The 72089-nt window shown below is 42.5% G+C and overlaps 1 protein-coding gene across 1 annotated transcript; it reads left to right on the plus strand.

Annotated features, from left to right (window-relative positions):
• The first annotated feature begins 7392 nt into the window (after positions 1-7392).
• LOC137640228 (uncharacterized) lies at positions 7393-54024 on the plus strand. Its single transcript, XM_068372797.1, has 3 exons — positions 7393-7884; positions 24092-24257; positions 47806-54024. Exons 2-3 carry the CDS (start codon positions 24134-24136, stop codon positions 49104-49106), a joined length of 1425 nt encoding a protein of 474 aa, XP_068228898.1. The 5' UTR covers positions 7393-7884; positions 24092-24133; the 3' UTR covers positions 49107-54024.
• The last annotated feature ends 18065 nt before the right edge of the window (positions 54025-72089 follow it).

Here is a 72089-nt window from a genome sequence, read left to right on the forward strand (position 1 = left end):
TTCTGTTGTTATTGCGTGAACGGTTGGTTCCTTTCAGAAAAGTTTTTGAGCTTTAAAATATCGCTTTTAGTTGTGAAGAACTGCTCCATATGACGCGCATTTCAGCGTCAATGGTTTTCGTTTTTCATGTTTTATTCAGCGAAAATCCTACCAAAAATCCTGAAACGTAATCAAAACCTTAAAATTCTCGACAATAGAAAGTCTGATGGTAAAATGTTTATACAATAGTCAGAAGGAAAGGGGAATATACAGCCATGGTTGAACGTTTCGGCTCCTCTGTGAACGAGTTAACGACTTGTTTGTAGTTATATACAGTATGGTGGAGGTAGGCTAAATAAGATGGTCAACGCTCAATTGACTGAACATGCATAACACATGTCGTAAATCCTACATAACAGCCATCATCATCATCAACACATAAGATGTAGAACAGCATTTGAACCAGCTGAGCAAGAACTAGCTAAACCATTAAACCATTAGTAAGGTGTATTTGAAACCGTTAAATTAATTTCAATCATTAATAGTCTCTGGAAGAACACCACCAATTTGTCACACAAAAATACAGTAGTAGTTATATGGTGCCATATGTGGCTGAGATTATGATGAGGGGTGGATGGAGATGGTTTGGGCATGCTCTTCGCACTCCCCAAATCCAAGAGAGGTTAGTTTACCAAACATTCAGCTGGGCTCCACAAGGGACTAGAAGAGTTGGAAGACCCAGACCTACATAGCTTAGGACTATGAAGTGCTAAGTAGGAGATAACGAATGGAGAAGTATTGAAATAAAAGCTCAAGATACAGGTGACTGCCGAAATCAAACCGAGGCCCTTTGCGTCAATTTGCGGAGGAGATGATGATGATGATGGTTGTAATTAGTGGTGTCTATAGTTGGCATGGTAGTATCAGATATATCCCTGCAACGATATTAGTTTTCCAATGAATGACTCTCATAGCTAAATAACGAAAGGCAATATTTGTTTACGTGTCGGTCTGTTGTGACATCTGACAGCAGTGAGGAATTGTTATAGCATTTTTAAAATCAGTCATTAAAACATTTATTTAAAGATGAAAATAATACCTGATTAATTGTAATCCAAAATAAAAACGCTGCTTAGCTTTAACTAAACCAATTAACGATTGTCATACAATAATTTAATTTTGATGATATCGCAGGGAGCTAGCTGAATTTTCCGTGTAGCGCATGAATCATCTGCACACACGACGTCTGTCTTCCTGTCAGTGTCACAGCTAGAACTCCCTTTCTGTCTCCCAAACACAAGACAGAAAGGTTTCCGTTTGCCCATACGTGCTGACGAATCTGACTTTTCATGTGTCAATTGAAGGCCTACACTAGGCAACGATATAGTGACAACAATATACAATTTGTTCAGTTGATAGGCCAGGCAATATCAGTCAGCAAAGGTATGCATGGGTGGTTGTGGTACGGTAGAATTGGGGAACTAGTTACAATGGAAGAGACTATGAATTCATATCACTATAATAATGTTCTCGAGACTTCCTTTCTTCTTACTGTGTGGACTTAACCAATTGTGAGCCCCGTCCCATTTACCTCGTCTAAGATAGATCACCTCTTCATAATAGTGCAAAAGTCAGGAATTGGTGTCTAAGCCATCCGGATATACCCCTGCTTGACTGGGGTCCCTTAGGACTGTGATATCAATCCGCTAGAAAATAAATGGGGCATTATTTAGCATGAGTGGGAGGTAGCAAGAGGAGACCAAAGCATTCCTATGAAGTCTGGAAGAGTATTATTATTATTATTATTATTATTATTATTATTATTATTATTATTATTATTATTATTATGACTTGCTAAGCAACAATCCTAGTTGGAAAAGCAGGATGCTATAAGCCCGGGGGCCCCGACAGGGAAAATAGCCCAGTGAGGAAAGGAAACAGGAAAAATAAAATATATTAAGGAAAGCAACAACATTGAAATAAAAATTTTCTATATAAACTATAAAATCTTTAACAAAACAAGTGGAAGAGAAATAAGACAGAATAACGTGCCCGAGTGTACCCTCAAGCAAGAGAACTCTAACCCAAGACAGCGGAAGACCATGGTACAGAGGCTATGACACTACCCAAGACTAGAGAACAATGGTTTGATTTTGGAGTGTCCTTCTCCTAGAAGAGCTGCTTACCATAACTAAAGAGTCTCTTCTACCCTTACCAAGAAGAAAGTGGCCACTGAACAATTACCCTACAGTACCCTCTTCCCTCACATCCCCAACAGGTGATTGACACTGAGGGAGGGGGTGGATTAAATATTAGGAAACGACATAACGCATCACAGGGGTAAAATGAAGTAGTTTCCTTAGTATTGCTGTTGGCTGTGATTGAGGTTGTAAGTCTTATAACTGTCTATCTAGATTTGTGCTATATCCCCATGAGGTTGGGTTTGCTACCCTCTTCCCCTATCCTGCACTTTATCAATAATCTGTTAAATTTTACATAGGAACCTATACTATGCAATGTTTTATGACCCTAATAAAGATGACTATACTGAATATGTGACATGGACTCATTTCGCCTTAGTTATTGGCATCCAAATGGTTGTACATATGGAATGGCAAAGTTTATTGGTAAACATTACATACTTTTCATGAAACCTAGATAGCATCAATATAAAATCAAAGATCATGGGAGTGTTTTAACACAAACACTTTACCATTTATTTATACTGGAGCCGTCACATGCCAAATTGGTTATCATTAATCTTACTCGATCCTTATATGTCATGGTTATTCCATACTTTCAGATAGCTCTTGTAATTATACCATCAAATACGAGCCAGGGCATTTGGGGATGCGTTACTTGCGATTCGTATACCTACATGCAAAACTAGCACAACCAGCCACCCATTGAGATACTACCGCTAGAGTTGTTGGGGTCTTTGACTATCCAGGTACTACATTGGATTCCTCCCTGGTTACGGCTCATATTTTCTTTTACCTACACATATATCAAATAGTCTGACCTAGTCTTTACACATTCTCCTTTTTCCTCATGTAGGCCTACCTGACAAGACTAAGATAACCGAAAAAATTCTTCTTCCCTCAAGGGGGTTAACTACTGCACTGTAATTGTTTAATGGCTACTTTCCTTTTGATAAGGGTAGAAGAGACTATCTGGTAAGCATCTCTTCAAATCTTGAGTAGTGCCATACCCTTTGTACCTTGGTCTTCCACTGTCTTGTGTTAGAGTTTCTTGCTTGAGTGTACACTCAGCACAATATTCTATCGGTTTTCTTATTTGATTTCTTCACTAGCCTATTTTCCTTGTTGGAGTGCTTAGGCTTATATCATCCTGTTTTTCCAACTAGGGTTGCAGCTTAGCTAATGATAATAATAATAATAATAATAATAATAATAATAATAATAATAATAGTAATAATAATAATAATAATAATAACTCGTTCAGAGATGTGTGGAATGTCAACTTGATCAAACGTTCTACCTAGTATTGGCTGTCGCTTTCCCCACCACCTGCTGATGGGTTATCAACCATAGCTATACATATTGCAGTAGAGATTTTAGAAATAAGGGGCCGCTATATCCAGGGAGCGAGAGTATGCAAGCAGGTTAGATTTAAATTGCCTACAGTGTCGGATAGTTCTGCAAGCAGTTGAAGAGATTTAATGTAGGTTTGTGAGGTAGAAGTTTTTTCAATGTAGAGTTATCGCTAAATCATCAGGAGCAGTATGGATGTGAAAAGACTTGTGGCATGAGCTTTCCCAGGAGCCAACCCCAGTTAATTTATAAGCACATATTTGTGTTTGTTCACCTTTAATATCTCTTTTTCAAGTCCATTAAAAATATAGCTCTTCATTAGTAAGCCTCTGCGTGTATACACACACAAACACACACACACACACACACATATATAATATATATATATATATATATATATATATATATATATATATATATATATATATATATATATATATGACTGAAAATGAATATGTAAATCTAAGATAATGTTCAATGAATATGCAGAGACAACAAATAATGGTAATGAACGAACCTCTAAAGACAGACGGAAAGTGTTTTCCCAGGACATGGGACCGAAATTAAAAGATAGATAAGCATAGCATGAAGAGCTTATGAGATTATGAGAAGTAAAATGCCATTTTCTCTGAAAAGAAAAATATTTAATCAGATGGTCCTACCAGTATTAACTTATGCATCAGACACTTGGGCCATTATTACAGTCTCAGAACATGTGCTAGTTACTACTCAAAGAGCTATAGAAATAATAATGATGGTATTAACACTAAAAGACAATAAAAGAACAACATAGATACGAGAACAAACTAAATTAGAGGATGTTCTAACATGTAAGAAGAAGAAATGGACATGGACATGACATATAATGAGAATGACAGATAATTGTTGTCTATCTATTCATTTACCAAGGCACTTCCCCCAGTTTGCGTGGGGTAGCCGACATAAAAAAAAAAAAAAAGGAGACTTTTCTTCTCTTCGCTCCTCCCAACCTGACGAGGGATTCAGCAGAGTTTGGTGGGTACTGCTAGGGTGCCACAGCCTTGAGTACCTATATAGGTACTCTATCACAGCCCACCCTCCCCATCGCAATAATAGTTGTACATTAAGAATAACAGAATAGGTCCCGAGATTGCAAAAGAAGTATGGAAAGGAAGAGAAGACAACAGATTTACGAGCTGGGAAAATTTGCGGGAATAGATACTGGAATACAAAGACCATAAACAGACGCAAGTGGGAAGATACGTCTCAGATCTTTCTTGTGCAGTTGATGACAATTATATATATATATATATATATATATATATATATATATATATATATATATATATATATATATATATATATATATATATATATATATCCTTTCTGGGTGGGAATACCTTAATGCAGTGAAAGAGTTTGTGTATCACCATGATCAGCAAATCTGTACTAGTCAGGGCCACCCATACTAGAATAGTTGTGAGTAATCAAACGAAAATTTCTCACCATCACCAATCTGCACTTGCCAGCATGGTAGTTAAAATGGGCTAAAACCCAAACATGAATTGACATGTCTGAGGCATTTGTCCTGCAGTAGACTAGAAATGGCTGCATTTGTTGTATATATATATATATATATATATATATATATATATATATATATATATATATATATATATATATATATATATATATGTATATAACATCATACCAGTTTTAGTTAGACCTGTGTTTAGAGATTCAGTTTACTATAAGTTGATCGACCTAAAGAGAGTAGCATCATCTGCATAAGCATCAAACCTATTTTCTAGGACTAACTACCCGACATTATACATTTAACTACTACTGATGTTTAAAGTCTAAACGCAATAAGGTATTCTACATTTTAGCTGAGAAATATTCAGATAGAAAATATATGAACATAAAAAACCCTTTAATTCTAATATTGGTCTACCATAGCCGATAATGAGTTTTAAATTCAATTCACAACTTCCACACGAATAAATTTAAAATTATTTTGACTTCATACATTAGCTACGTGTATACAATGATGTGTCCCAACCTCATACACTGAAAAATCATGAATTTTGAATTAGACCACAGGCAAATACAAACTGTAGATAGGTGACTATAGAATTCACATAGAATATATGGATAGGGAATGGCAACTTATACAGGATTAGTATGGGTGACTTGACGAAATTTTGGCACATACCATACTTATTACATGGTTCGACAACTACTAATGAGCCCTCTGTGTAAAGGTATGTAGTAAATCTATGAAGTAACATATGTTGGGGGGAGTTTGAGTTCACGAAGGTAGGCCTATACCTAGGAGTCAGCTTTTAAAGAATAAATGTGCCATTATCTTATGTTATTCTTCTCTGTATCCATCTCCAGTAAAGATAAGTGCCTTATCAAGAAAATTATATCATCGCAATGTTGGAGAACGACATATGAGACTGAGGAGCAGGATTTCACATTTCAGACTATGTACTCAAATTTTGTTAACCGCCAGTAATATTCCTGCACAAATCGCCATTCCCTGTCCTTTTATGTGAACACTCCATTCACATATATTCTATTGGCTGAAATAGCTAAGTTGGAACTATATAATAAAACTTACCTTATGTATGGCAAAATGTAATTGAACTCTCCAAATATCTTGTTTGTTATCAATTTGTGGTTGTAGAGTATCTTTTTGGAAGCGGTATTTTGCGCGTTAATATTTGCTTCGTTTTTCAGTATCAATATTGCGCAAGAAATTGTTAATGTGCATCCTAGAAAATCAAGTTCTTGGGGCAAAGCCAAGAATCAAGAAAAAGTCATCTAGCAAGCTCTCAAGGTCGGATGACACAGAACCCTGTACCGTTCACATTCCGATTTATTATCCTATAAATGAAGAATAATAGAAAACAGACATTCTGAAATACTAATAAAGCTGTAAAATGTTTATGACATAGCAATACATAACATTTTGTAAAAGTTGTAATGTTCAGTTTAAAATGGTTCCACTATTTTTTTTTTAATTACTTAGAGAACCTAACATCGATACAAGATCGTTAGTAAGATGAGCAAAACAAAACAAAAGATAAAAAAGTCCCGGTGTTTAAAGAAGAAAATGGCTATCCATGCATATAGATATTTTTTAAAAAGAACTAATGAAATTATTGGAGACTAATGCCCAATGACAAAAGGAACTTTATAATGTGGTTTCTGTTCCGTTGTTCTATGCGCTACCATCAAATACAACTGGGCTTTTAATTAAGCTGCCGCCATCGTGACTCAAACTGAAACATTGCATGACAGAAATCATTTAATCTAACCCATAACTGTCAATTAGTATTGTGCTCGTCATCGAATTCATGACAATTATACTAGATATAGCTTCCTATAATTACAAACACTAGACAGTATTCGCGTCACTTGACAATGAGCAGAACGACTCTAATTATTTGATAAAAACTATAATATTTGGCAGGTCTGTACTTTTTGCGCCCTTGCAGTTGACGGGACCATCCTAATTAAAAAATGAGCAAGCCTATGTTTTCCTCAAGTTCATGACATCACTTTAGAAAGAATTTAGGTGGGCCTATAGACTGACAAACTGTAAAAACTCTTTTTTTATTGTTCTTGATGTCGTAGTAATCTTTCTGAGCTGACAAAATACTATAATTTCACTAAGATTGGGACATCCTTATGGTAAAGGTTTCAAAAGGCTGACTAAACCGGAAAAACTATAAAAAGTAGTCTCCCGCATATTGTTGAAGCTTAGTGACATTCCCACAGTTTTGTTTTATAACAAAGGCAAAGACTAGAAGAAAGGTATAGTGATGTTTAATCAGTTTTACATAGATATTCGTATCAGGACCTAACCATTATCATCAACCCCTCAAAAGCAGAACTCCCTACGGGCCTACAGTTGAACCTACACATTCTCCTTTGCGAAGCAGGAAATGCAGCAAATTACTAAGGAAATAGCTTTCACCCCATTATATTTAGGATTAATAATAATTAATTCTAAAGTGCACTTTCTGAAATATTATTTCTAAAATACTGGACAATCTTTTAAAATTAAATTTACCCTTACTATAAATAAAAGTTAGTGTTTTGTTTACATATTAAGGTTTAGTTCCGTAACCCATTGGCTGTGGGGTGCGTCCGCACAAGTTTTTTTTAATTGTTCCTTTTACCTACCTTCTTGGTGTCTATTTTGAAATCCAAATGGTTTTATATTTTACAAAAATGGTGTTTATAACATATCCAAGCACGAACTTCATAAAATAGAACGCCAACTTCAGATACGGATCCCTAATACCATACCATTGCTGACAAAGTTTGGCAAGATCATCTGTCTAAGCCTTCGGGTGAGGTAGGTTTCTTGCCCAATCTTCATGATTAATTTCTCTTGGGAATTGGCTTTTATATTTGTTCCTATGTGATTGTCATTAGTAACATTTTCTTATAATTTTCAAATGTTAACATAGGTGTTTTGATTTGGCTGCCTAGTTTTAATTAGCCAGCCTTGCCTAGGTCTAACTTATGGATCGTTTTAGGCCTATGCAAGTACCTGCAGTATAGTCTCCCATGGTTTACCCTTATTAATAATTTTATTGGGTAAAGGGCACTACAAATTTTGTGATAGAATGGACAATTAGCTCAGGATAATTCATTGACAGAAATTCATGCTAAAAGTGTACCCTAGGCCTAGGCTACTAGTGCATTCCAACCATAGCCCATATGTAAGACGGAGCATGAGTAGATCGGTGCACACAGATGACTCAAGAATGGGGAATTGGAAGTGCAATTCCATTTCACAAAATGAGTGGAGGTAAGTGGATACAGGTTGAATCGGCCACATAAAATAAAAGGAGGCTCAGTCCTATTGGAGCCTTTGTATATCAGCGGCCAGTTCCTCGCGTATTGATTAAAAGTGAATATCAACTGACTTATACTTTCTCCCCTAACCTAACCTACAAGGCGTTTCTTTACCTACTTACATATCGGTGGGGCTAGGCCCCCCCCCCCCCCCGCGACCCCTCTCCTTTCACTGTCGTATTCTAAGTTAGCCATAATAGCACATACAGGTGGCCGCTATCATACATATATCCCATCCTATTTTACTATATATAAAGGATATGAGTTAACCTTAAATACTCTCATTGGTAAAGTTATAGATATGGCTGGAACAACATTTTGAACAGAAAAAATAGTTTTTCCCGTAGTAAATGATATTCTTTCTCTGAATTTAACCTTTATTTAATCAGCAAACAACCAGTTAGACTCCTTCCTTTCCCACCAGGGAGTTGGGGAAGCACAGGAATGGTTTATTTACGAGTGAAACAAAGTCAAATTCATTGAATACACTATTAACTTCAGAAAAAAACAGTGTTTTACCGTATTGGTTATTATCTGGTTCACTTCACTGAATATATTATCTTAGGAATGGGGATATTTTTGGTAATTCTTACCATCTGCTCCTCCAGCAAGTTATCAAATTTAAGTACTTTTTTATTAAAAGAGAGAAGTCCAAGATTTCGTTTGATATGTAATTCCAAGTAGCGTTAGGTCTAGATGTGGTTTAAAAATCAAAATTAAATTTGACCCTCCAGAAAAAAAACTAAACCCCTCTACTTCATAACTCTCAAATTCCTCTTTAGACTGAGCTCTTGTTTCTTTGTTTGTACGTTAAAAATATGGTAAATTTACAGTTTCATCCATTATGGGGAAACTGGAATAAAAATATATTTGTTGCATCAGAAATAGTGTAGTTCCAACGAATTTAACGTTTATTTTGACCGCAAACCATCCGATTTGGAGATTTACTAAGTTGTTCTAGAATGCAGAAAGACCCTACTTCATCCCAACAATTATGGGGGACACCAGGTGGGAACCGGGGTTTTGGGTGGGGGGGGGCGTCAAATGATATTTGCAATAAATGAATACTTATCCTTCCACCACCCCTCCCCCTATACCCCTATCTAGCCCTACCGGGGGGGGGGGGGGGGGGCTCCGCCCCCCCTGCGACCCCCCCTTATTAAGGCCACAGTGATTTTCAGGGCACTACTGAACCTAATAAACCCACCTAACCTAGCCTAGGGGCTCTGTACCGCTACCTAGGGGCCCTGTACCCCTACCTAGGCCTACCGGGGGGGGGGCTCGGCCCCCCCTGCGACCCCCCTTAAGGCCACAGTGAATTTTGGGACACTACCGAACCTAATACAACCACCTAACCTAGGGCCCTGTACCCCTACCTAGGCCTACCCCTGCGAGGCCACCCCCCCTTACAGCCACTACCTAACACATCCATCAAACCAAATCCAAAGGGATGGTACTGCTGCATACATCGTTATACTATCACCATTATAATATACTCTATAAATTAATGAAGCTTACCTTAAACTGTTGGTTCATCAAGATGTGTTGCTGCTTTGAGGAAAACGTGAAGCCGTTGGGAAGGTTCCTTGACATGCAGGCCAATTTTGATTTTGTAAAATTAAATTGTGTCTGGCACAAATGCACTAGTTTTTCAACAAATTCATTGTAAGTTACGAAACAGTCAGGACAAGAAAATGGAATTTCAACTTCTTGTGCAACATGAGATGACGCCCTTTCTATGGTCTCCATGTCTAAAAACGAAATGAAATGCCTGGGAAGATATTGTATTGTCGCGCCTTTGTATTGTCGCGCTGTGATTGGCCAAACATGTATGACGTCATAGTGGACAGGCGCTCTGATTGGCCAAACGTGTAAGACTTCATAGTGGACTAGTTTGTCAGCGGATTATAGTGGTTACAGGGCTCGTTTAAGCAAATACAAGACACAGTCAACAATAACAACAGACTTAGAAAATATCTGGGAGGAAGACTTGAGTAGCGTGAGTTTGATCGTCGATATATAAAGAACTAGGCATTTGCGACAGATAATATTTTACAGAAATACTACAAAAGACTTGCTTTACTCGGGAAATATATTATTATAATAGATTTCCCATAATGGATGAAACTGTAAATTTTCCAAAAATATAGTTGTTCCGTAACCGAAATACAAACCACGCTTTTTAAATATTAAACTTAGCCGGTGAATATATAATAGCTGACGTCTCGGACGGCTCGACAGAAACACAAAAACTCGCGAGCGATCGCCATGAAGGTTGCGGGTGTGCCCACCAGCGCCAACTATCGGCCAGATACCGCATATACATGTAAACAGCCTCAGTTCTTCTCTGTCGGTCTTGTCGACAAGTTGATTCCGTTACTCGCTGTTGACCTGGAGTTTTCGTCATTCTTGGTGAAGTACTTCTTTTTGGTTTTGAGCTTTCGCAGTGACAGGTGTTTTTTTCTTCAATTAAAACTCTTGAACCCTTTTTGGATAGCGTTTATTGTTGATGACTTTGGATTGTTTTTGGATTTTCTTTTGACTTTTCAAAATGGCTGACCCTTCTCCTATCCCTGGACCTGAATTTCGTAAATGTAATGCTAGGGATTGTAACAAACGTCTTCCCAAGGCCTTTCTCGACCCACATACCGTGTGTTCTAATTGCCGGGGTAAAACCTGCCAATTAGGAGATCGGTGTGATGAGTGCGTGGTACTTTCGGAATTCGACTGGCTAGAGTTTGATAAATATTCTCGTAAGCTTGAGAGAGATAGGGTGAGGAGAAGCTCCTCTAGGTCGTTGGATTTTTCCTCCTCCCATGCCCCTGAACCTAATCCTTCCCCTGTAGTAGTTGTTCCTGAACCCTCTACTAGCACTCATGAACCATCCATGCGGGATATGTTGCTTGCCATTCAAGCTTTGGGCGAGAGAGTTGAGTCTTTAGCATCGGACCGTAATCAACTCATGGCGGATGTGAATGTGTTAAAGTGTCAGAGTGCCACATTAGAAAATCGTGGGGATAAAGTGATTAGTGCGCAAAGTGTTTTTAGTGTTGCGACCGAGGGTTCGTCTGTTCGTGCTTGTCGTTCTCCTAGTCCGAGACCTCTTTCAGGCTCCCATGCACCAGGGAGAAGTAATGTCGTAGGACTTATGGGGACGAGAGGCTTTAACCAACGAACAGACGTTCCCTCTATGGTATCGGGCTTGTCTCGTCAAGACCGCCCCTACCATAAGACGAGTGAGGCGGTTTTCTCCTTGTCATCCGAAGGCTTCTCGCTAAAGAAACCTTGGAGCAAAGTTTCTAGACCCTTAAAGCGGAAGTCAGTCCCTTCAGGACAGGTCCAGCGTCCTGGCTGTAGCCATTGGGACAGCTCTGACCCTTTGCAGTCATCGGAAGACTGCTCGCCGCTTAAACGAAAGCGTAACACGGGCTCCGAGAGTCTCGGTAAAGGCAATGTTTTGCCGTCACAGACGTTACCATCGTCTCGGCCCGTACCGACTCCCGTTGATCCTAAATGGGTTGTCCTGCAGGATATGCAGAATAAGCTTGCCTCCCTTATGGAGGAGTATACCGTTGAGCAGGTTCACGATGATCCTCGCCGTTACGCTGATCGAGATCCTGGCCATCAGCCGCCCAAACGAGCCTTTACTCGTCCTGTTGACGTTACGAAACGTGATGTCGGTAGTTTGTCACGTCAGTCACGTGACTTGGAGCCTCACTCGCTGCAGTCCCGTGTTGACTTTCAGCCGCTGCCGCAGTCTCGTGTTGACGTTCAGCCGCTGCCGCAAGCTCGTGTTGACGTTCAGGACGTTCGCCAACCAGCTCAGTTGCCTTGTTTTGACGTTGAGCGTCAAGCACCGCAGTCAAAGGTTGTTTTAACTGCTCAATCTAGGCAGTCAAGGCAGTCTCGACTTGACGTCGAGCGTCCTCCCGCTCCTGTTGTTGTTGCTGGTCAGTCCTTTCAGCAGTTACGTGACGTACTGATGCTCCTTTGCGTGTGGACTTTGCTTGTCAAGCATTGCCACCGCGGCAGGTCTCTCCCTTGCTTGAGACTCATCATTTGTCGGACGAGATTCCTTCAGATGAGGATGTTGCTGATCCTCCGCCTACTGATAATCCTTTGGATGTTTTGTCAGACGTTGAAGAGCCTAAGGCTGCGCAACCTTCTATGGATTTTAAGAAAATCATGATGATTTTTAAGGATCTTTTCCCAGACCATTTTGTTACTGCTGCTCCTCGTTCGCCTCCGTCAGAGTTTGCGCTAGGCTTAGCTGCTGCCAAGCCTTCTTTTACTAAGCTAGTGCTCTCTCGCTCTTCTAAGAGGGCTTTACGTCTTCTAGGCGACTGGTTGGTTACCAGGAGGAGTTTGGGGAAGACGGCCTTTGCCTTCCCTCCTTTTAAACTAGCTTCTAGAGCGAGCGTCTGGTATGACACGGGAGAAGTTCTTGGCTTGGGAGTCCCTGCCTCTGCCCATGGTGACTTCTCAAGCCTCGTAGACTCTCTCCGTCGCCTGGCCATGAGACGCTCTAAAATTTGTTGGTCTTCCTCGGACCTTGACCATCTCCTTAAAGGGGTTTACAGGGCCTTCGAAGTTTTTAACTTTTTAGATTGGTCTCTAGGAGCATTAAGCAGGAAGATCTCGTCTGCCGACCAGGATGTTTCCGTGCTTATTATGTCTTGTATGGACAAAGCCATCCGCGATGGCTCCAATGAGCTCGCCGCCACCTTTACGTCTGGAGTCCTGAAGAAGAGGGAAACCCTTTGCTCTTTCCTTTCAGCAGGAGTTACTCCCTGTCAAAGATCGGAGCTTCTCTTTGCCCCCTTATCGGCTGCCTTGTTTCCTCAACAGCTGATCAAGGACATTGCTGCTTCGCTTGTACAGAAGGATACACATGACCTGATGGCTACTTCTGCTCGCAAGGTAGCTCCTTCTTCATCTTTTGTTGTGAGGCCCAGAATCGATACTCCTGCGTCTAGGTTTATCCCGCCTTTTCGTGGCAGAGCCCCCAGCAGGGGAGGCGCTCGTGCCGACGGAAAGAGAGGCAAGAGGAGAGGATCCAAGTCCTCCCGTGGCAGAGTCTGACTGCCCACGTCCTCAGACAGCGGTAGGGGCCAGACTGAACAACTTCTGGCAGGCCTGGGAGAAGAGGGGTGCAGACCAAGAGTCTGTGTTGTTGCTCAAGGAGGGGTACAAAATACCTTTTGTACGCAAACCTCCTCTAGTAACAGTTCCTCTAGACCTCTCTCCCAGGTATCGAGAGGAGTCAAGGAGACAAGCTCTACATCAGCAGGTGTCTCTGTTGCTAGAGAAGGGAGCGGTGGTGAAAGTCTCGGACCTTCAATCACCGGGATTTTACAACCGTCTCTTCCTAGTCCCAAAGCATACGGGAGGTTGGAGGCCAGTGCTGGACGTCAGTGCGCTCAACGTTTTTGTTACAAAAACAAAATTTACGATGGAGACCACGAAGTCCGTCCTAGCAGCGGTCAGAGAGGGAGACTGGATGGTCTCTCTCGACCTGCAGGATGCGTACTTCCACATTCCTATTCACCCAGATTCTCAACCGTATCTGAGGTTTGTTTACAGGAATGTGGTGTACCAGTTTCGAGCACTCTGCTTCGGCCTCAGCCCTGCTCCTCTCGTGTTTACGAGGCTCATGAGGAATGTGGCAAAATTCCTTCATTTATCGGGAATTCGAGCCTCCCTGTACTTGGACGACTGGCTTCTCAGAGCATCGTCCCGTTATCGCTGTCTGCAGGACCTTCACTGGACGTTGGGTCTGGCAAAGGAGTTGGGACTGTTGGTAAACTTAGAAAAGTCTCAACTGATTCCATCCCAGACGATTCTCTATTTGGGGATGGAGATTCGCAGTCTAGTTTTTCGGGCTTTTCCGTCTGCCACCCGAATAGAGCAAGCCCTGCTCAAAGTCCGACTCATGCTGAAAAAAGACCGTTGTTCAGTAAGAGGTTGGATGAGCCTCGTATGGACTCTGTCATCCCTGGAGCAGTTTGTCTTGCTAGGGAGACTTCACCTTCACCCTCTCCAGTTCCATCTAGACTCACACTGGAACAAGAGCAAGACTTTAGAAGCGGTGTCAATCCCGGTCTCTGAGCCAGTAAAAGCATGCCTGAACTGGTGGGACAGCAACATAAGTCTGAGAGAGGGTCTGTCCCTGGCAGTCAAGAACCCAAACCACTTGTTGTTCTCAGACGCGTCGGATTTGGGTTGGGGAGCGACTCTGGACGGTCGGGAATGTTCGGGTCTTTGAACGTCTGATCAGAAGAGCATGCACATCAACAGCAAGGAGCTGTTAGCGGTTCACTTGGCCTTGATGAGTTTCGAGAGCATTCTTCGAAACAAAGTGGTAGAGGTCAATTCAGACAACACCACAGCATTGGCGTACATCTCCAAGCAAGGAGGCACTCACTCCCACACACTGTTCGTCATCGCAAGGGACCTCCTCATCTGGTCAAAAAATCGAGGCATCTCCCTGTTGACAAGATTCATCCAAGGGGACTTGAACGTCTTGGCAGACTGTCTCAGTCGGAGAGGTCAGGTGATCCCCACGGAATGGACCCTCCACAAGGACGTGTGCAAGAGTCTTTGGGTGACTTGGGGTCAACCCTCCATAGACCTCTTTGCCACCTCGTTGACCAAAAGGCTCCCGACCTATTGCTCGCCAGTCCCAGATTCAGAGGCGACCCACATAGATGCGTTTCTACTGGACTGGTCTCACCTGGACGCGTACGCATTCCCACCGTTCAAGATCGTCAACAAGGTACTGCAGAAGTTCGCCTCTCACGAAGGGACAAGGTTGACGTTGGTTGCTCCCCTCTGGCCCGCGAGAGAGTGGTTCACAGAGGTACTTCAATGGCTGGTAGACGTTCCAAGGAGTCTTCCTCTAAGGATGGATCTCTTACGGCAGCCCCACGTAAGGGATCTTCATCAAAGCCTCCCCGCGCTTCGTCTGACTGCCTTCAGACTATCGAAAGACTCTCAAGAGCTCGAGGCTTTTCGAAGGAGGCAGCCAGAGCGATTGCGAGAGCTAGGAGAGCTTCTACCATCAAAGTATACCAGTCGAAGTGGGAAGTCTTTAGAGACTGGTGCAAGTCATCATCCATTTCCTCTTCCAGTACCTCTGTAGCCCAAATAGCAGACTTTCTCCTACATCTGAGAAATGTTCGCTCCCTCTCAGCGCCCACTATTAAGGGCTACAGGAGCATGTTGGCGTCTGTATTCAGACATAGAGGCTTAGATCTTTCCAATAATAAAGATCTCCAAGATCTCCTTAAGTCTTTCGAGACCTCTAAGGAGCGTCGTATGGCAACTCCTGGATGGAACTTAGATGTGGTCCTAAGGTTCCTAATGTCCGACAGGTTTGAGCCATTACATTCAGCCTCCCTGAAGGATCTCACCCTCAAGACGCTTTTCTTAGTGTGCTTGGCTTCGGCTAAAAGGGTCAGTGAGATCCATGCCTTCAGTAGGAACATCGGCTTTTCCACAGATAAAGCCACATGTTCACTTCAGCTTGGTTTTTTGGCCAAAAATGAACTGCCTTCTCGTCCTTGGCCTAAGTCATTTGATATTCCTTGCCTATCAGAGATCGTAGGCAACGAGCTTGAAAGAGTACTGTGTCCAGTTAGAGCTCTTAAGTTTTATTTAGCTCGTACCAAATCCTTACGAGGTGGATCTGAGGCCTTGTGGTGCTCAGTTAAGAAGCCATCATTGCCTATGTCTAAAAATGCTTTGTCGTATTTTATTAGATTTTTAATCCGAGAGGCTCATTCTCACTTGAGTGAAAAAGACCGTTGCTTGCTTAAGGTTAAGACGCACGAAGTAAGAGCTATAGCAACTTCCGTGGCCTTTAAGCAAAACAGATCTCTGCGAAGTATTATGGACGCGGCCTTTTGGAGAAGCAAGTCGGTATTCGCGTCATTTTACTTAAAAGATGTCCAGACTCTTTATGAGGACTGCTACACACTGGGTCCATTCGTTGCAGCGAGTGCAGTAGTGGGTGAGGGTTCTACCACTACATTCCCTTAATTCCAATATCCTTTTAATCTTTCTCTTGAAATGTTTTTAATCTTGTTTTGGGTTGTACGGAAGGCTAAGAAGCCTTTCGCATCCTGTTTGATTTGGCGGGTGGTCAAATGTCATTTCTTGAGAGTGCCCAGATTAAGGGTTTTGATGAGGTCCTGTTGTATGGGTTGTCGCCCTGGATACTTCAGCTCCTGGGAGTCTTTCAGCATCCTGAGAGGATGGCTGGGCTTCGTGAGGAAAGCGGACTAACAAGGCAGAGTAATCGTCAGAGTCAGCTTCCTTACCAGGTACCTATATTTATTTGGGTTTTGTTATGATATAACTGTCAAAAACTCTAAGCATATACGCCTATATTGTATTAATACTGGTCTCTACCCACCACCATGGGTGTGAATCAGCTATTATATATTCACCGGCTAAGTTTAATATTTAAAAATGATATTTTGATTATAAAATAAATTTTTGAATATACTTACCCGGTGAATATATAAATTATAGGCCCTCCCTTCCTCCCCGATAGAGACCCAGCGGAATGAGAAGAACTGAGGCTGTTTACATGTGTATGCGGTATCTGGCCGATAGTTGGCGCTGGTGGGCACACCCGCAACCTTCATGGCGATCGCTCGCGAGTTTTTGTGTTTCTGTCGAGCCGTCCGAGACGTCAGCTATTATATATTCACCGGGTAAGTATATTCAAAAATTTATTTTATAATCAAAATATCATATTTACATTGGGTTTACTTTCGGCGTAGCTGAAATTGACGAGCCATTAGATTTTAACGAGGGTTTACTACCCCGCGCTAGTTAGCAGGGGTAGGGGGAGGGGTAGCTTGCTACCCCTCCCCCCTCACACACCGGTGAAATGTCTCACTTCATTTTTGGCTCGGATGATGGACAGACGTGCCTGTCTTTGTCCTCGCTTGGCAGCCATTATTTGTTTGCTTCTCCCCCGGGGGGGAGTTCACCACAGAGACTCCTCTTCGGAGGACTCCGTCTGCTGTTGTTGCTGAAGGCTCTATCTCCTTCGGGGGTCAACTGAGCCCTACGGTCTCTCCCGCGAGTGCTTCTCCCCTGAGGGGGAGTGCACCACAGACACACCTCTTCGGAGGCCTCCGTCTGCTGTTGTTGGTGAAGCCTCTGTCCCCTTCGGGGGGCAGTTGAGCCCACGGTCTCTCCTGCGAGTGCTTCTCTCCTGGGGGGGAATTCACCACAGAGACTCCTCTTTGGAGGACTCCTCCTGCTGTTGTCGCTGAAGGCTCTGTTTCCCTTTGGGGATAGCTGTTGCCTATGGTCCCTCCTGCAAGTGACTCTTCCCCTCGGGGGAGGTCACGTTCAGAGACTCCTCTTCGGAGGTCGGAGGGTGTTGCACCTGTCCAAGGTCGTCTTCATCTTTGTTCGACGTTTTACGCAGGGGACCCTCCTCGACGAGTACCGACCGTTGCTACTGCTTCTCCTACTAGATCTTCTAGTCTTCACTTCCGTTCCTGGACGCAGATGGGCAGTGGGCGCCAACACACCCCGTTTACAACGGGCACCGGTACCTTCGGGTCTAAGGGGCTTATTCCACAGTGTGGGTAAGTCCCTTAAGTGCCAGGTTTTTTCCTGTGCGCCCACGATCTCCGCAGTAGCGCTAGCGCTCGCCTGCTGTGGACCACGATCTCCGGTAGCTGAGTCTCGCCGTAGATCTTCTTCCTGCTCGCCAGCGCTCATCTGTCCTTCTGGGCGCCAGCTCTCTTCAGTGCTCACCTGTTCTTCTGTGCGCCAGCGCACATCTGCGCGCCCTTTCCTGCTACGCGCCAGTGGGCGCCAACGGTTTTCCTGAACGCCCAGGATCGCCTGCTTGGCAGCTCGCATCAGCGCTCTCCTTCCTGATGCACCTGCGTGCCTTCTGATTAGCGCGATGCGCGCTAACGTTCGCCCTCTCGCCCACGATCTATCAGACCTGGACGCAGGCAAGAAGTCTTCCTGTCGCTTTCTCGCCATCAACCTTCTCTAGTCTCTTACGCGTCAGCGATCTCCTACGCGCCCGCGTGATTCTTCGTCTGCGCGCTAGCGTTTTTAACGCACCACCGCTCGCCATCGCGCCATCGCTTGCCAACGCGCCTTCACTCGCATTCGGGCCATCGCTCGCCAAGACGCGCCATCGCTCGCCAACACGCGCCATCGCTCGTCAACGCGCAATCGGTCGCCTACGCGCCATCGGTCTCCCGGCCGCCTGCGCTCGCCCTCGTGACCGCGCACCCACGTCCCCACGCGCCCCGCGACCACCCGCCCACATGCCCACATGCCCGCGCGCCCACGCGCGAACCAACGGTGTTCCATCGCGCGAGCGCCAGCGCGATTCCTGCCAGTAAGCCATCGCTCGCCAACGCGCCGTTGCTCGCCTACGCGTCATCGCTCGCCTGCGCACTATCGGATTCCAACCGCCAGCTCTCGCCCTCCTTCTGCGCTCCCTCGCGCACTTTCGTCTGCGCGCCCACGCGCTTGCGTGCCCGCGCACGGGCGCTTCCACATTCGCCCACGCGCGAACCATTGATTTACTATCACGCGAGCTCCAGGGCAATTGCGACCGCGATTCCCGTCGGGATTTCGCAACAGGGGCAACCTGGCGAGTCTTCTGGAGCGTGTATTTCCAGAACACGGTCTTCACCACGTAAACGCAGAACATGGCACATGCAAGAGCAGGAAGAATCTAAAGGGAGGTCTGAGCAACTTTCTTCTTTCCAGAACCTGGTTTAGCCCTTCCTCCTCACCATTCCGTGGGTCTTGCCAGGGAGTTTTTCTTTCGAGATTTCTCCGTCGGGCAGGGGGTGACTGGTTTAGCCCTTCCTCTTCACCATTTCGTGGAAGGGGCTTACCAGGCCTTTCCCTCCCTGGTTGCGACCCGAATTTTTTGTACAAGGAAGCTGCAGGAAGATCATGGGTACTTTCCTTCTCTCGGGCTCAAGCATCTTTGCGTTCCGTCGCCAAGTTTCGAACTTGCGGGCAAACTCGATGTTGGAACATCTAGACGCAGTGACCGAGGGCTTCCTCTCAGGAGTCCCACCCGTGGATGTCAACACGCTCAGACACTCTTCCTTCCTTGGGAAGAGCTTGTTTGAGCCCAAGGACAGAGAAATGGACAGCTGTTGTGTGGAGGAAGTCGAATTCCGTTTTCACTCCTCCAAGGCACTTACTTGCAGACCCTGCGAGCCTCCGACGCCTCTTCATTCGGCCTCGTCAGCCTAGGTTATCGGAACCGGCTACGGCAGCTAAGACAAGGTGTACAATGGCAGTCCCCTCCTGTCAGGGACAGGTAGGACGGGAAGTTCTTCCGGGGAGGCATAATCCTAGAGGGAGCGGCATAGTTCACAAACTCTAGGATTGGCAACCCCCCTTGCAGGTCTCACGCTGGGGGGATGCCTAAGGTTACTCGTCCGGATAACAGCTTCCCGATGCCGATTCCTGCTCGATCTCCGCATTCAGCCAAGGATATCGCGCCTCGCTCTTAACATCTCTCCTCCACTGTCAGCGAATCCAGTATCGCTGAGCCTCTATGCCATGGGTCGGCAAGAGGTTTGCCTGTTGGGCAGAAGGAGCCATGCTTTAGGAGAAGTTCCTCAATAGGGTCGTCGACGGCTTCCCCCCCCCGTCTTCTTCAGTCGATCCTTTCTTGTAGGAAAGCATCTGAGACGGGAGTTCCGTCGTCGACCTCTCAGCTCTGATCAAGTTTGTCGAACAAACTTCGTCCAGCGTGGAACAGCAGAGTCGATCAGACTGGTAACGAGACCGCAAGACTCCTTATGCCCTGGATCGGAAGGACGGGTACTTCCAGGTCCCATTCCATCCATCTTCCAGGAAGCACTTGGAATTCAGCCTAGACTACAGATGTTCCTGCTTAAGATACTGTGTGGCGATTCCGCCGCAGCATTGCAGGTTTTCACCAGAGAACTCTCCCTGCTTTCCTCATGACCGCTCAGGAGCAGGCTTCCGCCTCCTTCGCTTTTTGGAGGTCTGGCCAACTCCGGTAGTCTCGGGTTCGACCTTCTTCAACACCGGGACAAGCTTCCGGGACTTTACCAAGAGAGGGATCATGGTAATTTGCTAGGAGCCTTCTCTACTTCTGCCTCAACATCTGGAATATCTAGCCATGATATTGACTCCTCCGAGCCTTCCCTTCAGTTGACTGTGGCGAGGCTGAGGAGAGTCGCAGATCCTTTTCTCAGTCAAGGAGAGCTTTCAGCCCTATCTTGGAACGTTTCCTGGGTCTCCTTTCCTCATTGACCCGTCTTCGTCCTGAACAGGCGCCTCAGGGTAAGTTCCCTGTTAGGCGGCCCAAGTTACGGTGAAATCAAAGCAACGATTAACCGGACTTTCTGGCCCCTATGAGACCAGCGGGACGATTAGACCTGCAATGGGTGTTGACCTGTGGAACCTCTTGCATGGGAGTGGATATTCTCGTCCTTTCCCCGCATTTGATGCTGTTCTCGGACTCGTCAAAGATAAGGGGGGGGGGGGGGGGGGGCATGTTCCGGTTCAGGCCTATGGTCAGGACCTTAGGGGTACCTGCTCATCATACAGGTAGGCTTAGAGGCCGTAGTCTGGCCCTTCTATAGATCCTACAGATCCTGCCGAGTCGCTCCATGTGCGACAACTCCATGGTACTGGCGTATTCCAACCAGCAGGGAGATACATTTTCATACTTTCGCATCTTGCGGTAGGGATACCGAGATGTTCCGAAGTTCACTCGATACCGCTGTTGGCTCGCTCATTCCGGGCAGAGGAATGTTCTCTCCGACAATCTGAGCAGAGCCTCACAGATAGAGAGCACCTGGGGGTCTTTGGCCTCTAGTAACCAGCAAGTCTTGGCCTGGGGGACCTGATTACGACAGCCTGGAACTTCAAGCTTCCACTGTACTTCCCCCCAGTCTCAGACCCCAAGACACTTTGGCAAGATGCTTTCCGGTGACGGTAGGACAGCATCGACGCCTACGTCTTCCCACCATTGTTGTCTGTTGAGGAGGGGTCTCAACGAGACCAGGTTGTCTGTCAACCTTTCGATGGCCCTGAGAACTCCGCTGCAACTATACGCAGTACGGTTTCCGGACCTTCTGCATCCCCTGATGGAACTCCCGGGAGAGCTTCTTCCACGACACAGGCTACTCAAACAACCACACTACAACTTCCTTCACAAGCAGTAGTATCACTTTGGCTTCACGCCTGGAGACACTACGCCGCCTCCTCACGAAGAGACAACCTGCACCAGGCGCGGAGCGGAGGTCGCGTCACCTGCGATAGTCATCCGGAGGGGTCTACCAGGCGAAGTGGAGAGTCTTCTGTGGTTGGTGTCGTGGGAGAAGGACCTCTTCCCTTAAGGCCTCTACTCCAGCAATAACGGAGTTATTGCTTATCGGGAGGAAACTCGTTTCCACTCTCGGCAGTGAAGCCTATCGCTCAGCCTTTCCCCGGCCTTCAGGCTGAAAGGAATAGTTTTTTTCCTTCCCGCTGGATCTTTCTTCGCTCATGCGAAGCTACGAATGTACCTGCCCCCAGTCGGAGTGAGACCTCCTCCATGGAGCATGGTTCGGACTCTTAAGTCCCTTAAGAGATCTTCTTACGAACCATTACATCAGGCCTCTGATCGTCGTCCGTCTTGGAGGACGGTGCTCCTGCTCGCTCTGGCCTCGGCCAGTGTGTAGGCAATCTTCATGGTCTTGTACGAATCCGCCTTTTCAAGAGAATAGGGGGAGGTTACATTCAGGTTCGCTCCTGAGTTGTTTTCTAGACTCAGAATCTTGGAGTCCCGGACCTTCGGTTCGACTCCTTCAAGATTTCGAGTTCTGTATCAGATGACCCAGACCTTCTCCTTCTTGCCAGTAAAGGAACCGAGGGGTTATCTTTGAGAACAGCTGCAGTTTGTCCTCACGTGCAAGCCGGTTTGGGAGCACAGGAAGGACACAGGGGAGAGTCACCAGTATACCTTTTCAGCTCGGACTCAAGGGCATTCATCTCGACCTGAATCCAGACCCTCCCCCGTCACGTCGCCCTACAGCACGATGTCGGATACATCGCAATGTCCCTCGCCTTCAAGAAGAACTACTCTGTGACACAGGTGCTACAAGCTGGAGTCTGGAAGCGTCTAATGACCTTCGCAGCCCACTTCCTGCAGGACGTGACCCACAGGGGTATCGATACGTTTCTATCGCTCTGTGGTGGCTACACAACAGCTGGTCTAACCTCAGGCTCCTTTTTGGACAGGTAGCAGAAGGTTGAGGGCATTGTTACCAGGTTTTAGACTGCATGAACGGAAGAAGTATGTCTGGCCCTTACTTCTTTCTTCAATGTCCCCTCTACGGGGAAGCAGCATCCTGGTCTCTGCATAGCTGACCTCAAACCTCTGCAGGTAAACCATGCTTCCTTGTGTTCCAAGTATTGAGACAATACTGTCGCGTCCCCCATACCCTGACGAGGTGGTATTGGAAACGTCCTAACCCAGAGGTCCTTCTGGAACTCCAGGTCAACTGCCTAGGACGGGTCACACTTTCTTTCTTCACACACAAGCTTATGTAGGCCACACGTTTCCTTGCGGAGCAAGGAACTTGTGAGGTGCAGGGACTCCTTTTCTCGAGTGCTGCTCACTCGGATTCTGAGTCCCCGGGTAAGCCAAAGCCAGTATGGCTGGTGACTTTCCATCCTTCCTAAGGGGTAAGTCACCCAATGTAAATACTGTAGCGTGGTTTGTATTTCGGTTACGGAACAAATGACAAATTCGGAGATAATTTGTATTTTTCCTAACCATACAAACCTTAGCTATTTACACATATTTTCCTGCCAGCCCTGTCCCCCGTGAAGTCCTACCTCTAAGCGAAGTGAATCAGTTCACTGGTGTGTGAGGGGGGAGGGGTAGCTAGCTACCCCTCCCCTACCCCCTCACTAACTAGCGAGAGGGTAGTTAACCCTCGTTAAAAATCTAATGGCTCGTCATTTCAGCTATACCGAAAGTATGTTTGTATGGTTAGGAAAAATACAAATTATCTCCGAATTTGTTATTTTTTCCTAACTAATACAAATCTGTAGTTGTTTACAAAAATTGTCCTGCCATCACCTGTCCCCCTGAAGTCCTGCCTGCAATTGAAAAGTGAGGCAGCTCTGTGAGCTGTGATAAATAGGTGGCTGGGGTACCCCCCCCCCCAGCCAAAACTTACTGACCCACAACAGTCGAAAGGTATTGTTACCACCTCGCATTTTTTTTTTTTCAGTCTATTGGCTGCCTTCCAGCTTCGCTGAAAGAGATAGCTTATGTAAACAACTACAGGTTTGTATTAGTCAGGGACGAATACAAATTTATTTCCAAATTTGCCTTACACCGATTTTAAGATTTTCATTTCAAGTAAATCAATTTGCTACTTTTTTGCTTTGTTGGACTTTATAGCATTAGAATTTTGCTATAAGTGGGGATGTACTCTTCTATTCTCAATATTGTTTTATTGGAATAGGGGAGAAGACATCCTATAAATTATTTAACAGGAAAACTAAAATACTCTTACAAAATTTTCATTGTCTTTTGTTTTGCATTGCCATTTAACATTACTGTAATGCATTTCAATCCCTTGTAAAGGGCAGTCAGTATTTGTAACTGATTATATTGAATATAAGGTAATCTATTAATCTGTTATTGGTTTCAGATTACACTAAGTATTTGTAGAGTAATTATCGGATTGTTCACCATGAAGGCTCCCTCTTCAAGTGCTGAAATTAACAAGAGCTGGGTGGAATTTATGTTGTCTGATTATGAAAGCAAAAAGAAGCCATCTACCACTGTTGTGGTGAAAAATCATAGCATACGCAATGGTGAGTACATATTGTTTTGTTTTTTTGTAAACTAACAAAGAAAATGTAATCTTTAAAGGTTTAAAGGTTAATACCCTGTAAATTTTTATTTTTGCAAATTCTGTCAATTTCTTATAAAGTGGTGAAAGTCCTTATCAACTATTAGATTTTTAATAGTTTTATGCCTTTTACAGTAGTACCTTGATTTACAAGTTCAATCTGCTCTTGGGGGTGAGCTCACAACCCAAAATACTTGTAAACAAAAACAATTTTTGACAAATTAACTCGCACTTTACTTTTGAGGAAAGTTGTGGTTGGCATAAGAGAGACAAGAGAGGAGGAGGGGGGTTAGTGCTTGACGGAGAATCTCTCTCCAAGAAAACATCTGGTAAAATATTGGGAAATGTCTCTTGAACGACCTTCACTTTCACTAACTGAATAACTTAATTTACGCTTTGTTCCATAACTGGAATACAAACCAATTCTATTTATAGGGGTATTCATTTCGGCGAAGCTGAAAGATGAGCCATAAGACTTTTAGCGAGGCTTATCCACCCCCCACTAGTTAGGAGGGTTGGGGGGTTGTAAACCCCTCTCACTCGCACACATGGGCTGTGAACCTCATTTTACTTTTGGCTCGGTAAGAGAGACTTTGTCTCTCACCCCTCTCCAATTGACTGGCCTTTTGACTTTTTAATCTTGTTTGTTCCGTAACTGGAATACAAAGATACGCTATTTATAGGGTAGGTAGTAGGTACTAGGATTGCCAGGGCACCAGCCACCCGTTGAGATACTACCGCTAGAGAGTTATTGGATCCTTTGACTGGCCAGACAATGATACATTGGATCCCTCTCTCTGGTTATGACACATTTTTTCTTTGCCTACACATACACTGAATAGTCTGGCCTATTCTTTACACATTCTCATCTTTCGTCATACACCTGACCACACTGAAATTACCAAAACACTTCTTCTTTGCTCAAGGGGCTAATTACTGTACTGTTATTGTTCAATGACTGTTTTCATCTTGTTAAAGGTAGAAGAGACTCTTTAGCTATGGTAAATAGCTCTTCCAGGAGAAGGACACGCCAAAATAAAACTATAGTTCCTTAATCTTGGGTAGTGCCATAGCTTCTGTACCATGGTCTTCCACTGTCTTGGGTTAGAGTTCTCTTGCTTCAGGGTACACTCGGGCACACTTTTATTATATTTTTTCTTCTTCCTCTTGTATTTTTTAAATGGTGTGTTGGGCAGGTTTAATAGAAGGGCCATGGATGCCTGGCATTTTATCAAGAGGTTGGCTTTTCCTTATCTGGTTCTTTTCCCTTTCAAAACCATCCTTACTTTCCTCTCTTCAATTGAAGTGGCTATCTGGAGGGTATTTAGCCTTCCATGGTGTATCAGCTCCTCCATGTTGACCAGTTTTCCAACTTTTTTTTTTATAGTCTATGGGTTTGATCAATCACTTTATTTATATTTCTGTACATATTGTTTTTGTTATCATTCTTGTTAATTTATTTTTAAGTATGATGTATCTTTTTTTTTTCAATATTAATCTTACCCGATGATCATGTAGCTGTCAACTCTGTTGCCCGACAGAAATCTACGGTCGGGATACGCCAGCGATCGCTATACAGGTGGGGGTGTACACAACAGCGCCATCTGTGAGCAGGTACTCAAGTACTTCTTGTCAACAAGAACTCAATTTTTCCTCTGTCGTGCCACCGGCTAGACCTACTTGGATACGCTGTTGATTCTGGAGTTATTGTTCACGATTTGGTGATGTATTTGCTCTAGAGTTTAGCCTTCGCTATTCAGGAAGCTTATCATTAGCTTAGCAAGCTTTTGGAATTAATTTGATTTAATTATGGTGACGAAGAGAGTATGGACTCTCTTTCACTTTTAAATGGCCGACCCTTCCCTTAGACGGAAGTGTTGGTGTCGAAGAGAGTATAGACTCTCTTTCACTTTTTATGACCCACCCTTCCCTTAGACGGAAGTGTGTTTAGGTTTTTGGTAATTTTGCTTAACAAAGTTATAGATTTATTTTATATCTCTCCGCCATTTATAGGCCTCTTCGATTAACTTTCCATTTATTATAAACTTATAAAAATTAATTTTTATGTTTGTTTATATGCGACCTTTCCTAATAGTAGGCGGTCCTTACTTGGAACCGAAGTTAATTAACATTGAGCCCGTCATATCGTTTTTCCTGTTAAGAATTTATGCTATTTTAATTTTAATGTTTTTGAAAGAATTTCTTTGATAGTCTCGTACTGTTTTCAAAGTTGAACTAACGTTTTGTTTAGTCTCCGCAGTTGTTGACGTTCAGAACGTTCAACTTGCGCTCTATCGTTACGATAGAGAGAGAGTATTTCACGGTTTCACGTTGCAGTAAGAGTAAACCGATTCTAGCGTTTCGTTCATTCTTTCTTAGCTTAAATGGTTTTAATTCTAATAAAGGAACTTTTTATTTGGGAAACCTTTCAGTTTTTTCCTTTAACAAATAATATGTTTTAACGATATATATAATTGGGCTCATCTCTCAGGTTCTAAGTCAAGAGAGAGAGAGAGAGAGATAGAGACGGAGGGAGAGAGAGGAGGATAAAAGTTTCGTTCAAGCGGGTAACGTTGTTCTCGTTTTTTGCTCTTCTCCCTAGTCGCTATAGGGGAAGAAGGTAAAACGTTTCTAGAGTTTTATTCTTGTTCCCAGGCTTTATGCGGTGAGAGATTTTAAACGTAGTTTATTTGATCTAGTGTTTAGTCTCTTTTCCAGCCACTGAATTCTTTATCTTTCATTATGTTTTTCTGTTACATTGTAATACTGTTTTCGCAATTACTACCTTTTAATGAAGGATAGGATTGCGTGTTTCAGGTACAAACCACTTAAAGTTTCGAGTTCAGTGAAATAAGTGCAAACAGAAAATCAAAAGTGATAAAGTGATATGCGTAAAGTGTTACAGTGTTGCGTTCGAGGGTTCGTCTGTTCGTGCCAGTTGTTCACCTAGTCCGATACCTCTTACAAGCTCCCAAGCCCAGGGGAGAAGTAATGTCGAAGGACTTATGGGTTCCACAGGCCTTGATCGACGAACAGACGTTTCCCTCCGTGGTTTCGGGTGTATCTACACACGTTGCCGACGTGATCACCCCACCCACACAAAGACGAGAGAGCCCATTTATTCCTCGTCTGCGGAAGAGGTTTCTCGCAGAAACCATGGACCAAATCTTGCAGCTTTTAAGTGCAAGTCGGTCCCTTCCGCGCAAGTCCAACGGCCTAGGTGTAGCCACTGGGTCAGTTCGGACTCGCTGCAGTACGACAACTGCACACCTCCCAAGAGAGGCAAGGTGGTACCGCAACAGGCAGTAACTCCGTCTGTTGCCGCACCAGCTGTTTTAGACCCTCAGTCACAACGGACAGTAGCTCCGTTTGTTGTTGTCTTTCATAGACCCTAGTGGTCCATGCTGCAGACTATACAGTCTCAGCTTGCTCCTTCATGCAGGAGTATCATGCTGGAAGGTTGACAATGCACCTGTTAACCTACAACCCGCCGAGGTTGTGCGCTCAGCAGATACTGCGGCTGCCTGCTCCCACCCTCCACCTGTGAGAGCTCCACCACCGATGCGCAGTCCACCCTGCCAGACGCATGTTCTTGCTGCACCATCTGCTAACATGCGTGAGCTACCGCATCAGCAGTGGGAAGGTTCTGTAGAGCTGCCGGGTTCCAGCACTATGCGGCATTCTCCGCAGCCCATGCAGCATGCTCTGCATACCTTACAGCATGCTCCGCATACCATGCAGCATGAGCCGCATACCTTACAGCATACCATACCGCATGCTCCTCAACCCACCGCAGCCCCTCCCACGCACCAGCACTCTGCTTTTGTTGTTGCCAGCTCCCACACTCCGACTGCGGAGAAGGTTGACGATGCACCCGTGGGCCTACACCTCCCACGGTTGTGCGCCCGGCATGGCTTCCTGCTCTCACACTCTTGTTGTGAGAGCTCCTCCACCCATGCACAGTCAACCCTGCCAGATGTATGATGACTCCCACACACAGAGCACTCCGTTGCCGTGCGTGGGCTACCACAAGCTGCCGTGTTTTGACACGGTGTGTCAGCCTCCGCAACACACTGTGGTTACCGCCACTCGCCAGCAGCAAACTAGTCAGTCAGGAGTTGAGGCTTCCCCACACAACTTTGGTTGTTGCCAACTCACAAACTGTCATACAGTTACATGACGTTGCCTTCTGGTCTGCTACTTATACACCAGTGCTGTATGTCCTCACGCTCCTGTTGTGGTTGACAGTTCAGTTTTTGACAGTTCACAGACTGTCAAGCAGTTTCATAACGTTGCCTTCTGGTCTGCTGCTTTTGCACCAGTAAAACCCTCACTGAGAGAACCTAGCTTTTCTCGGATATGATTCCTGTAGATGAGAAAGTGCTGTTCTCCCTCCTTCTAATATTCCCTTGAGGACTCTGTCATTTGGAGAGGAGCCTTAAGCTGCTTAGCCTCCTATGAACTTTTATTTAAGCATAACATGCTTCCAGGGAGGGTAAATGGTTCCGCTTCAGTCGCTAACCCCGTCTGTTGCCACACCTGCTCCCATAGACCTTGGGCTTTGTTGCAAGACATGCAGTCCAAGCTTAGTCCTTGATAGAGGATTTTTTACGGAGACGACCCTTCTTGCCAACGACCTTCCTACCGGTTGGTTGTACGCCCTGTTGACGCTGAGGTATCCTACTCACGTCCGCCAGTTGAGATGGTTCCTCCACCGGTGCGACCCAGTGTGGGTTGCCAGTCGCACGTTGATGTTATGCTACTCTTGGAGGTGGTTGTGGACGTTCAGTGTGTCACTGGGAAGACGTTCAACAACCAGCAGAGGTGACTTGTTGTGACACAGTGCGGCAACCTCAGCAACCCGATAAGGGGTTGTCTGTACTACCCAGACAGTCTAGACAGTTTCGGGTTGTCGCTGTACTTCCTCGCTTCCCCATGGTTGACAGTTCACAGACTGTGCAACAGTACCATGATCTTGTGTCCGGCTCCGTCACGCATCCACCAGTGCGACCGGATTCAGCGAGTCAGACGTTGCCGTTTCCTCATCAGTTTCGGATGAGGAACCCTCTGATGAGGACATGGCTGAACAAGAAGATCAATCCCCAGCCCTGCTATCCATCCAGAAGATGCTGAAGAAGGAATACGGCCCTGTCAGGCTGTGGATGAGTCTGGTTAGGACACTGTCATCCGTGGTGCATTTGGTGTCACTTGGAAGACTACACCTCCGTCCTCTTCGGTTTCATCTAGCTCTTCACTGGAAAAGGACAAGACGCTAGAAGCGGTCTCGATCCCGGTTTCCGGAAGATAAGTCTGGTCTAACCTGAGGAAAGGACTTTATCAACCTTTTATAGGGTCTTCCCCTGACTGTTCAGACTCCCAACCACGTTCTCTTCTCAGACGCATCGGACGTAGGCTGGGGTGCGACCTTAGGCGGTAGGGAATGCTCGGGATTATGGAACTCGCGTCAAAGGACAATGCATTTTAACTGCAAGAAGCTTCTGGCAGTAAGTCTGACCTGGAAAAGCTTCAGGTCTCTCCTTCTAGACAAAGTAATGGAGGTCAACACGGACAACTCCCTGCTTTGATGTTCATCTCCTAGCAAGGAGGGACCTACTCTCTGACATGGTGCGAGTTCGCTAGTGACCTCCTCTCCTGTTCAACAGGTCTAGACTTTTCACTAGTAACAAATTTCTTCCAAGGCAACTTGAATGTCTTAGCAGTTTGTCTCAGTAGGAAGGGACAATAATTCCAACATATTGGACCCTCCACAGAGATGTATGCAAGAGACTTTGGGTCACCTGGGGCCATCCAACCATAGATCTCTTCGCAACCTCGATGTCCAAGAGGCTCTCAACAGACCCAGCAGTGGTTCTTTTAGATGCCTTTCTACTAGATTAGTCTCATCTAGATCTATATGCATTCCCTCCGTTCTAGTTTGTCAACAAGGTACTGCAGAAGTTCGCCTCTCACGTTGGGACAAAGTTGACACTAGTTGCTTCCCTCTGGCCCGCGAGAGAATAACTTACCGAGGTACTTCGATGGCTAGTAGACGTTCCCAGAACTCTTCCCCTAAGGGTGGACCTGCTACGTCTGCCACGCGTAAGAAGGTACTCCAAGGCCTCCACGCTCTTCGTCTCACTGCCTTCAGAGTATCGAAAGACTCTCGAGAACTAGAGGTTTTTCGAAGGAGGCAACCAGAGCGATTGTTAGAGCAAGGAGAACATCCACCCTTAGAGTCTACCAATCGAAGTGGGGAATCTTCCTAAACTGGTGCAAGTCAGTATCCGTATCCTCGACCAGTACCTCTGTAACTCAAATAGCTGACTTCCTCTTATATCTGAGAAAAGAGCGATCTCTTTCAGCTCCCACTTTCAAGGGTTACAGAAGCATGTTGGCATCAGTCTTCCGTCACAGAGGCTTAGATCTTTTTAACAATAAAGATCTACAGGACCTCCTTAAGTGTTTTGAGACCACGAAGGAGCGTCGTTTGGTTACACCTGGTTGGAATTTAGACGTGGTTCTAAGATTCCTTATGTTAGACAGGTTCGAACCACTTCAATCAGCCTCCCTGAAAGATCTCACCTTTAAGACTCTTTTCCTGATATGCTTTACCAGCTAAAAGAGTCAGTGAGATTCATGCCTTCAGCAAGAACATCGGATTTTCATCCGAAACGGCTACATGTTCTACATCTTGGTTTTCTAGCCAAACACGAGCTGCCTTCTCGGCCTTGACCAATATCGTTCGTTATTCCAAACTTATCGATATGGTTGGAAAGGAACTAGAAAGAGTATTATGTCCTGTAGAGCTCTTAAGTTCTATTTTAAAAACCTTTATGAGGCCCGTCTGAAGCTTTATGGTGTTCAGTTAAGAATTCATCTTTGCCTATGTCAGAGAATTCTTTATCCTATTATTTTCAGACTGTTAATACGAGAAGCTCATTCCCTTCTGAATGAGGAAGACCAAGCTTGGCTGAAGGTAAGGACACACGAAGTTAGAGCTATCACAACTTCCGTGACCTTTTAATAAAATAGATCTCTGCAAAATATTTTCGACGCAACCTTTTGGAAAAGCTAATCAGTGTTCGCGTCTTTTATCTTAAGAATGTCCAGTCTCTTTACGAGAACTGCTACACTCTGGGACCATTCGTAGCAACGAGTGCAGTAGTGGTGGGGGCTCCACCACTACAATTCCCTAATTCCAGAACCTTTTTAATCTTTCTCTTGAAATATTTCTGGGTTGTCCGGAAGGCTAAGAAGCCTTCCGCATCCTGGTTGATTTGGCGGGTGGTCAAATTCTTTCTTGAGAAGCGCCTAGATTAGAGGTTGTGATGAGGTCCTTTAGTATGGGTTGCAGCCCTTAATACTTCAGCACCTAGGAGTCGCTCAGCATCCTAAGAGGATCGCTAGGCTCAGTAAGGAAGACGTACTTAAAAAGGCAGAGTAATGGTTCAAGTCGACTTCCTTACCAGGTACTTATTTATTTTATGTTTGTTATTTTGAATAACGGCTAAAATAAGATACGGGATACTTAGCTTCTTTGTTAACATGTATGCTGGTCTCCACCCACCACCCTGGGTGTGAATCAGCTACATGATCATCGGGTAAGATTAATATTGAAAAATTTTATTTTCATTAGTAAAATAAATTTTTGAATATACTTACCCGATGATCATGAATTTAAGGACCCGCCCTTCCTCCCCATAGAGAACCAGTGGACCGAGGAGAAAATTGAGTTCTTGTTGACAAGAAGTACTTGAGTACCTGCTCACAGATGGCGCTGTTGTGTACACCCCCACCTGTATAGCGATCGCTGGCGTATCCCGACCGTAGATTTCTGTCGGGCAACAGAGTTGACAGCTACATGATCATCGGGTAAGTATATTCAAAAATTTATTTTACTAATGAAAATAACATATTTCCATTAATTCTTATGCTGTCTGGAGACATTGAGCAAAATCTGGGACCAGTACGTCCTAGATTTCATCAATGTCGTCTACTGTATTGCAGTACAGTGATACCTCGGTACTCGACCATAATCCGTTCGAGATCCGTGTTCGACCTCCGATTTGTTCGAGTACCGAATTTTTTTTCCCCATAAGAAATAATGGTATATATTCTATTCCGTTCCCAAGCACTCGAACAGGCCCAAAATATTAATAAAACGTGTACCTAAACAACAATAATTATCTAAATGTGTATGAAATTGGTCAGAAAATCCTATAAAACAATTTTAAACCATTTACTGTACTAAAATAAAACAATTTTAAACCATTTTCTGTACTGTAGTGAACATACCTTTGAGCAGCGGTTCGATGGCATACAGGGATGGATGTGGAGAGGATGGAAGGGGGAGGTTACTGCTTGGAAGGAGAGTCCCCTTCCATGATGTGGCGGGGTAGTTCTCCTTCAGGAGTTGTTTCTCTCTCCAATGAAAGGGTGGGCAGATCTATTTCAGGGGTTTCTTCTCTTCTTTGTCTCTTCTTTGGAGGAGAAACAGGCTTTGATGTAGCAGCTTTCTTTTCTTTTGTGAAAAACTGGTCTATTGTTAATTGTTTCTTCCTCCTCTGCAGTATTCTTCGAAAATGATACATGACACTATCATTAAACATATGCACTGCCCGGTTTGCTACTGCAATTTCTGGGTGGTATTTTTCAGCAAAAGCCTGCACATCTGCCCACTTGGAACAAATTTCATTGATGAGAGAACTTGGAACATCCTCCCTTACCTCATCCTCTTCTGAAGATTCCTGCTCCACAATCAGATCCTGCTGCTGTTGTTGTTGCAGGTGCAACAATTCCTCCACAGTCAACTCGGTAGAATGGCTTTCTACAAGCTCATCAATATCATCCTTGTCGACCTCAAGCCCCAAACTCCTGCCCATGACAACAATTTCCTCAACGACATCAGTGTCATCAGAAATTACAGGGGTAGCAGTGCTTGGACCCGCCTCTGGTTGGAAACCTTCAAACTCCCTCTCTGTGACACATGATGGCCACAGCTTACGCCAGGCAGAGTTCAATGTCCTATAGGTCACACCTCGCCAAGCTTGGTCAATCATGTTAACAGAGTTGAGGATGCTGAAGTGTTCCTTCCAGAATTCCTTTAGGGTCAACTTCGTGTCACTGGTCACTTCAAAACACTTTCTGAAAAGGGCCTTGGTATAGAGTTTTTTGAAGTTTGAAATGACCTGTTGGTCCATGGGCTGGAGTATGGGAGTAGTATTGGGGGGCAAGAATTTGATTTTGATAAAGCTGTATTCTTCTTTCAAGTCATCCTCGAGACCTGGAGGATGTGCAGGAGCATTGTCCATAACCAGAAGACATTTCATTGGCAAGCTCTTTTCAATGAGGTAAGCCTTAACCTGGGGGGCAAACACTTCGTTTATCCACTCAGTAAAGAATTGTCTTGTGACCCAAGATTTAGTGTTCGAGCGCCACATAACTGGTAGTGCACTTTTACAAATATTATTTCGTTTGAACACCCGGGGGTTGTCCGAGTGGTACACTAACAAGGGTTTGATCTTGCAATCGCCACTTGCATTTGCACACAGCAACAATGTTAGCCTATCTTTCATTGGCTTGTGACCTGGCATCTTCGTCTCGTCCTTGGTAATGTACGTATTGGCTGGCATTTTCTTCCAAAATAACCCAGTCTCATCACAATTAAAGACTTGTTGTGCGATCAAATTTTGTTCATTTATGTACCGATCGAATTCCCCCACGTATTTATCGGCTGCAATTTGATCCGAACTAGCTGCCTCCCCATGCCTAGTAACACGATGAATACCTGTTCTATTACGAAACTTTTCAAACCAACCCCTGCTCGCTTTAAATGTAAATGAATCACTTTCACTGGTACTCGGACTTTTCTTCACTAATTCTTCATAGATATGCAACGCTTTTTCACAAATGAACGCTTCACTAACACTTTCCCCGGCCAACTGTTTTTCTTTAATAAATATTAAAAGCAACTTTTCCATCTCCTCAATCACTTGTGGCCTTTGCTTAGTTACCGCCGTAACTCCCGTTGCAACATTCGCCTTCTTAATCATTTCTTTATGCTTTAAAAACGTAGAAATGGTCGACTTCGCCATTCCGTATTCTACCGCTAAATCGGACACTCGTACACCATTCTCATATTTCGCTATAATTTCCTTCTTCAACTCGATCGTTGTTCGCACTGTTTTCCTCTTCTCCTTCCCCTTAACACTCATTACTTTCTTGGGACTCATTATGAAAGCTAAAAAAGCAATTAAAAGCACTGAAAATCACTAAATCACAACGAATGCTGATCGCGCGTTGTCTGAGTGACGCTCTCGAGAGAACTGATGCTTCCCGAACAAGCGAGAGTGGCCGAGATGGCGCGATCATCACAAAGCCCATGCGGTCGTCACGTGTTCGGCTGGTCGAGTACCGAATTTTTGGTCGAGCACCGCAGCAAAAATTTCTCGAAAATTTTGGTCGAACTCCGAATTGTTCGAGTATAGAGTCGTTCGACTACCGAGGTATCACTGTATTTGTGGTCTTCATGCAAATATTCAAGACCTTACAGTTTTGTGCTCAGAAACTTTGGTTTCTAATATGAGGAGCTCATCTGAGCTCCTTATAACTGGTTTCAAGAAGCCAGTAATGTTGTAACGCAATGGCCATCCCTAGGGCCAGGGGAATGGGGGTGTATACTGTATTAGGACTGAGTACCCTGCTTCTCATAAGTCCTGCTTTGAATGTGGATGTTATGAGATTCAGGTAATAAAAGTTTGTGGAAGGCATAAGAACTATTTTTGTTCGATCTTGTACCATTATTGCTAAGATACAAGAAGATGATAGAAAGGCCTCTTTTGTCTTTTGTGGGTGATTTCAATGCTCACCATAGGGAGTGGTTCAATTTTGTTTCTCCTACTGATCAGCATGGCATAAGAGCTTTAGACTTTGCCTCGGAATCAGGCTCCTCTCTCTTTGCTTATATCCGTTTCTCTTTTTATATATTGCCTCCTTGCGTTTTACCCTTTTATCCGTTTCTCTTTTTACCTCTACTTTCATTTGTTGTGAGGAAATCATAAGTGAAGTTACTCACAGGTCTGATAACTGCTTGAACCTCGTATACACCGACTTCCCTGGCGTTATAACAAGTAAGTTTGGTTCTTCAGTTGGGACATCTGATCATGCCTTGATTTCATTAGTAGTGAAGACTGAACGTGTCCCTGATGTTTCATACTCTTGTAAGATTTATATGAAATCGTAAGCAGACTGGAATGGGATTTTGCATGATCTTTTGGGCTTGAATTGGTTACAGTTGTATAGTAGTGTTAATTCTGTTGTCCTTTTTAAATGAGAATCTAGTCAATATAATCTAGTAAAAAAAAGTTCCCATCGCTACTGTATTTATATAAAATCTCAAACAGAATGGAATGGGATTTTGCATGATCTTTTGGGTTTGAATTGGTCATAATTGTATAGTAGTGTTGATCCTGTTGTCCCATTGAATGAGAATTGAGTCAACATAATTGATAGGCATATCCCTTCTCATGTGCTAAAGTACCGAGTGAAGGACCAACCATGGTTCAATGATGATTGTAGAAGTGCTTATTTGGAGAAGCAGGAGGCCTATCATCTTTGGAAGGGTAACAAATCGAGATTTGACCTGGAATAACTATACTCAGCTTAGAGCTTTTGCTCAGAGAGTTTACAGTATGCTTCAACTGAAAAGGAATACAATTTAACCATAAAAGAAACCCTTTCTGGTACAACCCAGGAACATAAATCTGCAGTCTTTGGTGTAAATGCAACAGTTCCTCCTCTACTTGAACCAGATGGCTCTGTCACCCACTGTCCAAGGGAAAAAGCAACCCTTTTGGCCGATGTGTTTAACAGTAAGCAGAGTAATGAGAAACTCAAACTTCCTCATTCCTGTTTTCCTGAGGCTAAACTGACTAGTTTAGCTTTTCGATCTTGTGAAATTAAAGGTCTCTTGATAGACCTTGATACTTATGGAGGTGTAGACCCAAAGAGTGGTCTCTAAGGTGGCAGAGAGAATTAATCCAGTGAAGGAAAAATCTCATCCACCTAGGGCCAGGCTAGATAGCCTACAAGCTGTCCCATCCAAAAATGGCAACGAAGGGTACTCCGGTCACCAGGGAACTAGACAGGGAGGGGAACAAAGTTTCACAGTAGGTAGGTGCACTAGCAGGCACAAGGGGGAGGGGTCTGGTGATGGGAATCTCAGAAATTGGTGAGGGGGCAGGACAGGAAGGGCTAACTGCTGCATTAGTATTATAATTTTTATTATTATTATTGTTATGGTTATTATTACTATTATTATTATTATTACTTGCTAAACTGCAACCCTAGTTGGAAAAGCAGGATGCTTTAAGCCCAGGGGCTCCAACAGGGAAAACAGCCCAGTGAGAAAAGGAAACAAGAAAAAAATATTCTAAGAACAGTAACAACATTTAAATAAATTTGTTCCAACACGGAGTACTTACCTCGAATTACTTTCTTAGGAGTATCTGGGATCTCCTCCCTATCCGACCAAGAATTTTGCGCAGTCCCCCCTATCTCCGTTTTCCCTTGTCGGGTCCCTCCGTGGCGGAGGGATACGTGCCCTGAGGCAACCTGGGGTCAGCGCGTGGGTGCGCTACTGGGTCATTGTCGTCAGTAAGCATCTGGTCGCGGTGTAGATCACATCTCGCCGCTTTCTCTCATATCCCTTCCGACCCACCACGTGTTCCCTTTGTGTTTTCCCGTTCTCTGATAACGTCTCCTTCAGCTCCTTCTGAGAGCGGTTCCCCTTCCCCTTCCCCTTCCCCTACCCAGAGTAGGGGACGAGGTAAGTCCGTTGAGGGGAAACAGCCCATTGCTGGTCCCCATGAGTCTGATATTGATAAATCCAAATGCATTGTGCCTACGCAGTCGAGTAAGGAGTCTGCTATTGTTCCGGGAGTGCTTTCGGTTGACGAGGTTCTGGTGCCCGCAGGACCCGTTTCGAGTGGGGATCCGGTGTGGGGGAGCTCAGGGACACCAGCTCCTTCCTCACCACCTTGGCAGTGTTTTTCAGGTGCAGCGACTTCAGGGGGCGACCAGGACAGTAAAAGACGAGCCACGTGCTCTTCTGACCCGAATTCCATTGTGTGGACGGCGCCAAGGACGCCCTTCAGGTCACCCATGCAGGAAGACGAGGAGTTTTCTGGCTGGTTTGCCTCATGTGGGTCACTGCTCAAGCCTCCGGCGCCCTCTGTTTCGCTACCTCCTGATGTTATGGAACCCGTCACCCCGGTAGCACAATTGCAAGCCCCCATGTTGGTGGCAGAGGATTCAGGATCCTTGGATAGCTCCTCTTCTTCGTCTTCCTCGGACGCTACCTCGTCCTCCAGCTCTTCGTCGTCGGAAGACTGCAGCGACCAGGAGATGAAGAAAAAGAAAAAGAAATCAAAGAGGAAGAAGTCGAGCGCGAACTCAGGCCCGTCTAGGAAGAAGGCCAAAGTTGCTAAGAAAAAGAGCAAGAAGAAGAAGAGTTCCAAAAAGAGAGGGCAAAATTGGGTAAGTTAGTTTTTCCCCCTTGTGGGTCGAACATGGATGGCTCTTGCTGTTCCAGTGCCTGCCTTGGCGGCTGCTGGAGCCGCTAACGTGCCTTTGCCCAGTGTCTCTTCGGCTCCGTCCACGCTTCGGAAGCAGCCGTTGGCACACACTAGCTTTTCTTTGCCCTTGCCCGGCAAGTCACCGTCTCCATCCGTTCAGTGGAGGCAGCCGCTGGCTCAGCCCAGCAGCATTGTTCCTATGCCCAATGTCTCATCGGCTCCATCCATGCATCGGATGCAGCCGCTGGCACAGCATGGCAGTCACTCGCCACGGATTCCTCCGGGAGGGGGTAGACCTATGACGGCTACCTCCTCCTTGAGGGCTCCAACCGTGATGGAGATAGCCGCTCCGGCGAGTCGGCCGGATGCCAGGGATACGACCGCCCCCACGGATCCATCCGTGATCAAAGAATCACCCGACACGGCGGATCAAGTGGTTGTGGGCTTAGTGGATATATATATATATATAATATATATCACCGGCTCCATCCATGCATCGGATGCAGCCGCTGGCACAGCATGGCAGTCACTCGCCACGGATTCCTCCGGGAGGGGGTAGACCCATAACGGTTACCTCCTCCTCGAGGGCTCCATCCGTGATGGAGATAGTCGGCCGGATGCCAGGGATACGACCGCCCCCACGGATCCATCCGTGATCAAAGAATCAGCTGACATGGCGGATCAAGTGGTAGTGGGCTTAGTGGATGTTGGAGATTGTTCACCTGATGAAGTATCCTCATACAGAAAAGTTTTAGCCCTTATACGGCATCACCACAGACTGGATGAGCCCAAACCATTCACGGAGCAGGCCTGGCTTTTGGGTTTGGGTAGGATGGTGGACAACCCTATACAGCCGAAACCATCCTTGACCCTACCAGTGGCTCCAGACGTGTCCCTGGGCATGGACCATGTCAACCGTTTTGTCTCGGGACACAAGAACTCCCTCAGGGCCCAAGGGTCTTTCAAGCTCCTGCCCAGGCTTAAGACCCAGAAGAAATTTTATGTGCCGGACGGGCTTCCTGCAGGGCTTCGAGCAATGGAAGAAGCTGTTGCGGCTCTGAGCCAGGGTAGCACGGATGACAGGATCCATGGTCTTCTCACAGGCGGAGGCTACTATGATGGAAGACACGTCTAGGGACATCATCAATGTGGCCTCCTTGTTGGACCTGTGGGCATGCACTTTAGCAGGCTTTCACCTGTCCCATGATATCTTGGTGCCTGAAAATCAAGCCCTAATGCATGAGCTCATACGCTCTGGGGGCAAGGTAATGAAATTCTTGACATTCCAGTCCTTGACGCAAACAGCAAACTGGATCTTGAGAAGGAGAGACACAGTTCTAAACAGGCTCCCACGTAGACTCCCCGAACGAGAGGCCAAGTTCCTTTGAAATGCTCCGGTGTGGGGTGAGACCCTGTTCCCCCTACAGACGGTAGCAGAGACCATGGAAAGAGTGGAGAAACTGAAGGACTCGGCTGACCCTAAGCAGCCAGCAACAAGACGCCCTCCACATAGGAGACCGTCTGTGGACAGGGCCTACCCGTCTACGCCACCAGCTAGACAGGAGGCCTCCTCCCCTTCTTAGCATCAGTCCTTGCGGCCCTCCCACAGAGGTGGTGCCCCAGCCCAGGCCTCCTTTAGGCAAAAGTACTCGGGGTCAAGACGAGGCCGCTCAAGCCATCTCCCTAGAAGGAGATAGGAAGCGAGGCCCCCTACACCTTCCCACGCCACAGGTGGGGGAATGCCTCAAATGCCATTGGCAAGCATGGCGGGACAACGGTGCGGACCCATGGTCCGTGTCAGTCCTCAGGGAGGGATACAGGATTCCCTTCCTGACAGAACCACCTCCTCTGATTCCCGAGCATCGGACGGAGTGGCTGGCCCCCAAGGATCACATGATAGCAGCCTTGCAGGAGGAGGTGTCGGCCATGTTGGACAAAGGAGCTCTGCACCCCGTCCGGGAATCGTCCCCGGGGTTTTACAGCAGGCTCTTCCTGGTGGAGAAAGCTTATGGGAGTTGGAGACCAGTCATCGACCTCTCGGCCCTGAACAAGTTCATCAGAAAGACGTCCTTCAAGATGGACACGCCAAAGTCGGTACTGGCAGCCTTGAGGGAAGGGGACTTCATGATGTCCCTGGACTTCAAGGACGCCTACTTTCAGATCCCCATACACACCTCCAGCAGGAAGTTCCTCAGGGTGAAGTGGGGAGCCCAGTCTCTGCAGTTCAGGGCTCTCTGCTTCGGCCTGTTGACAGCACCTCAAGTTTTCACGAGGGTATTCACCGTAGTATCAGCCTGGTCACACAGGCAGGGCATCAGGCTGATTAGGTACCTTGACGACTGGTTGCTTCTTTCAGCCGCAGAGGCAGCCTTAAAGGAACAGTGGGCAAAGCTGTTACAGTTCTGCAGGGAACTGGGGGTTACCATCAATCTGGAGAAGTCCCAGTTGATCCCCACCACCAGGATGACGTACCTGAGGATGGTCCTGGACTCCCAGGTAGCAAGGGCATTCCCCTATCAAGAGAGACTGGACAATCTAGACCACATAGTTTGACCATTCCTAGCAAATGCGCCAGTGAGGGCCAAGGATTGGCAGCGACTCGTGGGCCACCTGGTCTCGTTGGAGAAGCTAGTTCCTCAGGGGAGGCTCAAGCCGATTCCGGTCCAGTGGAATCTGAAGGACCTCTGGCCACCGGGAGACCCGCCTCAGTCCTTAGTCATGGTGACCCCAGCCACCAGAAACATACTCCTCTGGTGGTCCGACAGGGCAAACACCCTATGGGGCGTGCCGTTTGTTTCCACTCCTCCGGAGATGTTGCTCTTCACGGACGCGTCAAAGGAGGGGTGGGGAGCCCATCTGCTCGAAGAGACAGCAGAGGGAAAGTGGTCTCCAGAGGAGAAGCTTCTCCACATAAACCTGCTCGAGCTGCTGGCGGTTCAAAAGGCCCTCGCAATATTTGCCCATCGGCTGCGGGGAAACGCAATAGCCCTCGTTTGCGACAACGCCACCATGGTGGCTTACATAAAGAAGCAAGGAGGATTGAGATTAAGGGAGCTGTGCGATCTCACGGCTCGAGTCCTGGAATGGGCCGAGAGGAATCACATCATTCTCACAGCCAGGTTCATTCCGGGGAAGAGAAACGTCTTAGCCGACGGCCTCAGCAGAGCAGGGCAAGTAGTAGGGTCGGAATGGTCCCTACACCCACAGGTGGCCCAGAAAGTCCTACAGTTGTGAGGCTCACCGGTGATAGACCTGTTCGCCACAAGGCTCAACACGAAGCTCCCCGTGTTCTGTTCTCCTGTGCCAGACCTGGCAGCAGCGTTCAAGGACGCCTTCCAGCACCCATGGGACGGACTCGACGTGTGTGCCTTTCCCCCCTTCGGGATTCTCAGGCAGGTGCTCAACAGGCTCAGGCAATCAAGGGCAACAGTGATGACTTTAGTAGCGCCCTGGTGGCCAGAGAGGGAGTGGTTCGCGGATCTACAGGACTTGGCCACCCTTCCTCCGTGGCCCCTACCAGTAAGGGAAGACCTTCTGCACCAGCCTCACTTTCGGAGGTTTCACGAAAACCCTCAGTGCCTCCAGCTACACGCGTGGAGGTTATCGAGCGCTTGTTGAGAAAAGAAGGATACTCAGGGAAGATGCCTTCGAGGATGTCAGGGTATCTGCGGAAGTCCTCTATCACGGTGTACCAAGCCAAGTGGACCACGTTGTGAAGTGGTGTGCCACCCAGAACCTGAGGCCTCTGAATGCATCAATCCACAAGATTGCAGACTTCCTGGTCCACTTGAGGGATGACCTGTGGGTCTCCATTCCAGCCATCAAGGGGGTCTGAGCGACCCTGGGGCAGGTCTTTCAGCTGAGGGGCATCAACCTGGGGGCCTCTCCCCAGATTACCATGCTCATCAGAAGTTTCGAGCAGTCTTGTTCCCCCCCGCGCCGCTCGGGTCCCGCAGTGGGACGTAGCCAATGTTCTCAAAGTTTTGACAAGGCCTCCCTTCGAGCCCCTCAAGGATATTCTAGATAAAGACCTCACCCTCAAGATGGTATTCTTGCTGGCTCTGGCCTCAGCCAAGCGCGTGAGTGAGCTCCACGGCTTGTCATTTGAGGTCTCGCACTCGAAAGGGTGAAAGGACCTGTCCTTTAAGTTTCTTCCTGAGTTTGTGGCCAAAACGCAGAACCCGGCCATTGCAGACCCGAGGTTCGTGGGGTTGTCGGTCCCAGCCATCCCTCACTCGGACAACCCGGAAGACTTGCTCCTGTGCCCAGTGAGAACAGTCAGGAAATACCTCAGCAGGACAGCCAGACTTCGGCCGGGCATCAAAAGTCTGTTTGTCTCCTCAGGCCCGGTAAAGAAGGCCGTGTTGAAGAACACGATCTCTTTCTGGCTTCGGCAAGTCATCAAGAGAGCTTACGCCAGTGAGGGGTCTGCAGTCCCTGGTACCCCGCGACCCCTTGATATTAGAGGTCTTAGCACTTCTTTGGCCTTTGACAGCAACATAGCAGTGGGCCTAATCATGCGAGCAGGCACATGGTCCAGGCAGTCCATCTTTACGGCCCACTACCTGAAAGACTGCACGAGGAAGTCCCTGGACTCCTTCTCCATTGGACCAGTGATTTCTGCCCTTCAACAAGTTTAGATCTATGGCCCTGGGTAGCCCGAGAGAAGTAATTGTGAGCGACACAGGTTCCCCCCTTACTTCCCTTTCCTTGCTACCCTTTCCCTTCCCTTCCCTCCTCCCATGTGAGAGATGGATGTTTTGGAAGCCCATGCTCGGATTATTTATAATGGTGAGTTTATACAAACAGGTAGACTTTTGCGTGCTTCCCCTGACTCTCCTACCCTGGTCTTTATGTCGTCTGGACCTAGCTGCCTATCTAGGTCCCGTGCCCTTGGATGGTAGTGGTGGGTCTTCCGGCCTGTAAGTCCACCCCCGCCTCCTAAAGTGTAAGTCTCTTAAGAAAGTAGTTCGAGGTAAGTACTCCGTGTTGGAACAAATCACAAATTTTAAGTAATTTGTATTTTTCCTAACAGTACTTACCTCAAACTACTTTCGGGTTATTGCCCACCCATCCTGCCCTGGGTGCCTTACGGGTGTCTTACAGATGTTCGAGGTAGAGACACATATGCTTACTGACAACAACCCAGTAGCGCACCCACGCGCTGACCCCGGGTCGCCTCAGGGCACATATCCCTCCGCCACGGAGGGACCCGACAAGGGAAAACGGAGATAGGGGGGACTGCGCAAAATTCTTGGTCGGATAAGGAGGAGATCCAAGATAATCCTAAGAAAGTAGTTCGAGGTAAGTACTGTTAGGAAAAATACAAATTACTTAAAATTTGTGATATCTCCTATATAAACTATAAAAACTTTTAACAAAACAAGAGGAGAGAAATAAGATAGAATAGTGTGCTCAAGTGTACCCTCAAGCAAGAGAACTCTAATCCAAGACAGTAGAAGACCATGGTACAGAGGTTATGGCACTACCCAAGAGTAGAGAACAATGGTTTGATTTCGGAGTGTCCTCCTAGAAGAGCTGCTTACCATAGCTAAAGAATCTCTTCTACCCTTATCAAGAGTAATGTAGCCACTGAACAATTACAGTGCAGTAGTTAACCCCTTGAGAGAAGTAAAAATGTTTGGTAATCTCAGTGTTGTCAGGTGTATGAGGACAGAAGAGAATATGTAAGGAATAGTCCAGACTATTCGGTGTATGTATGGGCAAACGGAAAAATGAACCGTAGCCAGAGAGAAGGATCCAATGTAGTACTGTCTGGCCAGTCAAAGGGCCCATTACTCTCTAGCGGTAGTATCTCAATGGGTGGCTGGTGCCCTGGCCAACCTACTACTCAAAATGGTGTTCTAAGAGGTCTGCAGTGATAGAGCACAGAAGACAAGTCCTCACAATCAGCAGTTAGCCTACCAAAAACTAAGAAGGAAAGCCTAAGAATGGTAAGGCAGTCAATAATAGAACAGGGGTAATAAGTTCCAATGGTTAAACAAGAAGTAGACACAGGGAACAAGTTCCTAAGACCTGTGCTGCCTGGCCAAACATACAGGCTAAGTTGAAAGTGAAGACAGTCGCCCTAGAAAAACTGTAAAACACTATCCAACTCCCAGAGGGACCTTCAGGACTGCAGCTCCCCGCTATGACAAATCAACAGCATGGGAGGATGGGCATTCTCACAAAACCAATAAGGTTAGATGAAAGAAGGGGATGGTGCACAAGTGCATATTCACCAGTCATGGTCGCTGGCCAGGGTAGAGTTAGCCTAAGTCAAAACTGATAAAATACGCACATGCAGACACGGGTAAAAAGGAGGGGATACCCCATAATCATACCATATTTGTAAAAGAATAATATAAAACACATTCATACAATAATATGACTAAATAACTATGCATTTCTAAGCGATTTGAATACGTGATGCACCAGCACTGACCGCGCGCCAGCCACAGGCAATGAAAAAGCATGCACATTGAATAAAAAATGAGGTTGAGACGCAAAATTCTCCAACACACAAGAAAAGGGTACTCAACTTAGTCGATGAGGAAGAAGTTGAAGCATCCATGATTGCTAAAACAATCAAAAAGCTACGAAAACAAGAAGAAAAAACTCCAAGCAACCATCAAGATGGCATATCCGAAAAGGAATGGTTTTACAGTAAACATGTTAGTTGTAGCACACTGGGATTGGGAGTTGTAACGGCTATCTCGACCACTTATCCAATCCTATCCCATATCCTTCGAGACAAGGTTATAACTCTTATTTAGGGAAGGATAGCAGTGGCTTGATCTAAACATGTCCCTGGTGTATACATGATATCTCTCTTGATATTCGCTCCGGAGGTTAGAACTTCGTGATACCTCTACTGGTAAAATTCTCTGGTATATCACTTGCAGAAATATCCAAGTAGAAAGCTGCCATTGAGGAACTTCCATCATGGCGACATGGCTCGAGCCCAAAAGATAAAATTTTCCAAGGTTCAAAATAATTTTTTTTGACAAAGGTCCCATATACTGTAATCAATTAAGTACAAATACCAGCAATAATTCTTAGTCATCAGCTCAGGAATTTGAGATGGCACCTCTAAATTTTCTGTTGTTTTCTCAACAAATAAGTGTCCACATTGTTCGGGCACTTAACATGATAAAGAAGATTGTTATGTCTTCGCAACAATGTATCTGTAGCTCCCTTGATTTCTGAAACACTCAAAAATCAGATCTTACATTGTAGTATATATGCTCTCATAAAGGGAACAGAATCGTACACAATCAAGAATGTCAGGAGAACATTGGGAAAGACAACTTAGGAGAATTTCTTTCAAATTGAAGGTAGGTACAGTAGTTGGCAAAAAAAAAAAAAATCATGATAAAGACTAAAAGTTATACGAAAATGAAGTCACTAGTTGATTACTATAATACCACAAAAGGTGCTAATTGGTCATTGAACAGGATTCCTTAATGCTGACAGGTTCTACTGATAAGGGTAAATGGAAAATTAAAATTGATTATTTTAAAGGAAAATTGTTTGTTTGCAGCAAAAGTTACAAAGTAGTTTGGACAAAAAAAAAAAAACATCAAGAGATTATGAATATATGTTTAATCATTTATGTGGGTGTTTCTGTTGATATACTGTATACCAAATTATAGCTCTTTGTTGTATTTCATTTAAAAAGCTTTGCAATTTACATACTTTATAACTGGAAATCATTATGGTCTTTTACAAGTTATTGTTTCCTACTTACCTTACCCATTGTTTGTATATTTCACTAAACCTTGAAAATTAAAACCAAATGTGGGATTTTTTTTTTTCTTTATTATGGTTGGTGAGATTGTTTAATATATGTTTTGTGTTGTTGATAGTACCAGTAGATTGGGTTTGTGCATGTATTGTACCACTATATAAGGGTAAGGGAGACGTGCATGAGTGTTGTAATTCCAGGGGTATTAGTTTGTTGAGTGTAGTTGGAAAAGTGTATGGTAAAGTACTGATTAATAGGATTAAGGATAAAACAGAGAATGCAATCTTATAAGTACAGGGTGGTTTTAGAAGAGGTAGGGGTTGTATGAATCAGATTTTTACAGTTAGGCAGATATGCGAGAAATATTTAGCAAAAGGTAAGGAGGTGTATGTTGCGTTTATGGATCTAGAGAAAGCGTAAGATAGAGTTGATAGGGAAGCAATGTGGAATGTGATGAGGTTATATGGAGTTGGTGGGAGGTTGTTGCAAGCAGTGAAAAGTTTCTACAAAGGTAGTAAAGCATGTGTTATGATAGGAAATGAAGTGAGTGGTTGGTTTCTGGTGAGAGTGGGGCTGAGACAGGGATGTGTGATGTCGCCGTGGTTGTTTAACTTGTTTGTAGATGGAGTGGTAAGAGAGGTGAAAGCTCGAGTGCTTGGACGAGGATTGAAACTGGTAGATAAGAATGGCCATGAATGGGAGGTAAATCAGTTATTGTTTGCGGATGATACTGTACTGGTTGCAGACGCGGAAGAGAAGCTTGGGCGATTAGTGACAGAATTTGGAAGGGTGTGTGAAAGAAGGAAGTTGAGAGTTAATGTAGGTAAGAGTAAGGTTATGAGATGTACGAAAAGGGAAGGTGGTGCAAGGTTGAATGTCATGTTGAATGGAGAGTTACTTGAGGAGGTGGATCAGTTTAAGTACTTGGGGTCTGTTGTTGCAGCAAGTGGTGGAGTGGAAGCAGATGTACGTCAGAGAGTGAATGAAAGATGCAAAGTGTTGGGGGCAGTTAAGGGAGTAGTAAAAAATAGAGGGTTGGGCATGAATGTAAAGAGAGTTCTGTATAAGAAAGTGATTGTACCAACTGTGATGTATGGATTGGAGTTGTGGGGGAATGAAAGTGACAGAGAGACAGAAATTGAATGTGTTTGAGATAAAGTGTCTAAGGAGTATGGCTGGTTTATCTAAAGTAGATAAGGTTATGAACAAAGTAGTGAGGGTGAGAATGGGTGTAAGAAATGAGTTAGCAGCTAGAGTGGATATGAGTGGATTGGCCATGTTGAGAGAATGGAAAATGACTGTCTGCTAAAGAAGGTGATGAATGCAAGAGTTGATGAGAGAAGTACAAGAGGAAGGCCAAGGTTTGGGTGGATGGATGGAGTGAAGAAAGCTCTGGGTGATAAGAGGATAGATGTGAGAGAGGCAAGAGAGCGTGCTAGAAATAGGAATGAATGGCGAGCAATTGTGACGCAGTTCCGGTAGGCCCTGCTGCTTCCTCCGGTCGCCTTAGATGACCGCGAAGGTAGCAGCAGTAGGGGATTCAGCGTTATGAAGCTTTATCTGTGGTGGATAACTGGGGAGGGTGGGCTGTGACACCCTAGCAGTACCAGCCGAACTTGGTTGAGTCCCTCATCAGGCTGGGAGGAACGTAGAGAGGTGAGGTCCCCTTTTTTGTTTCATTTTTGTTGATGTCGGCTACCCCCCAAAATTGAGGGAAGTGCCTTGGTATATGTATGTATGTGTATGTATTATGAGGGATGGTGTGACTTCTAGAGAGGAATACCTTACTCTCACTACCGACTAAATTGGGGTTTGGACTTTAACTTGATTAAGAAAGAAAGGGTTTTTTTTTTTTTAAGTAGTGGTATACAGTATATAAATAGAAAAATGTTTTGAGTTTCATATTTTGTTGTGTGATTAGCAGAAATATATTCATGCTTGTGGAGGTCCTTTATGCTTAAAGATCCTAAGATGGTAGATTTTCTTTCCCAGTTAATTGTTGCCTGTTGTTTAAGCCAGTAATAATTTTATGTTCATTGTAATGAATTTGGATGAGCTTTCAAAGCAGCCTTTATCAGTTTACGTTTACCTTTAAAAATGAGAAAAATCTTATTTAGTAGCTTTATACAAGTAAAGTATTTAACTCTTCTGCAAGGTACAGTATTCTGTAATGTATGTCATATTTACAGCAACCAAACCCGGAGAAAGTTTTAATGCTGAGCTGATCCTGTTGGATGTGGAAGCCGAGGTGAAGAGTAAAGATACAGAAAGTGAAAGCATAACACCAAAGGAATATAACTTGATTGTGAAGTTTCTGGCCGGAGATGCCCTAACTTGTGAAATTATAAAGCGCTGTGAGTACCATATTAAAGAATTTATGATGTATTCTGAAGTGGTGCATGAATTAAATAAATTTCAAGCTGAGCGTGCCAATAATGAATATAGTTTGAATCTGCCAAATTATATTTATGGAAAGTGTACAGACAAAGAATATGTACTTGTTATGGAAAATGTTAAGGTCCTGGGATACGAAACCAATCCAAAGAAAGAAGGGCTTGACTTCCATCATGCAAAGTTGGCAGTTAATCATGTGGCCAGATTACATGCTGTGTCATATGCCTATGATAAATCTCACAACTTTTTAGAAAAGTACCCTTGCTATAAATTTAGTACTGCCATCAGCACATTCTTCAAGCCTGTTGTATGGGCTTCCTTAGCTAATGCCATAACTTTCTTAAAAAGTAAAAAGGGTTTTGAGGATATGGTTCGCAAATTAGAGACGGGTAAAACAACTCTTCCTGTTAAGTTTGCTGCTCTGTGGGATGATCAAAATAGACATAAATTCTTATGCCTTACACATGGAGACTTTTGGAACAGCAATCTTATGTTCAAACACAAAGAAGCAGAAGTTGATGGAGAGAAAACAATAGAGTCTTTAAAGCTAATTGACTGGCAGATATCTCAGTGGAATAACCCAGTCTTTGATCTTCACTATCTTTTAAATACTTCTACATCCTTTGAAATGAGAAGAGACCATTCTGAAGAGATTTTGAGACATTATCACTCCACTTTTTCTGAGGTCACCACAAAATTAGGAACACCTGTTCCTAACTGGAACTATGAGCAATTTAAGGCAGAGTTTGAGAGGACCACTCTTGTTGGATTTCTTATGGGAATGTGTCTCATTCAAGGAACGCTGAGTAAGGCTGGAGAGACCATCAACCACTCTAATTCAACCTGTCTGGATTGTCGTTGTTGTCATCCATGTAAAGTAGCCTTCGACAAAGTAAAGGCGGGTGTAGCCAAAGTGGTTGTATCGTTTGCTTTTAAGCCCTCTTCTGGTTTTTTCATTCGAGCAGCTCTTAAAAGAGTTTTGAGACCCATTGCACAAGAACTTGTGGAAGGAAATAATGAAGTTTTAAATGGAAGGCTTTTAGATCTCCTCATGGAAGCGGATGAAAAGGGCGTTCTAGATGTGCTCACGCTGTAAGGAGTTCAAAAGAAGTAATTTTATGGGATTAAACAAAGCATAGACAAAAATTTATCAAAATAAGCCTTTGTCTTTCCTTTTTTTTTTTCAGGTTCCATGTTCTTGAGGTTAGTAAGGATACATGATGGGATCATGTAAAGAGGAAATATTTTTATATTTGAGTAGTAATACAAAGTTTAAACTCCAGTAGCAATTTGTTACTGGTAAAATATTGTTAATCTTTGACTGGAGTAGAGATCCACTCTTCATCAGGGAACTTTAGCTTCCACATTAATAAGTCTTTTTCCGCAGTCACGTATAGATTTTCGTTTAACTTTAAATTATCAGGATCCATGACAAGTATATATAGTATATATATAAAATTGTACTTTTCTGTTAATATTGAGTAGGTTTTTAAGGAATCCCAGATTATAATTGTTTATAAAAGTATTTATATGAAGGTAGTGATTATTTTGGGTAATTGATGTTGTCATGACATGTAACAAAGCTTGTAAATGAAGACATATTTTCATATATTTAATAATGAATCTGTTAGAAAATTTGCATACCTTACAGTAATTAATTTAGAGAAACTTTAGCATTTTTATTTTGAAATCTATCCACAGTGGATCATGATAACATGTTTTTCCTATTATGTGAAATTTATTACCCAAAATAAGAGGTACTGGATTAGTTTTCTTTGTTTTTATCTTTAAAAAAGTTTGTACGGAGTTTGTTTCATTACTAATGTTTAAAGTATATCTTTCTAATGGTATATGACAAATATTATGCCCGCACATGTGGCAGGCAAATAAGAAAGGTCTTTGTTGAAGCTTCTTGTACTGAAATCCTATATACTCTATATGAAAGTTGATGAGTTTGCTGCTGAATTGGCATTTCTCCCTACAGTGTAAAAAACTCTTATTTCACTATTGTTGCACTGCCTGGAACAATGCAGTGTTATTCAAGAATTAAATCTACAACAGAAGTTTTTCACTGGTGTGTAGTAACTTAGCGTATTTGCTATATGATCGAAGTCAGTTAGTGTGTTGGTTGACCCCAGTATACTACTTTGGATTCATATCGTAGAGGGAAGACATCATTATCTTCTGCTCTCGTTAAAACTATTTCATTTTACTTGGGAAATTGTATGAAGTTATGCTACTTTTGTTTGTTGCATTTGACCGTTCCTGATCCAAAATCACTTGTCAAATTTGTGTATCCTCCAATAGTTCTTTGAGATTCAGGCCATTTTGAATTAAATCTTGCTATCTTAGTAGTATATTGTTCCCTACTGTATTATAGCATATGACTTTTCACTGAAACAATTACTGGTACTTAAAAAACATTTTAAAACAACAGTATCAGCCTATCAGTCATTAATTCCTTGTGGTCACCTGACCATGATATTATAATACTAAATTATTCCCTTAGTTATTTTGCTTGAAACTATTGTACTAGATAGCTTGAACAATATATGCAGTGCACATAATTTGCAAAAGAATAAGTGGTACATGACTTATTGTCAGGTTCATGGCCCCCAACCATTTTCTCAGTATTCTGTAGGAATATTAGTTGGTGTGAAGACAAACAACTTGATGATGGTAGGTTCAATTATTTTTGGAGGAAGCAGCCCAAGCAATTTTTCTAATTAACAGCATCCATCAGGCCAAGGAGAGCTAATACTAGAGTTTTTGTGGAAGGAGCATTGATCCTGTCAACTCCAACATATCCATAATTGCTTATTTCTTACCCTCTTTTCTTACCCTGTTGTTGAATGTCCTCCATTTCTGCCTTCAAGAGACATTGAGCCGCCTATCAGGTATTTGTACTACATGGGTTCTTCATTGGTGTAGAAAAGGCTCATTCAGTACTAGGACAAGGAGGTTCCTCATAGGTTGCTCAAACATTTACTTTTCCCTCTTCCTTAATATCATTATGAAGCCTTCTGATGAGCCATTACTGGAAGCTTTTCATTCCTGGCTTCTTACTTAAAATGATTTGACATTAAACTTTTGCATCATTGGAATAGGTCAGAAAAATCCACTAACTGGGAAAAATTCCAACTTTCTAGATGTTAATAGTTAGTCTGCCGAAGAACAAAATTATTAGTAGCTAGGACCATTCCACAGCACTTTCTGTCATTTCTTCCTTGTCTTCTAACATCATCAATGAAGAGGGCTTTTTGTTATGTCTAGTAAGGGCTATCATGCCTTATATGCAGAAGACCAGAGACTTCAGGAGCGACACCTTCAATGGAAGATGTAGGTCACAAAAAGCATGGTCTCCTATTGTTTAAATCAAATGCCTTTATAAGAGATTACAGTAATGTGATGGGTGGTAAAGAATACAGTAGTTGAAATTGAAAGGTCACAAAGTGAAAGCTTTCTACTTGTTTTTAGGCATAAATTAGAATTATTATCTATTTTCATGCATTATTTAGCAATATTAGTCTAGCTTTTATACTTTTTAGAGATGTTTCTCGTAATTGCTTTTATTTATACACGTACAGAGTCCGGTTTTTGTTAAGCAGTTTTTCACCTGTTGGACAAGAAGTTGGAGAATCATCCACTTTTGTTTCATATTTCATCTCATCTCTCATTCATGGCACTAATCAAGGGTATTGATTACTTGATCTTTTGTTGACAATAAGCATAGTTTTCCTATTCTGAAAAACTAATTTGAAACAAGTCTCCTACTTTATATGCCATGTGGGTTTGACCATATATTTTACAAATTCATAAGCTACCAAACACTATTCCTGACTCATTAGAGTTCTTATGTTCTGTACTGCAAGTAAATTGTTCATTCATCACATGTGAAGAAATATTTGAGTATCTATCATTATAATACTCACCAACTTAACAGTTTCAACATCGAATCTGAGCTTTAAGATAAATCTAAATTGTATTGTTTGACCAGAACATCAATGCATCCTCAACACAGTAATTTACTGATACCACTGACGTAATAAAGAAGTGGTTGAAAAGGAAGTTAAAATTGTATTAAGTTAATAGAAGAATTTCATTTCCCCGTTATACTATTGAAAATTTGCCCAATTTCTTAAACAAGGATCCTTAATAAATGATGATATTGCAAATATCTTCAAACATATCATCACTTGGCCAGCAACAATAACATTCGTCTCATTAAGATGTTAGAGAAAAGCATAAGGAAAGCAGTTATGAAATGGTCTATTGATCAGTCAAAGGTGACTTGATACTTAAAGTCTTAGAATCCTGCAGTTAGACTAGTACTTAATTATACTATGGAGTGGGCTTAGAGGAAAAGGGTTAGATGAACCTGAATGAGTCTGGCTATACAATTTCCTCCTAGATCAATGCTTTTTAAAGTTTTAAATCTAATCTGATCATCATCATATCTTATTGCGCCAATGTCAAACGCACAGGAAGGCGTTGTCGTTTACCTCTCTGAGGTCTTGATCTAAGCATAGATGATCTAGTGAATTATTATCCAAATCAGTAACTGCCATACCATGTGTTTCACAAGTAACAGTTCACTGCTGTAATCTCTTTAACTTCTTGATAAATTATATTGAACACTCTCTAATATCTGTTTTCTCACTGAGTAGAATGTGAACAGTTAATGTAACTTATTCCTCGATGCATAAAAATAAAGTAACCTTTGAAGAGCATGAATTTGAATGCACATCATTGGTATGAAATTGGGAAATTTCACTCGCTCTCCTGATTCAGATGGAAACATCATTATAATAAAACCCAAAGTGAGAGACAAAAGAGTAGCCATTTTTATTACCAAACATGGTCAACTCAGACTGACAGAATCATAACAAACTGCCCGAAACATTTGGCATTGATTCTGAGAATATTTTCACAGATATTATCAGGCAGACACTAGGAATGATATTGATTCAAATAATTATAGGCTATTGCTTACTAGTATTACCTCCTTAATAACTAACTAGAGTCAAATTGAGCAACTTCAGAAAATACTATGTAATATGACCAGAAAAATTGGGACACTTGCACTAATTTCTCTATCATGCTAGACTGAAAGGGGTGACCCCAGGTAGCACATTATGTAGGCACGGACAATGAAATATACCTCTGAAAAATCTGGGAGGGAATTATTCTAGATTTACTGGCACATCTACCCAGCCCTTATCTCTCCAATTCCAGCCAAGGTTTATTGCACTTGTTCATTCACTGATGTAATGTGAATAGTAGACATCCAAAAATTAGGATTACCCATAAGAGGAAGATTTCTTTGGTTGATGACTATATTTGGGTATCACTGCACTTTTCCAGGCTGTGTAATATAAATATATAAGGAGTTTGTATTTTGGAAACAGGAACCTTTTTTGAATAGGAACTTTACTGTAACTAATAGTACAGTAGTGGGTTACTTTGATGATTATATCGATAATTATTGACAAGGAATGGTGTGGAAATACTCTGGAAAATTAATGAAGACCTTGGATATGGGTATTCTATACAGTATATGATTCCAGAATTTTATTCTTTATAGGGGAGTGATTAGGATCTGGCAGTTTTTCTTAGGCTTTTACCCAGACATATTTTTTTTTCATGAGAGTATATTTTTTTAATATGATGACCATTACCACAAAATCTTTGTAATACAGTATTTTGAGGAATTCAAATAGTTAGTTCGATAGAAAACTGTTATCCAATTCTGTCTTAGACTTCTCTATAGGTACCGTATAGGTATTGTTAAAGAAGGTGAAATTCACTGTTATCATCAAATGTGAAGACTTATATAATGAATGTAAAAAATAAATGAGTTTTAAGTAGTTTGCTAACAGTATTGATCATATATACCTTTTACAATGCATATATATGACCTTGGAAACAAGGAATCTCTCTCTCTCTCTCTCTCTCTCTCTCTCTCTCTCTCTCTCTCTCTCTCTCTCTCTCTCTCTCTCTCTCTCTCTCTCTCAGAGAGAGAGCCATAAAATAGTTGAAGAAATTAGTTCAGCTTAGAATAGGATATACATAAGTCAAAATGTATGGTACATCTTTATAGAAAGGAAGAAGAAAAAATTTTAATATGGGATAGATACTAATAGAGATAAATGACCTAAGGACCAGATTGGTTTTGAAAGACAGGAAAATGCATGGAAGATAAAAGCTAGGTACTTTGCAGAAATTTCAAGGTTAATGAAAGGGAGTTATTACAGCAAGAATTAGGTAAATAACATTATGAGGATAGAGTAAAGAATAACTTTGCAAATAAAATCTGAGCACATTGCTTATAAGACACAAAGAGTTGGTAGTAGGTTCAATATGCAAATGAAGAGGAAGTAAGATTTAAAAAAAATCAGTTTTAGTGTGTTGCAGCTATAGTCGCAAGTTACAGGAGAATTAATTACTGATAGTGAGTAAGGAAAGGATAGAGGTATATCTATGTAGGCAGCACGCAAAATGTAAGGAGGGAGGACTGACCTACTTTACATGTATAGTATGATATACTGCAGTATTTATCCTTTTTGGATAAAAACTGATGGCCATAAGTTGGAAGAAAATAAATTTCATAAAATGCAAATGAATGCTCATACTGCAGTCAAGTGGCATTAAACGGACTGAGAAGCTCATACCAAGGATGCCGGATTTTCTGCGCTAGGCAACTCCATGCTCGGTGGTAACACTAACTTGAATTCCTCAGCCACCGAACATTGAGAGTCTGTCTCGCCTCTTTGAAGTTTCTGGTCTCACTTGGTAATGTTTGCTAGTTAAACTTTATAGAACTGAGGAGTAGTGTGATAGCAAGCTAGATTATTTCTCTTTATATGTTATACTCAAAATTTTACAATATTGATCCCCATTTCGGAATTTTAACCAATAGACAGGGATAATGGGAGATTCACAATTATCACGGTGATAATTCTGAATAATATTTATTTGTATTTAGTTCCATGTACAATACTGCATATAAATGAGTGTATTTTATATAATCTGATATATGATTGATATCTTAATTCTTGATTAGACTTTAGACTGAAGGTTCAAGAGAGGGAAAAACGCACCGTGTAGACATAATATTCTATTTGATAAGAAAAGTGAAATAAGTAGAAATAATATACAGTATAAAGATTATGCCAAAGAGTAAACATAATAAAAAATTAAAATACACAATATACATAAATTCATTACATGAAATGAAAATAATGTACAGTATTATGGATTATTGTTGATAAGTTAATAGATGGTCTACATTTTACGTACCGAATACAACTTAGTATGATTTGATAAATATGTACAACATTGAGTTATCTCCATAAGAATTATAGACATTGTAAGCATGTGAATAATGTTACTAATATTCTTGAATATTAGTAATGTATAAAGGCCAATATAGCAAGATATCTATTTTAAAAAAAAACAAGAGGAAATTAATGAGTCACACAAAATTATTTTCTTTATACTTATTTCTTACTGCATTTAAACATTTCATTATTAACTTTGTACTGGTACTAGCATAGCCTCCTTATCTCTTAAATTTTTATGACAGCTATATGAGTGATTATTGATAGTAATTGTAATTGATTTTTAATATTAGTCTTTATGAGATTTACTTTACTGAACACTCTCTTCATAGCATTTGATGTTGGTAACGATAGAGTATGAAGAGAAAAATTTGTTATTAAATTTCCCTCATCTTTTAAATTGGCCAACCTTTTATAAAATGTCTATATTTGTCTCGTGCTGTAATTCATCTGGTATGGGTTTGAAATCAATGCCTATTCTGGGGACTAATCTGATTAAATCCTTTACAGATGGCATAGCTATTCTTAATCGATAATCTAATGATTTATTGACAAAAAGAAAACCATTTTATTTATTAACTCTCAGATTCCACATTTCATCAAGACGTGGAGCAAATTAGCCAAGGCTCATAGGATGCAGAGAAAATAGGAAATATTGTATGTATCAAGTGGAGAAAACTCTATTCACATTCAATCTTGTGAAGAGAAAACCTAAAGCCAAAATGGAGACTAAAGTATCAACTGCAGTGATATGAATTTCTTAACTTAGAATAGAGAAAAACACAGTCAATTCTACGCACCATGTATGGGTTTCTGAAAGATTGGGAACATTGGGTAACTAATATCTAAAGAAATAGAAAATAGGTGGCTTTAAAAAATTCATACAAACATGTGACAAATTTGGAAAATAGTGTGTATAGGGTTACAAAAAGAAAAAAAATTAAAAAGTATAGTAGGGAAAGGTTGGTCTATAAAACTTTGAGATTAGCGTTTAGTTCCAATTCCAGGAAGAGCGCTTGCCTATTGTTAAACAACATAGAGATAGCATTATTGTGTGTGTGTGTATATATATATATATATATATATATATATATATATATATATATATATATATATATATATATATATATATATATATATATATATATATATATATATATATATATATATATATATATATATGATTGGCTGTTCAATGATATCCATGACATTTTCAATATTAGACAAAGAAACATGATACAGTAACTGTAAACTATTATAGCCTCCAAAGTAATATACAGTAATGACATGATTCCCAAAGAATAAGCTTAATGGTAACTCTTCATTGTAACACTAGAATTTGTATCAAAATTTGTGTTCCTCATCTAAGTCATTACAAATGCTATACTAAAGGATTAAGTTTTCAATCTAGGTGATAGTATTTTAAGAGTGGTTTTCCAAGACACATCCCTAGAATGGGTGTGGTTAGGATCGATAAGCTGGCTTGAAATTTTCAAATGTGATGAGTGTCACTTGTTATCGAGAATGTAGGCTGTATCTTTGTTCAGAGTACTTAGGTATATTTATTTTTACCTCTAACATTTATGTTAGTTAATTTCTTGAAAAAACAGTATTTCTTTGCTCTTTGTTTGAAAATGGTGGTTGATCAATTGTGGGCATACCCAAACTTTATCAATCTGTTTTCTTTAATAAACCATAGTAAATGAAATATAGTACATTAAAAATTTTCATATATAGATTAAGGCAAATTAAATTATGATTTGCTGTACAGTAGATTCAGTTGAAAAAATTTAACAAATGTAACTGAACATTCACTATATTCGAGAAGAATTAGGTGTTTAATTTTCAAGTTTCATTGCAGATCAACACAGACTAGCAAAGGGCAAAGTGTTGAATTAGATCTTAATAACAGCATTTTTTAACTAAAAGGGCACAAAATCTCTCTTATTTTCTTACTTGATAGGGCATGAGAAACTAGATATGATTAAAGGATTTTATATTAAGCGGTCATTATTTATAGTATATTTTTACGTAAGTGCTTTGTACTTTATTGTATTCTATTACTGCACTATTTGCCAACTACTGTATATTAGATTAATATGTACTGTAATATCCAACCTCTAGAAAACTTACCATGGGCAAGGTGAAGCTTAAAACTCAAGGGCAGCTATATCTTGAGTTGGTTTTGGGGTGGATCCTCTTTTTCATTAAAAATATTGTCATTTTGTTAGAGCTTGTCAAGTAATTTACAAAGCTTTTGTATTCTATTGCTGTACTATTTGCCAACTACTGTATATTAGATTAATATGTACCGTAATACCGTAATTGTCAAGAGGGTAGGGAGTGTTTCCACTCATGAGATGTGAGAAACAAAAGTTATCAGTAACAGTTTGTGTCCCTCTTTTGCAATGGTAGTTATTCCAAGTTTTGTGCTCAAGGTAAAAGAAGGAATTTTTTGTAACTGCAAAAATTTAGAAGCCTACCATTGTGGTGGAAATTGTTTCAGGAAACTGGATTATATTAACTTTGTTTGAATATATGTATTGCTATTGGTATTTTATTAGTTCAACATTTAATAAAGCATGTATTGAATAAGAAAAATTATGAGAAGTTATGTGAATTACAGTGCACACCATATGTCAAAATCTCTCATGCCCAAATACTATTTATTTTAATGAAAATTCTTGGAATGTATGTGCTGTTCATTCTTTAAAAGTGAAATGCGTTGACGATTATAAGATAAAAATTTTCCATAACGTATGTCCTGGGTGGAAAGGGCCACTGGTAAATAAAATGGTAGAGGCCCAACCATCCCCTTTCTCATTCATTCTTTATTCATGGCCTCGACAGGCAGCATTTCCAAATAAGCTATGATATTACAGCTGAGCTATTAATGATAGTTATGTCCAAGGAATTGTCTGTAAATAAGGAAACGGGTGGTTTTACACAGAGCTGTTGGGATAAGGAGTAGACTTGCTTACTCCCTAAATTTATACAGACCTCTTGGGAAAATGAGACTTCTTGTTAATTCCCGAATAGCTTTACATAGAAAGTACATTTTTACTGTTGATAAAAAATCTTGGTGATTGTGGGTTGCTAAATTTTACTGTTCACACAGTAAAAGGAGGGTAAAATTCAGGTACAAGTGGATTGGTTTTATGGGAATAAATCAAATATACAGTTAAGAATCCTGGGAAAATTTCACTTTGAAATAAATGTGAGATTACAACAAAACCACTAAAGAATTTAAAAGTTTAAGAGGATTCAAGATAAGTGAAATACTATAGTCAATATATTATTAATTGTTGGGAAGACAAAATGTTGGTATTCATAGGAAAAAGCAGGAGTATGATCAGCAATGACTGATTTGGTTTACAGGTACTGTAACTTAGAAACCAGGTTACAAAGGGAGGAGCCAAAACCAAGTTGAAAAATTAGGCTTCCTAAACCTGGTCTCAACCTTTTTATTTCTTTACAAAACACCAACTAAAAGTAGACTGGAAAGGTCTAATAATTGATGATTAATTTGTGCTGTAGAGTAAAGTTTTCAGTCTAAAAGTATGTGCGACTTATTCTATAATGCAGAGATAAGATTTTTGTATACAATAATGTATTGTAATAAATATTGATGAAATATACACCATTTTGAAATAAGCATTAAAATTCTGTAATAAATATCTTTAGCTTGATCATCTAATCAAGATAAGGAATACTTCAACACTAATGGTTGTCTCATTTGTTTTCATCGGAAACTTGAATCGTCATCTGCTATTTTCTTATTTTTGAGGTGTAATTCATTCAGTGAGTAGCTGTCATAATATGGTTATTAATAATTCACAGTCATATACCATTGTATATTCAATCTTAGTCTGAAATTTGCATACCTTTTCCTGAAGCAGCCTTTTGGAAGTGTGAATGTTCCATACTTTGACAGAATAAACGATATGACAGTGAATTTTAATACTCAAGATATTCAGACACATCATTTTGTTTTCTACGAGCTACAAAATGTTATGGTCGCCATCTGTCAAAAGTGAAAAGCTGTGATGTCTTTCCTCTTCGATGGATGTTCAAGTTTAAGCTATTTTTTTGGCATTCATGATGAACATATCTGTATGAGTAGGAGTCCAGGAAAGAATTAAGAGTAAGATATCAAGATTAAATAATTTTCCAGCTACCTTGGTCAATCCTTAAAAAGGAATCCTAACACATAGGCTTGTCTACCTCTATATATAAGAATAATGAATAATATATACACACACACAGTAATGCCCCTCTTTACGTCGGTTTGGCATACAGTATTTCAGTCTTCAACTTTACGCTCATCCTCAAGTATTAAATACAAATGTGAAATCAATGTTACACTTTTTTCTACATGGCCCTATGTTGTTCTTTATGTCATACAATAAGAATGAAGTAGTGTACAGTACTGTACTTCACATAAAATCTTATTAATGTAGGTATCTGGTTTTAATTAAATGATAGTTGGTTGTAAGTACTTTTGTGTGTTCAGTACATGTATAGGAAATATATACTGTAAGTCACTTTACTGTATATGGATGGAAAATATCTGACCTTTGTCTTAGATTGATTTACTTTGAGGCTTTTGGAACCAATTGACGACGTATTATGGGGTATTAGCATGTGTGCGTGTAGATATAGTATATACATGTATGTATATATACTTTATATGTTTGTTTTAATGTAAGTATATATATATATATATATATATATATATATATATATATATATATATATATATATATATATATATATATATATATATATATATATATATATATATATATATATATATATATATATATATATATATATATATATATATATATATATATATATATATATATATATATATATATATATATATATATATATATATATATATATATATATATATATATATATATATATATATATATATATATATATATATATATATATATATATATACACGTTTGAGTGTCTTTGTTGTATGTTTATATAAGCGTGATGTTAGTTTTGTTGTGGACAACTAGTTGTTTGGTGTGGTTTTATCTGCATTCACTGTTTTTGGTAATTGTCAAAGAGATGCATCAATTGGCCGCTAGATGACTTCGTTTGAATTTGTATAGGTAGATAACTTTTCAGCACAACATTAGCTGTTTAGAAGATATATATTTTCTTATGCTATATAGTAAAGCCTTTTCAGTATCTATTTTAGAGTGTGTAAACAACAACTTCTATGGTGAAAATTATTTTGGTACATACATAGTTAGTGGAGATACCTGTATAATGTTTTTGAGTAAATTTTCATATATTCAAAGTAAAGAATGCTTTGGTGTGAATCAGGTTTCTTAGTGTCTGCTGTAAAGTGAATTTCCATTAAAGTGATAATTTGAATGATGTTAGGCAGATTCAGTTTGGTTTCTTATTAATTATAAGGTATGTAAACCAGACAAATAACTCAAAACTTCAGCTCTCACAGGTCTGGATTTATATTTTAAAGCTTAGGAAGGTATATAGGGATGAATACATGCAACTCATTTTTATTTCCTCTGTTGTAGATTGCTCAATATTTTTTTTTATATATTGTATACAGCAGCACCTGTTGGAAAAGATAGTGTATTTGATCATGTACAGAGCATGAATGGAGTTATAAATATAAGAGAGATTCTTTATGAAGGGAGATTGAATTGAAAAAAAAAAAATAATAATATACATATATATATATATATATATATATATATATATATATATATATATATATATATATATATATATATATATATATATATATATATATATATATATATATATTGGCTAAAGAGCCAATTACAGAACTGGGACACGATAAAGCAAGTAGGTTTATATCTACATTAAACGATGAAATTCCGGACCAGCTAAAATTCAAGTGACTACTTAGCATAATATGCAACGTTAAGTTCATACCAGATGTTTGAAGAACCTGCTATATGCAGTTTCTGGCATTTTTTTCGTAAAACTTCCTTTGGATGTCTGTGGTATAGGATTTCCCCACATGATGGGCAATGAAGACAAAATAAAAATATAAATTTTAATTATGATCTTATTGATTATTTGTACCCTACCTCATTTTACTTTTCCGAGTGACGATAATGATGTAACTCGATTTGGACTTTGCTATGAATTGTTGAAAATGTGCCCATGACTTCAGTAATTGACCAAAAGAGATGACGGTAGTTTTGTTAAAGCTATACTATACTTCTGTTGTGACAAATACCGTATCATTTCCAACAAAATATGTGATTTAATTAACAAATATAATGTAGATTTTCAAATGTCTATGTGACAGTAATTTTTCTGTTAATGCTATACACCATTCTTGAATTGTTTTATACATTATTGTTGATTTTATTGTTTTGTAATGAGTAAGAAAATTTCTGATTCAAATTTTATTCTAAACTTTATCCAATAAATCTATCAGTAGCTTGAAATGAGAAATTAATATATACACTGATTGGTGCTCTTTGTAGTAGAAAGTAACTATTAAAGTGGCATACATATATGACATAAGCTTTAGTGTTTTGCCATTTATTAACAGGCAGCTTTAACTTGATAGCATGGTTTCACAGGCTTCTGGATAAACCATCATAAGTTTTGTAATACAGATAGTAAAAGCATAATTCATAGGTGCAGTCAATGACTAAATTTTATTAAAGATTTTCCGATAATGATATGATTTTAGTAAATTTTTACTAATCATATTACATTGTTAGAATATAAGTGTCTGCATTTTAGCAAGTATTAAAGGGACAAACAGTACTTATACATATAATAGCCAGCCATGGTATCAATTTTTCTCAATGTATTTTGCCATTGAAAAGGTTTCAACCGTGTTTACATAAATACTTGTGGTGGTTATATACAGAAATCATCTCCAAATCACTTAAAAGGGAAATCATTAAGTGTAAGGCCTGATAAAAGTCCTCATAGTCTAAAATAAGATTGTCCAAACCTTGAAGTTTGCTCAAGGTGCAGCTTGTTTTATTGATATAGTATATTGTAGTCATAATTTGAGGAAATCACAAAACTTTCATCTTGGACAGTCAATTATGCTATTTTGTATTTGTTGCTTCCCCATTGTATTGAGAACCATCAAAATGACTGCATCGATAGATCAACCAAAATACACAAACCCTCCAACAGAGCAGTTTTGCCTTACTACTTTAAGTATGATTAGTACATGAACCTTTGAAAACATCCTTTCATATGTATCGGGCAGGGATAATAATTTACTGTAATGTACCACTATCTCATGAATGTACCCATATAAACCACTGTACTGGAATATACTTATGTACCAATCCCACAGCCTACAACCTGATATAGATAAGTTACCTGTCGTGTGTTGTGTTGTACTATAAATGTATGAAATTGAAACTAAAGGCTAAAATTACAGAATATCTGTAAACTACTTAATCTGACTGTAAAATCAGAGTAAAATATGTTAAAGTAGATGATGGATCTAGGAAAGAAAATGTAATTTTTAAAGAAAATGTTTTATATTTGATTTAATACATTATGGCAGATTGTAGTGAATGGGATAAGCTGCTATTGTTGTCAATTGCTGAAATTTTACTTATGTTGTTATAGTGATGGTATTGTACTTTGAGACTCCACCCATAAAAGCAAAACCGGCCATTCATATATAGAACTAGAATATAATGTATTTTACCAAGATTTGTATTTGGCCATTTACTCTTGCATAAGTTTAATGCTAAGTCTCCCAAGTAATTAAGCTAGGCTCTGGTTCTCCAGAATTCCTCATTTATATCTTTTCATCTATTTCCTTAATACATATTGACCATTAATCACCAACCATGATTAACCTCTTGAAGAAGAGTTTATTTCTTCTTTATGTGCAGTAACTTCTGCCCATATCTGTTATCCATAAATGAAGGTCTATTGAAGTATTCTAGTTTATAATGCTATAATGTACAATTTGGTTATTAATAAGTGGGTGTTCTATCACTGCATCACCCCCAAGAGGTATTTATGTCTAGGAATGTTGAGACAAAATTATTTATATGAAAATGAGTAAATAATCATTTTACACTAGAAACTCCCAGTCTGAAGGAGGCTTTTTAAAATCTTCCATATTATCTCTTATTATTTCATCTGTGTGTTTTCTCAGAAATGTATTTGATAAACTGAAGTACAGTACAGTACGTATGTGATACCACGGGAATTTTGGCAAGACTGCAAAATTTCAATTTTAAAACAGTACTGGAAAGTGGCGTCTGCACAAAAACCTCATATTAATATTTTCTATTGTTTATAGTTTTCCCCTCTACTTTATTCAGTTCCCAATATATATCTTGTAGAACATTTAAACAATGTGAAGGTTATCGCCTATGTAGGTACTTGGACTTTCAACCTTAATTTGGGTTAATGAAAGAGAAAAGGTAAAGGCTTCTTAAGAAGTAATCTACTTAAGTAATATCCTCTGTATGAAAGGGCAAACTCAGTTGATAGTAATATATATTTCAATGTAAAGTACTACACAAAAGTATCACACAGTGAAGGTCCAAGGTGCTGCTGTACAAATCCATTACAATATAGCCACTTGTAAGTTTTTACTACAGGCTTATGATTATTTTTGTTTCAAATATATAAATAAATGTCTAAGATTATCAAGCTAGATTTTAATGAACAACAAAAACTTTAGTGTAAATGCATTGTAGATAAATTAAATGATAATTGAATTCCATTTGCCTGGCGTGAAATTATACCGTCATAAGTTTGACAAAAATTACTAAGATAATTGTATGCCCAGCTTAACCATACTGTATTTGTAGTACAACTACCAATCATGGTGTAGCCATATATCACCGAGGGCCTTCACAACAGCGGTAGTCTTTAGTCCACCATCAGTGATTTAGTTGTCAAGTAATGTCCTCTGAAGAGTGAGGGTGAAGCCAGAGAGCATAGTGCAGACAAATGATTTAAATAATTGTCAACTGCCGTTTCAAGTGCCCTATAGGGACATGTTTGCCATTTTGTGGAGTATTATGGTGTGCACAAAGCCAAAGCACAAATGTGTAAAATATATTTTTACAAAGAATATCTGATACTTAAAATGTATTATTTTGCCTATTGTACTTTTATATCTTTCTCTCTGTAAGCCTCTTGTTACGATACTTAGATAATTGAAATGTTATAACTTTGATCCCAGTATAAATCTTGAAGTAAAACTACTGTATTCTTATATTGTAGCATGTTATCCTATTGCTGTTGTGCCTGCTTTTTCTTTAATGAATGAAGACATTTTATTTTTATATGAAACTTTCTTCCTATAATAAAGTAGATCTTATAATAGGCTGAATTTAATTTCTTCTTTGGGTCCCCATCTCAAAAAGCTAAGCCAACATGAGTTTTAATTCCCAATAAAAAAAAAATTGATTACAGATTTGATTATAGTGAGAAATAATTAGGCAGAAAATGTATGTGTAAGAATCAAAAGTCCTGTTTGTTCATTATAAAGTGAATATGGTCTCATGATTTTGTTTTGTTATTTGATCATCTGAATATATGTATACTATACTGGTTTTAATGTGTTTATGATGTTTGTCAAAAGCTAATTGTGTGAAATTTGTACCAAATATGACAGGATCATGTTGAAGTACTGTTATCATTGTATTAATATTGTGTGAATGTCTTGTGTAGATTAGATTAAAATCATGCAAGTATAATAAAAATTCAGTGCTTCTATATTTGATGTCAAATGCCCTAAAAAGACACATTGGGGTTACCAAATACTATTGTAGTTTGTGTGATTGTACTGTAAACTTGTTTTATGTGCGATCATATTACTTTTCCTTGATATTGCAGCGTGTGTTGTAGTAATATTTTGGGTAGTTTTAATAAATCTTCTGCTATAGTTATGTTTTGAAAATTTTTATTTTCAATAGTGTAAAGTAGGCATTTATTTTAGGAGATATTTATGACTGCAGTGTGCAATAAAGAAAATTTGTCTGTTTATATTTTCTATCACAGCTTTGAGAAAATAAATATTTTTAAGAATATTGTGTTTATTTAACAAGTTAATTATTAATATTTATCACAGGATTTAATTTTGTAACAATGGAATGGAATATTGTAACTGGGAAAATGACATAGAAAAAATAAGTTTATCCAACACGGAATACATACCTCGAACTACTTTCTTAGGAGTATCTGGGATCTCCTCCCTAACCGACCAAGAATTTTGCGTAGTTTCCCCTATCTCCGTTACCCTTGTTGGGACGCTCCGTGGCGGATGGATACTCGCCATGAGGCGACCTGGGGTCAGCGCGCGAGAATGCGCTGCTAGGTCTGAGTCGTCAGTAAGAGTCTGGTAGTGGCGTAGATCACATCCCGTCCGACACACCATTGTGAACCACGTGTTCCCTTGTGTTCCCCATCCTTTGTGCACCACGTGTTCCCTTTGTGTTCCCTATCCTTTCCTTGTGTTACTTGTGTTGCTTGCATGTTCCTGTTTTCCATTATGGAATCTCAGTGTCATTGTCTCGGGCCCAAGGCCGGTAAGTCTTGCGGGGCTTGGCTGTCCAGGCCTGATGTTGACCCGCACACGATGTGCTCCTCGTGTAGAGGCAATAAGTGCTCACCAGCCTACACATGTCCGGAGTGTGAGTCCTGGCCGGAGTTGCCGGTGACCTTATTTGCTACGAAGAAGAAGAAGGCGCCCAAACGGTCTCCCAGGAAGGCGGGCATCAGCTCGCCCTCAGCGCCTTCGAAGAGAGGTTCTCCTTCCCCTACCCAGAGTAGGGGACAAGGTAAGTCCATTGCGGGCAAACGGCCCATTGCCGTTCCCCATGAGTCTGATATCGGGGATGCAGACTGTGTGGGGCCTACGCAGACGAGTAGGGGGTCTGCTAGTGTGGCGGAAGTGTGTGCCGTGGACGAGGTTCTGGTGCCCGCAGGACCCGTCTCCAGTGAAGACCCGGTGTGGGGGAAGCCTGAAACAGTTCCTACCCCCCCATCGTGGCAGTGTTTTACAGGTACAGCAAGTTCCGGGGGCAGCTGTGACAAAGAAAGGAGGACCACGTGCTCTTCGAACCCCAACTCCATTGTGTGGACGGCGCAGAGGACGCCCTTCAGGTTCCCATACGGTAAGAAAAGGAGTTTGAGGGCTGGTTTGCCTCTCGAGGTGCGCTATGCATGCCCCCGGCGCCCTCAGCTTCGCTTCCGTTAGACTTCATGCAGCCCGTCACCCCGGTAGCTAGATCACGGGTCCCGAGAGTAGTAGCAGAAGATACGGAGGACTCCGACAGCTCCTCCTCCTCTTCATCTTCTTCGGACAGTTCCTCGTCCTAAGCTCATCTTCGTCGGAGGATTCCAGCGGCCGGGAGGCGAAGAGGAAGAGATCCAAAAGGAGGAAGGCGAGCTCTTACGCAGGCCCTGCGAGGAAGAAGGCTAAGACCACGAGGAGAAGGAGTAAGAAGAAGAATTCTTCCAGGAGGAAGTACATCAGAGTGGCTTTTCCCCCTTGTGGGTCGAGCAGGGCGCCTGCCGCTCCAGTGCCTGCCTCGGTGGCTGCTGGAGCCACTTCCGTGCCCATGCCCAGTGTCTCTTCAGCTCCGTCCGCTCGTCGGGTGCAGCCGTTGGCACACTTTTCCTTGCCCTTGCCCAGCAAGTCACTGGCTCTATCCGTCCTGCCGGGGCAGCCGCGGATGAGACCCAGCAGTATGGCTCCTATGTCCTTTGTCTCACCGGCTCCGTCCAAGCTGCGGAAGCAGCCGCTGGCACAACTGGAAAATGGTTCTTCACGGATTTCCCCGGGAGGGGGTAGACCCATGACGGCTACCTCCACCCCGGCGGCTCCATCCGTGACGGAGGCAGCCGCTCCATCAACCCGGCATGAAGGAAGAGATACGTCCGGCCCCACGGATCCCTCCGTGATCGAAGATGCAGCCGACACGGAGGTTCAGGTGGTAGAGGAATTGTTGGACACCGGCGAGTGTTCCCCGGATGAGGTGTCCTCATACAGGAAGGTCCTAGCTTTAATACGGCACCATTACAGGCTAGACGAACCGCAACCTTCGTCAGAGCAGGCTTGGCTTTCGGGTTTGGGCAGGATGGTGGACAATCCGGTGCAGCAGAAGCCATCCTTGACCCTACCCCTAGTGCCCGATGTAGCCCTGGGCATGGAACATGTCGACCAGTTTGTTGCGGGGCATAAGAACTCCCTAAGAGCCCAAGGGTCCTTCAAGCTCCTGCCTGGACTAAGGACCCAGAAAAAGTTCTATGTGCCGGCGGTCGTCATTCAGGGCAACGCACCTTAGAAGAAGCCGTCGCAAACATGAAACAGGGCAATACTGATGAAAGGAGCCTTACTGCCCCAATGGTCTTCTCGCAAGCTGAGGCCGCCATGATGGAGGACACCTCCCCAGATATTGTTAACGTGACCTCCTGGCTGGACTGGTGGGCGTGCACCCTAGCAGGGTTCCAACTAGCCCACAACCTTTCAGTGCCAGAAAACTAAGCCCTACTGCAGGAACTTACCCGTTGGGGGGGTGAAGCGATGAAATTCCTCAACTTTCCAGTCACTGACCCAGACGGCAAACTGGGTCTTGAGGAGGAGGGATACAGTCCTTAACAGGCTTCCCCGTAGACTCCCTGAACGGGAGGCAAAGTTCTTAAGGAATGCGCCGGTGTGGGGTGAGACCATGTTCCCCCTTCAGGCGGTACCTGAAACATTGGAGAGAGTGGGAAAACTGAAGGAATCGTCGGAGCCCAGGCAGACGGCGGCAAGACGTCCTTCCCACAGGAGAACATCAGTGGACGGGGCCTACCCACCTACGCCACCGGCTAGACAGGAGGCCTCCTCCCTTCCTGGCACCAATCCCCACGGCCCTCCCGCTGGGGCAGTACTCCAGCCCAGGCCTCCTTCAGGCAAAAGTATCAAGGCTCAAGGAGAGGGCGCTCAAACCGTCTCCCCAGAAGGAGCACACAAACAGGGCATCAGGCTGATCAGATATCTCGACGACTGGTTGCTACTTTCAGCCTCAGAGGCAGCCTTAAAGGAGCAGGGGGCTTAACTATTACAGTTCTGCGGGGATCTAGGGATCACCATCAACTTGGAGAAGTCCCAGTTAGTCCCCACCACCAGGATGACGTACCTAGGGATGGTCCTGGACTCCCAGTTAGCGAAGGCATTCCCCTCCCGGGAGAGGCTGAACAAACTGGACCAAGTCATTCGGCCATTTCTGACAGACACACCAATGAGAGCCAAGGATTGGCAGAGACTCGTGGGACACCTGCTCTCGTAGAAGTTGGTCCCTTAGGGGAGGCTCAAGCTGAGGCCAGTCCAGTGGAATCTGAAGGACCTCTGGTCATCGGGGGACCCTCCGCAGAACATAATCAAGATGACTCTGGCCTCCAGGAACATGCTCCTCTGGTGGTCCGACAGGGAGAACACACTAAAAGGGATACCGTTCGCGTCCGCTCCTCCAGAGATGTTGCTCTTCACGGACGCATCAAAGGAGGGGTGGGGAGCGCATCTACTCGAGGAAACGGCAGAGGGAAAGTGGTCCCTAGTGGAGAAGACCCTCCATATAAACTTGCTTGAGCTCCTGGCAGTTCAAAAGGCCCTCGCGACGTTCGCCCATCTACTTCGAGGAAACTCAGTAGCCCTCATGTGCGACGCCACTGTAGTAGCATACATAAAGAAGCAGGGAGGCCTGAGATCAAGGGAACTGTGCGACCTCACAGCTCAAATCCTTCTTACTGCCATCTTTATTCCGGGAAAGAGAATTGTACTGGCCGACAGCCTCAGCAGGACAGGACAAGTAGTAGGGTCGGAATGGTCTCTACATCCGCAAGTAGCGCAGGAGGTTCTCCAGTTGTGGGGCTCCCCGGTAATAGATCTGTTCGCCACGAGGGTCAATGCTCAGTTACCCATGTTCTGTTCTCTGGTGCCAGACCTGACAGCAGCGTTCGAGGATGCCTTCCAGCACTCGTGGGACAATCTCGACATGTACGCTTTTCCTCCCTTCGGGATCCTCAGGCAGGTACTCAACAGGCTCAGGCAGTCAAGGGCTACAAGGATAACTTTGGTAGCGCCCTGGTGGCCGGAGAGGTAGTGGTTCGTGGATCTACAGGACCTGGCCACACTCCCTCCATAGCCCCTTCCAGTAAGGGAAGATCTACTACGTTAACCGCACTTCCGAAGACTGCACAGAAACCTGCAGTGCCTGCAGCTACACGTGTGGAGGTTATCAAGCGCCTGCTAAGGAAGGAAGGGTTCTCGGAGAAGACAGCTTCCAGGATGTCAGGGTATCTCCGAAAGTCTTCGTGCGTGGTTAACCAGACTTCCTGGTTCACTTGAGGGACGACCTGGGGGTCTCTATTCCAGCCATCAAAGGAGTCCGTGCGGCACTGGGGCAAGTTTTTCAACTCGGAGGCATCAACCTGGGGGCATCTCGCCACATCTCCATGCTCATCAGGAGTTTCGAGCAGTCTTGTTCCCCACGTGCCCCTAGGGTTCCGCAGTGGGACGTGGCCAAGTTTCTCAAGGCTCTATCTAGGCCTCCCTTCGAACGCCTTAAGGACATTCTAGATAAAGACCTCACTCTCAAGACAGGGTTCTTACTAGCTCTAGCCTCAGCCAAGCGTGTGAGTGAGCTCCACGGCTTGTCCTTCGAGGTCTCCCACTCAAAAGGGTGGAAGGAACTGTCCTTTAAGTTTCTACCCTAATTCATGCCCAAGACCCAGAACCCAGCAGTTGCGGATCCAAGGTTCAAGTTCTCAATTCCAGCAATCCCTCACTCAGACAACCCGGAGGACTTGCTCCCGTGCCCAGTGAGAACAATCAGAAAATACCTTAGTAGGACAGCCAAACTCAGGCCAGCCATCAAGTTTGTTTGTCTCTTCAGGCCCAGTCAAGAGGGCAGTGTCTAAGAACACGATCTCTTTCTGGCTTCGGCAAGTCATCAAGAGGGCTTACGACAGTGATGGATCCGCGGTTCCTGGGACCCCGCGACCCCATGATATTAGGGGCCTAGGCACTTCTTTGGCTTTTGATACCAACATCGCAGTGGGCCAAATCATGTGAGCAGGTACGGGCCAGGCAGTCCACCTTTACGGCCCACTACCTGAAAGACTGTACGAGGAAATCCCTGGACGCCTTCTCCAACCAAGTGAGAGATAGATGCTGTGGAAACCCATGTCCACATTATACATAAAGGTGAGTTGTACTTAAATTAAGGTAGACTTTTGCGTGCTTTCCCCGACTCTCCTACCTTGTCCACTGGGTCCTATCTAGGGCCCGTGCCCCAGTATGTTAATGGAATCTTCCGGCCTGTAATTCACTCCCTCCTCCTAAAGTGTAAGTCTCCTAAGAAAGTAGTTCGAGGTAAGTAATCCGTGTTGGAACAAATCACAAATTTTAAGTAATTTGTATTTTTCTTAACAGTACTTACCTCGAACTACTTTCGGGTTATTGCCCACCCATCCTACCCCGAGTGTCTTACAGGAGTTCGAGTAGTACTTAAACATACGCTTACTGACGACTCAGACCTAGTTGCGCACTCTCGCGTGCTGACCCCGGGTCACCTCAGGGCGAGTATCCATCCGCCACGGAGCGCCCCAACAAGGGTAACGGAGATAGGGGGAACTACGCAAAATTCTTGGTCGGTTAGGGAGGAGATCCCAGATACTCCTAAGAAAGTAGTTCGAGGTAAGTACTGTTAGGAAAAATACAAATTACTTAAAATTTGTGATTTTCCGTATATTGAAACCTGAAAGATACCTGACAAAATTACCTCTTGCCAAGATCAAAGGACTAGCTCTTGCAGTAGTTACCAAAAAAAAAATAATTACAGTACAGTATACAAGGCTTGCAACAGTAAAAAACTAGCAAGAGTACTGAATTAATTTACAGTAAAGAGCAGGGCAAAACTAAGTTAAGTAAATAAAGTACTGTAAAGTAAAAAATAAGCCTGAATACTTACAGGATGCCAACAAAACATACGCTGCAAATAATTGCTTGTAATTCACTCAAGATAGGAGAAAAAGGAATCTCACTGATGTCTACATTTCTGAGATAATGAGGTGACCTGTTATTATCTAGATGTGTTGAACATGCTAGTAGTAATTCTTGCCAATTCCTTTTTCTATGTCTACAAGACCTAAGAATAAGAGACTGGAAATTTGAAATGTGAATGCAGATTGTGATTGAACGGTTTGAAAGGTTTGATAAAATATAAGTAATGGCACCCTATTATTAAAGATTACAAAATTTAAGTCCCTCAGTAGCTCCTTTGTATAGTATGGTTAGTTTTCAGATGTGATGATATTGTTTTCCCCATCTATGTTATTCCTTTTCAGATCATAGTAATGAAGGGTCCAAGAGGATCACAGCTTATTAGGGTGTGCTAAGTGCTCATACCCTTTATGACACCTTATGATAGCATTCAGAGGGTTTTATCTCAGGGCACACTGGGCCATGGGATGATCTCACTTGAAGAGAGGGGGAGGATCACAGATGTCATGTTTGCTGACGAGCCTGGTGCGATAAACCTCTCAAATGACTTCCTCTCCTTACAAGGGCAGTCGCATGGATTTGCAAGCAAGTCCCACTTGCAGCTCCAGCTGGCAAAGTCAGTCTCATTTGGTCAATTCTCAAGATTACGAACAATATACAGTACTGTACTATCGTTACGAGCTTTAGACTGGATTCTGGCTTAATCTGGAAGGTT

The sequence above is a fragment of the Palaemon carinicauda genome, chromosome 4 (genome assembly GCF_036898095.1).
Source record: "Palaemon carinicauda isolate YSFRI2023 chromosome 4, ASM3689809v2, whole genome shotgun sequence".
Taxonomy (NCBI): Eukaryota; Metazoa; Arthropoda; class Malacostraca; order Decapoda; family Palaemonidae; genus Palaemon; species Palaemon carinicauda.

Bases quoted from the DNA above. Each gene is read 5' to 3' on its own strand.
- LOC137640228 (XM_068372797.1), top strand. From the start codon at position 24,134: ATGAAGGCTCCCTCTTCAAGTGCTGAAATTAACAAGAGCTGGGTGGAA. The intron at 24,258-47,805 runs GTGAGTACATAT...TCATATTTACAG, and splicing joins AAATCATAGCATACGCAATG to CAACCAAACCCGGAGAAAGT.